Genomic DNA, 51,896 nt, shown 5'->3' with positions numbered 1-51,896 from the left:
AATATAATAAAACTGAAGCTGACAACTTTTTTGCACACTTCACTGAATCAAAACTAATCACTGAAGATCAAAAGAGTATCTGTGATAGTCCTTTAACACCAAACGAAGTCCTGTTTGCAATCAAACACCTAAAGCTTAATAAATCACCTGGTGTTGACGGCCTAACGTCTGAATTCTATACTACTTTTGCGGAGCAGCTGTCCCCCTTCCTCCATGGCGTGTGTTAAAGGAGCTTCATCTACTATAAGCTACTGAGGGTTTGGCCCCGGAGCGACCTATCTGACGCGCTAAGCGTTCAAGGAATGAGTCCACACGCGTCCCTTGACTGATCCTTCAATCGGCGTTTTATTTTCGGTGTGATACAAAAAGTTATTCCATACATCCTCCATACCTAAATATTCAAACCCTTGTGTCTTAGCGGTCAAAAAACCGTTTGCCCTTCCGGGGTCACACAACACCTGACGGCCCCTGATTTCCCATTACCTTTCTACCTTTGTGTCGAAACTACCACAGCGCCCCCTACTGTACCCACAACAAATACAATTTCACCCTGCTTCCCCATAACAGTGTATTTGGCTCCTACAGCGTGTTTGTAGAAAGCATTGAAGTGCAAACCCTTCCTCCCACCTTATGTCAAGGACTCTTAACCCTAATTCCAAAACCTAAAAAAGATCCTCTTCTGATTGATAATTGGAGACCGATCTGCCTTCTTAATAATGACTATAAAATTTTAGCTCGAATTCTTGCTATCAGAATGAAATCTGTTTTAGATCACATTATAGATGAAACACAAAGTGGTTTCATGAGACATAGGCATATAGCTAATAACATAAGGCTTGTACTAGACCTTATTGATTATGCTGATCTTTGCAAGGATAACAGCTTAATTTTGTTTTTAGATTTTAGGAAAGCGTTTGATACCATCGAACATGATTTTATGTTTCGAGCATTAAAAAAATTCGGTTTTGGTCCTTACTTTTGTGCAGCTATCAAGACCATGTATAATAATGCTAACTGTTCAATTAAATTACATGCAGGCACATCTCCCAGATTTAACCTAGAGCGCGGTGTCAGACAAGGCTGCCCGGTCTCACCGTACTTGTTTCTAATCTGCACTCAATTACTTTCAGATTTTATTAAACTCAGCGACCTGAAAGGTATCACTATAGCTGAAAAAGAAATCATAATTAGTCAGCTGGCTGATGACACCACTTTATTTTTAAAGGATGCTTCTCAGGTTTCAGTAGCTGTTGACATAATTAGGTCTTTTTCTAATGCCTCTGGGCTCTGCTTAAACATCAGTAAGTGTGAACTGTTAGCTCTCAAACATTGTAATGTATCCTCCATTTCGAACATTCCTGTGAAAGATTCTGTAACCTACCTTGGCATAACGATTAACAAAAATCAAAGTACTAGATGCTCTCTGAACTTCGACCCCATTATAGGTAAGGTACAGAAAAAGCTTAATTCATGGCTTCAAAGAGACCTGTCGATCAGAGGAAGAATCCTGCTATCCAAAGCAGAAGGCATTTCCCGTTTGACTTACTCTGGCCTTTCTCTTGATGTGAACAAGCAGACCGCTGAAGCCATTGATAATATGCTGTATAAATTTGTATGGAGAAATAGGATTCATTATATTAGAAGATCAGTGCTGAGGAACTCATATGATCACGGTGGTATGAATTTTCTTGATTTTTCAACCCTAAATAATATCTTCAAAATAAATTGGATAAAACAGTTTCTTAAAAACCCATCCTCAACATGGAACTTTATCCCAAACTACCTGTTTTCTAAACTTGGTGGCCTTAAATTTGTTTTACTTTGCAACTACAACATTGAAAAGATTCCTTTAAAGCTGTCTAATTTCCATAAACAGATGCTTCTTTCTTGGACCTTAATTTACAGGCACAATTTCTCACCTCACAGATACTACATCTGGAACAATAGAGATATATTATACAAACGGAAAACTTTATTTTTGGAAAACTGGTTTGACCATGGTATCTATTTAGTGAAGCAGCTTTTCAACGCTAATGGTTTCTTATTGTCTTACTATGAAATTCTCAACAAGTACAGTATTCCCATATCTCCAAAGGAATATGCTGTGGTTTTTGACGCTATTCCGTCTGGTGTTATTATGCTACTGAGAAGCTCCATTACATCTGAACTGTCTTTTTTGGAATTAGACCCTGCTGTCACTACTGTTGGTCAGATCTGTTTCTCTACTAAGAAGAGCAATAACAACTGTAATATACGTGCTTTATTTCAAAAGGACTTAATCTCTGTTTCAAATGTAATTTCTCACTGGAATAGCCTTACTCCAGACTTGAACTGGAAAAGAATATGGTGCCTTCCTTCTAAATTTCTGATTATAAATAAGATTAAAGAAGTTTCGTTTAAAATGATCCATAGATTTTATCCCTGCAAATTATTTTTACGTAGATACAAAAAAGACATCGATGTGGGCTGTTCATTCTGCAAACAATGTGAAGAAGATCTTTATCATCTGTTTTGGTCCTGTCCCTTTTCATCTGTTTTCTGGCAAGATGTTGGTACTTTTATTTCTCAGAATATATTATCTGGTGTGTCTCTTACATATGTGAATGTGCTGTTTGGGTTCCACTCCTATTCTGCGACAAACAAAGATCATTATTACTTCATCAACCTGCTTGTTCTACTTGCAAAATACCACATACACAAATCCAAATTCGCTAATCACAATCCATCATTTTTAATTTTTGAGAAGGAACTCAAGCAATACATCACAACTATCCAATATTCTAAAAACAAAAAAGCTATTAAAACCACTGAGTTATGCATTTTGTGTAATATTTTATTGAATTAATTGCAATGCTCCGCTTACTATTTTGAATACTGTGACCCCCTGGCATTATATTGTTCTTGTTTTGTATTGCTTCTAATTGTAATAAAAAAAAAAAATAAATAATAAAAAAAAAAAGACAGTCCTTTTCTCAGCGAGCGTCTGAACCGGGAAAATCCAAATCTTGCCCGGATACAGCAATGCTATTTTTTGATTGGCTGTTCAGTAGCTATATTAGGCGTGTTCGACTTCATGCAGATCTGTGCAGATCTGACTTGACATGATACATGCTGGGTTGAACAAGTTCATTTTAACCAATCATATTCGAGGTCTATGAGCATGAACAACCCAGCATGCATCACGTCAAGTAAGATCTGCACAGATCTGCATCAGAGAATGTCTAATATGGGGAGAAGTTCCACTCTCACTGAACTTCCGGCTTCTGAACTGGTTGCAGTTCCACTCTGGTTCCATATGAGGGCGCTCTCAGGACGAGTGCAGAATGAATGGCGGTCTATGGAGCAATACCCCTCAAAATCCACTTTTCTCAGGATATAATTTTTTGTGCAGTAATTTGAATATTGTATTTGAAAGGAGATGCAAAGAAATTACACACTGCTGGGTGTTAGATTTTTTAGAGTCACTTATTTGCTTTAAAAAGTATTTTAAAATGTCAATGACGTCAGAGATACTGCTTTACGGCAATCCTTCAGTCACTGCTTTGGTGCTTTCGCGCTCTGCACTTTCTTTTCTCTCGAGGCATGGACAACACAGCTGACACGGATAAATACACGTGCTAGAAGAGTTTTTGTTTAGTTGTTTTAAAAGACCGGGCCGAAAAAAAAAAAAACTTGGGCGAAAAAGTCCGCCTTAACATTCTGGTCCCGCTTCGGATGCCACGATGCCGTCAAGCGGGATCTGGTCGTAATCAGTCCTTCACTGACCAATCAGTGTTCATTAGCACAATGCTAGCGTGTTATGGGCAACAACAACTCAACCTGTAAGAAAACGAAAGGACATAAGTTCTCGTTCATTCAACTTTTGACCTATAACCCATGTTGAACTTGCAAAACCTACAATCAAATCTGAGATTTCTCAACGACAATTGGGTGAAAGAGACACATTTAGCCGTTTAGCTCCATAGACTCCCATTCATGTTGCATTCATGGCGATTGCCCCCAGTGGAAATCTGGTGGAACTGCAACCAAAATTCATTACAATGGGACTTAATAGAGAGTGGGAAGGCTCTCCGTAGACGGGCTCTGTCTGCATGAAGTCGAACACGCCTATTGAGAGTGAGGAGTCACGTGCCGATTTGGGTTGATATGGGCGGGGTCTGAGCCGGTCGGCCATGATGGTAGGAGACGCTATCGGTTGCCAGGGGCAACGCCTTCAGAACTTAACGGAGGCGCTACTAAACATTCCAGAGCTCTTTAATTTTTGCGCGTTTATTATTTCGGCGGGACAGAGTAAGAAACTAAAACAATGGAGTAAAGCAATGGAGAAAGATAAGGCGAAAGAAAATGGACCTTACAGGGACAAGCTTACACCTACCGCAAAACAGCGGAGACAAAGGCACTAGAGCGACCATATTCCACCAACAATATCCCACCAACAAGGTAGCATAATGTCATGAGCAGAATCTCAACTACTTTTTAGTTAACATTAATGGTTGGCCATTGAGCATTTTCGAAGAGGCAACAGTTTGTTAGATAGTTAGCTAGACAGCAAACTTCAGATGCACTTCAGGGTTTGCAACAACATTAACAGCTAGCTATCCTACACTTCGTAGCTTTAACAAACAACATAAAGACATTCGTTAGAGAACGTACCCGAGTGAAAATGCAGAGAACACACTCTCATCGACTGGGGGGTGAGATCGAAAGTAAGGTCCTTTCTTCTTATTGCAGCCAACCAAGCAATCCTGCGTCTCCTCGTCAGGTCAGAGACTTGCTCTCCCTGATGCTGTGTCCATTTCGGTAACCTAAAAAACTGTATTCCATTGTTCCTATGTTTTCCATATGTATGGTGTGAGGTACTGGAGCAGTTTTTAACGCAGCAGTGAGTTCCAGGCATGGTACAACAACGAGAACCTCCTCTACTACCGAGTTAACAACACACGTAAACAATCATGTTTTGCCGCTGGAATCCTGCCAACATGGCGGAGAGGGTGAGGATCCCGCGATATCGAGGGGTGGGGCTCTGTACCATGACGACAACTCCTCACTCTCAATTCTTTTTATTTGATTGGCTGGTGCGTGAAAGGCGCCTCTGAACTCTACGGGAACGCGCTTGATTCAGACCTATTCCACTGGTTTAAAAAAATAGCGGCGCACCTTGGTGCCCGTTATCGTGGTAATTTCTCTGCGTGAGAAATACAAAGTGTGGCGTGTGAGCGTGTGAACGGGTTGAAATGCGTGTGTCTCACGCCCCAATGCGTGAGACTTGAGAGCCCTGCGTTAAATACACACATACGCTGCTTGCTGATGGTGAATTATTGTGCGGTGAAATGTGGCAGCATGCAGCAGTTTTCTCAACCTGCTCGGCAAATATTCAGCCTGTGACAAAGTCCGCGATGTCGACCGCCCCGCTGTGCCGTGGACGAGAGGTGCTGAGACTAATTAGCAGCTTGTGAACAACTTAGATATCTTACTAGGTTTAGTCAGTTAAGGAGATATTTTTTCGTCGCTGGACTGCTAACACTTGTGAATATTGAAGTGAAATGTGATTTTCTCAACCCCCTCAGCTGCACTGACCGCCATTACATTATTCTTTTCTTTGAGTGCATCTTCTCTGGTGAGTTACCTGCTGTATGCGACCTCGTTTTAACATCTTCTTTTATTTTATGCATTAAGTTTGTCAGCAGTTATTTTATGCGTTTGAAACATAAATGCGGATTGAAAAAACGTTTGTCAGGTTCTCTCTCTGTGTATGTGCACGTACGTTTGTTTGCGTACGTCGGTGCGGAGATCCGCCAATCGCAAAACAGAAAGCAGAGGAGAATTGTGTCTGCTTGTTTTTCCCCAAATTTGACAAGCATTTATAGTAACATGTCTATGTTTGTCATTACGGTTCAGTAGTGTAGCCTGATTTCATTGCTGTTTATCTTTTCATTTTATACAGGGCACACACACACTATACTCTGATACGCAGATTCGTGTGTTTCACAGCATCACAAACATCAACCTGATGAACCACTTCTATGCCCAGTTGGATCAACATGCCACCTGTTTTCAGAGCTTGTTGAGGAGGGGCAGAGTAGCAGAAGCTTTGGATCGTCTCTTAAGTGCTTATGACCTCCAGGTGAGTTGGTTACGCTTCTTGACGCTTGATAGTGATACTACAGTGGATTATATTTGTTAGAACTCTCATCTCTGCGGTTATGGGAGGCTTTTTCTTGTGATGTATAGTATTAAAGAATATGTTGTCACACTCAGGAACAAGTTGACATCCACGTCAAATGTGCTGCTGTCCTCCGTGCGCTGCCTGCGTATCTACATCATGATGACTCCAGGTTTCTGAAACTCTGGAATGTAAGTAGATATTCTAATTGTTCATCATAGAATATAATTGTGGTTGTGTTGGTGAGGAATAATTAATGAAAGTCTCTTCTTTAGCTCAGATGTCGTTCAGGTTCTTGTTGCAAGTTTTGAATAGTACCATAAGTATTGTAGTTAATCTAGGACAGGGATTCCCAAACTTTTCCATGCCAAGGCCCCCCACACAGCATTAGCTTCCAGCCGAGGACCCCCTTTGCAAACCCGCAGACAATGCTACAAAATATGTAAAGAAACATCAACTTTTAGAATGTTTTTTCTAACTTTTATTCACTATTCAATAGCTATTACATTTGTCGAGCATAAGTGCGCCTCATATTTTCTGATTTTAGTTGCCCAGGAGCTGTTAGGTTTTTTTTGCAGCAGTGTCCTCCACAGCAGGGCTGTTGGTCTGTTCATTCGGTTGCTTTCTTGTCAAAAACCTGGCCATTTTGCACTAGCTACACGCTAGCTACACGCTAGCTTGAGGAGCAAAGCAGCTTGATAAATGGCGCAAATCACCAGGGGCCTCATGTACGAAGAGTTGCGTAGATTTCCTTCTAAATCGTGACGTAAGTTCAGATTTAGAAGCATTTAGAAGCACATTTCCTTTGTACATCCCAATCAAGCGTACCCGACTCCTCCCTCTCCACGCCCCTTTTAAATATGCAAATTATATTTAAATTGACCCTGCACCTGAGATTCCCCTCTCTGCGCGATCAGAAAACAAAAACATAAGAATGAGTAAGACGGGAAAGAAGAAGAACTTCACAGAAAGCGAATTGGAGACGCTACTCACTGGAGTGGAGATGCGCAAAAATGTGGTCTTTGACGCGCTGCCACAGTGTTTACTTGCATTTGCGCATCACGTATGATCTATACACTGATCGAATGAAAATGTTTCCTGTTGACATTTACAAATTCATGCGATGGCGCTTTTATATCAATGTGTGTGCAGTCGATAGCTCTGATTACATTCAGAAAACCGTCTCTCGCTGCAGATTGCTCTTTAATGTTGACCTGTTCAGATGCATTGTATGGGAATCTGATATATTCCTGGCTGACATGAGGATAAATCCGTCCCACACTGCTGGCATGGCTCTGCTCAGCGTCGACCGGCACAGTCCCGATCGGTCGGAGTAATAGTTTTCACATTTATGACAGTTTCCCAGCATCACCTCTAAGTGTCGCCAAAGGATCGACTTCTGTAGAATCCTAACTTCCCGGACATTTCACTCTTGATACATCTGAACTTCTACGTGAGCGAGTACGTACGTAACGTTTTTGTACGCACGCTACCTTCATACATGAGGCCCCTGGTTTACATAGATTATGAGGTCATGAACGATGTTTTGACTGGCAGGGAATCAGAACAATGAGCGTGGCAAATAACATTTAGATATGATATATTATTATTAATTATATTTTATGATAATTATTTTAAAAATAATTAGATTATATTGTAGAATGATGATTAAAAATAATTATATTTTTGCAATTTTTTTCTTATCTTCCCTTCATTTGCTTGAGGCCCCCCTAGCCGCGGCCCCCACTTTGAAAACCACTGCTCTAGGGTATAGAATGAATGCAAATCAGAAAACAAGTGATGCATTAATCATGATTTAATCATCTCTCCTTACTTTTTAAAAAGCATTGTTTATGATGTCCACTTACGGATGTCTTTGAAATTAGGCTAAAGTATCTCTAGTGTACACCATTTGTATTTTCAGCGTAGTAAAAGGAGATGACACTGTTAAAATATATTCTGTTGGTAGTTTGGGTGGAGTCTACACTCTAATACAGTCCTGCAAATAAATCCTACCCTCATGAAGGTTCAATTGGACTGTGCAGTGCAAAGAAGTCTTCCTTAAATGTGTTCTCCCCTCACTAATATAACTAAGCTGGAACATTTATTTTTTTACACTGTAACATTCATGAAGACAGGACATTTGGATTAGATTTAATATTAGCTTTAAAATGTGTAGCCTATAAGCATAACAATGTGATCATCACACTACAATACAATAATAATAATAATAATGTGCCAAATGTCTGGATGATTGAGAGATTATTAAACATATTACTGTCTACAGTTTAACATTTTACTCCAACTTTTACTCTCTATTGTTTCATAAATGACCCAGTTATTATTTATGTTTGTCTGTTGTTAGTTGAAGACGTATTGCTTCATAACATAATTATTTCTAAAATTAATTTTAGGTTTCAGGGAGCAGTGAGGCTGTTTATTGACTCTAATAACTTGATATGAACATAGTCATGGATTATTAGGACGTTTTCCTCAGACAGGAAGTGACGTCCTCAGGTGATTTTCCATTTATAGTTAAACTGTAGATACATAGTTTGTCTGCAGGGGGCGCTGTCACACTGATCATTTCTCTGTCATTGAATGAATGATTGAAGTATTGGTAAGCAGAGAGCAGGAAGAGTCTTTAACCAGAGTTCAAAGCTCAGTGTCATGAATAATGTTGTACAAACTAAGTAATACTGTTGTCATGAATAATCCTGTCCTTGTTCAATATGTTAAACCTAAATTCCACAACAATTATAAACTACCAAAGCAAGAGCAACATGAAAAACAGCATCAGGTGTTCAAACATCAGCAGAGATATTAACTTTCTCTCCAGTCAGTCAGTTTTCAGTCTACAAAGCTCCATAATAGTTCAAGAGCATTTACCTGACAGAACTGAACTGATCTGATGTTTGTGTTTTAGACGCTCTTTCACTCTCTTTCTGCTTTGGTTTGGTTTATTTGGTTCTAGGTTTCAGTTCAGAGTAAAACATGAAAGTAAAAGATGATTGGATGAAAACAATCAGGAGTTCTCATGTCTCCAGTGTTTAGGCTTGTGCTGTAACTAAATAAAATACTGTATGTCCTGAAACATAAAGATATAAGATACAGATAATATTATTTAATATGCTGCCCGTCATATTTAGATAGATCTGTTTAAATGTATTATTTATCATTTCCTCCTCTACAGTCCACACTGATAAACTCAACAACAGCAGGTCTGAACCACTAGAGGGAGCAGCTCACCACAGACATTCACTGGAACATCTATGAAAACACATTTCTGGGTTATTTGTATTTTTATCAGAATTGTTTTCAGTCCCAGATCAGCAACAGAAGGAAAAACAACATGTCACTGTGTCCCCACAGGCTCCAGAGTGTTCATTTGTAGTTTACAGTGACCTCTGACCTCCTATTAATACATTTCTACACATTACATCACACTAGTTTAAAAAGAACAACACAGGGTCTGATCAGCATGTGATTATAAATACTGCTGTAAAAAGAGAACATGTTAAGAAGTCACACTTGAAGCTCACACATCATTCCATCATCTTCCACTGGCTGTGATGAGAAGACCTTACTTTCACTTTCGTTAACGACCTCAGTGGGTCAAATTCACCCAGCTACAAGTGACGTAGACTCTCAGAGTAAATTCCTATTGGCTCAGATAGAGGCTCATGCTGACGTGCTCATGTTGACGCCCTCATGTTGACGCTCTCATGTTACTCTTCTCCATGTTTTACCAGCACTTCAGCTGTGGCGCTTGAGCTGGAAGGACGCAGTTTATTCATCTGGACAAAGAAAAGCATTATTCTTCGACGAAGATGATGAAGCCGTTCGTGTTTCTGTTTCTCCTCGTTCATGGAGTGTCAGCAGGTGAGTTACATGATTTTAATTTGGTTCATTTTAACAGAGAACAGGTTTCGTGCCTGATGTTAATTATATTAGTGTCTGATATTTACTTCCAGGACTCAGATGTCTTCCTTACTAGACCTAAACTTAATATTTTCAGCGACTGTTTTGTCATGAATTATAGCCAAATGTCTATTTCTATAAATGTCTGTGGAGAAGTCGAAAGGAAACGATCCGAGTGGGTTGTGACCAAAATGGAAGCATAATTACGCAGCGTAAAAGTCCAACGCACAACACGAACACGTTCAGATAATACGAAGACAAATGTATATGAAGGATTAAAACAATAAGTTTCCTGTCTACAGCTACAGTATATGTGGAACACTTGGTCATTTCAGTCTTAAAATTGTTCTTTGTTTTATTATATTAAAAGTTTTTTTGCAGTCTAGTCGTAGTTGTAAATTGTATAAATACTCTATTAGCTTTTTTATTCATTAGGTTGTTTGGAATTTGAATCCAAGCAACTTTCTCCTTTCTTTGTCTAATATTTAATATTATCCCATGAAAATAAAATTACAGACACTAACATTAGTCATTAATCATGTTGAAACTAAATTTAACTCAAAATATATAGTAATCTGTAACCAAGTATACATTACATGAAAAAAATCAACATTATATGGTCTTTGTCAATATAAACAACAAATATTTTTAATGAGAATACCTGATAAACACAAAGACACAGGACAGTCTGGTAAAAACAGGTGTTGATGGACCTCTGCATATTTTACTCAAGATGATAAAGAGTCCAACAGTAATTATCTACAGGTGATCAGTAACAAGAAATTACAGGAATTACAGAAATCCTGAACGTTTATATATTTCTAATTACATAATTTGTCCAGCAGAGAGCACTGACAAGATGATTTTTTCTTTATTGCTGGGTTCTGCTCAAGGTTTCTTCCTTCCACTGTCGCCTTCAGGCTTCTCTGGGGGTTTCAGGGCGGGTTTTGTAAAGCGTCAGTATTTTGTATTGTTATTGACGCTATATAAATAAAATTGAATTGAACTGAATTTTTAAACAGAGCAGTTTCCTCAGGATGAAACAGGTTAAAACTAGTGAATCAGTATTGAGTTTGCCTGCTAATGTGTTTATGTAAAATAATCATGTGCTGCTTATATTTTTAATCCCCTAAACATTTATGTCAGTAAAAACCTCAGAAATCCAGAACGATGTCAAGATGTTTGATCATTTTTCTTTTATTTATTATTTCTGTGAAGAATTACATCATTTCTTAAAGGTTTATTGTTCACATACATATGATTCAGACAGCAGAGGACAGTGGAGGACTCTGAAACAAAAACTAGTAGTAGTAGTAGTAAATGTAGTATATACTGTCAGTGTTAATATAAACTGTATAGTACACTGCAGCTGATACTAACAGTAACTGTACAGATACAAGAGAGACAAAGGTCAAATGTTCTACTTGAAAATCTGCTGAAATATGAAGCTGATTAAACATTTATTGTTATAAAATATAAAATATCCAATGTACTACTAATCAAAGATATTCAAAGCAAAACTTTACTTCAGTCTTTAAGCAGATATAATTATAGATATATGTAAATATAGCATAAACATCAATGTAAATTAAATTATTATATCCTAAAAAATGAAAAATGACCCTAGAAAGTATAACGACAATTACTGTTGTTTTTATCTTTCAGTCAACATTGATTCATCTTTCTAATTGAAAACCCTAAAAGAAGCAGATTCACTTTAGTACAAGACAGTTATAATGAAATTCATTTTAATTACTTGAATACATACATTTAAATGTATCATATGCAGTTTATAATCACACATATAGTTTTATAACTACGCACTAAAACAATAACAAAATGTTAAAATGATTCATTCCCAAAGAATAAATGTTTTCACTGGAAACTAAACAGGATTTAAACTTTACAGTTAAAGTTTAAATCTTTAATAATAATAATAATTAATATAATAATAATACTCTTGTCATTGTAAATCTGTATATTGTTTTTTTATTTATTTCTTTACTGTACAACAGACATTATGATGACAGTGATTCCTGTATTTTTTTCTTTTTGTTATTTCTGAAAACAGTGACTCACTCTATGAAGTATTTCTACACTGGCTCGTCTCAAGTCCCAAACTTCCCAGAGTTTGTGGTTGTTGGTTTGGTTGATGAAGTTCAGATGGTTCACTATGACAGCAACACCAAGAAAGTAGAACCCACGCAGGACTGGATGAAGAAATACACAGAAGATGATCCACAGTACTTGGACGGTCAAACTAACATCTTCTCGGGTTCCCAGCAGGTCTTCAAAGCTGGCGTTGACATTTTAAAGAAGCGCTTCAACCAAACTGGAGGTTAGTTCATGTCTCAGTTATTATAGATCAAATATTTACTTCTTCATTGATTTTACTAAACAGTTGTGAACACACACATCCTGTATCATCCATTAACAGCGTTCACATTGAATTGTTTAATATGTAGATTTTTCTTAATTCACCTGAACTCAAAGTCAGATTTAACACAGATTACTGAGACTGAAGACTGGACACTGCTTTACTGCACTGACTCTACACTAAACCATAATAACCAGCAGAGGTTAGAACATGTTTGTCTCCACTAGATTAGATCAGAATAAATCAATTAACAATAATTTACTTTTACAGTTTGACACTCAGCTAATAAAGTGACATTAGTGTCTGGTTTCTAGACCTTTGAGACACGACAACATGAACAATGTCTCATTCATGTCACAGATATAAATAGTTTAACAGCGGGACTGTACTGAAAACAGTTTGTCCATCCAACATAAATATACACTAGAAGTTTAGATTAAATCACCTTTACTTGACTATTGAGTGTCTGAGCCACTAGGATTATATACATTACTGAAACAATTAGTCACTTTATCTGTTTGTTTATTAGAAGAATATTAACTGACAGTTCTGGAGATCACAGAATGATTTATGTATTTTATCCTCAAAGACAAAATGACAAACTTTTACTGGTTATACATAAATGAACATTTGCTGGTTTTCTTTGTAATCATTGTGAATTAAACATTGTTCGATGTTGGTTGGACAAAACAAGTGATTCAAAGATTCAACCTCAAGCTCAAACTGACAAGAATCTTCCACAGTTTTCTAAAATAATACAGTTTTAACAACTGATTAATTAAAATAGACATTACATCATCAACTGTGACAAGAGTGATTAGTTTGAATCTAAATATGTGGAAGAACTGCAATTAATTTATCATCATTTTAAAATATTACTAAGAACGTTCAATGTGATAAACAAAGAAATGATTTAATGTACAGTCAGATATCAGTTTATAATTCCTATGTTTTAGTTCATGTTTCTTTCTTCTGGTTTGTGAGTCTCAGTTTTTCATCTGCATGTCTCTGTCTTTATGGTAAAAGGACAAATGTTTTAAGGGGCGGGGTTTGTCTCTGTGCTGCTCTTCTATTGGTCAGATAAACTGTCAATCACATCCTGCAGGCAGCTCTGAGAAGTGACCACAGTCCTCTGATGCTGTTAGCATTCAACCAGTAGCACTCAGTAAAAGTAGAGATTGAAGTTATTTCCTCTGTCTGTTTTCATCACTGATACATGAAACCTTCCTGCTGACATCAGATTACCTTCTGGAAAATAATCTCACCGTGTCTCCAACACTAGTGAGGAAGTTACTGCTATTTATTGTGAGCAAACATTAGCCTGTTCATACACTCTGAACCAGCTACATCTGTTTTATGGAAAGATCTCAAACCAAACTGAAACACCTGATCACTGAGGAAACGAAATGTCTGAATATTTTCTTCTTCCTTTTTAGTTGAGAAATAGAAAAATAAATAAAGATGACAGCCAACATGTGATGATGAGTTTAACAGACAGTCTGATCTGGTTAAACCTCCATTCAGTCCTCTCCTGCTCTCCACCGTCTCATATCCTGTCTTTTAATTTACACACTCACTGTTTAACTGCTCTCATTGAATTATTTTTCTGTTTCTGCCGTCGGAACCGAATGAGCATAAAAACAGTGATTTGATTGTGGCTCATAAATTCTTAGTAAAAGCAGGAAAGTTGTAGCTTCTGTGCTGTTGAGCTGAGACGCAGCTTAAATTCATTAAAAATATTAAAATGACAGGGAACTGATGATTAGTTTTTAGTTAAGAGTTGGACAGATGAAGAGAGGATGAAATGATCCTACTAGTTAGTGAAGATGTTTGTCAGTTAAATGATCTAGAAAGCATCTTCTACACCTGAAACCAGAGATTTTCCTTCATATTCTGATTAAATACAGTAACAGTGTGGTCTACCTGCTCAGACAGGGTGCTCTCTGTGACCACACAATATACAGGTGTAGTTATTAAACAGCATTTATGTTGGTTTTGACGTCATGATCCTAAAATAGTGATTTAAAAAGCGTCTCAGTGCCACAGTGGAGGAGTTAGCCTGGTTTAGCAGGTAACGTTAGCATTAATGAGCCACAATCAAATCACTGTTTCTGATCATTCATGTGACAACAGGAACAGAAACTATAGAATTAAATGACAGCAGCTGAACTGTGTGTGTTTATTAAAATGCAGTAACGCTGTAGTTGATGGTGGAGAGCAGGAGAGGACTGAGTGGAGGTTGAACCAGATCAGACTGTCTGTCAGACTGATCAACAAGAGTTTCACTGGTTTCTGAACTAAAGAAGAACGAGAAAATTATTTAGTAATGTCTTTATCTAGTTAGTCATTTTATTGTGGTTAAAAATCTTTACTAATTTGTCATAAATACACATAATGTTAACAAGCTAGCTAGTGCTGGCTCACAGTAAATGTCAGAGAACCGTAGACGTCTTAACTTTCCAGAAGGTTATCTGTTATTAGCAGCGAGGTTTCACAAATAAATCAGAGACAAACTGACCGTGAATAGAAATGAAATGTTAACTTTTAGAGCGAGCTGCTGGTCGAATGCTAATATCATCAGAGTTCTTTGAAGAAGCTCAAAGAAAAACTGAGACTCACAAACTAAAACAAATAAGAAACACAAACTAAAAGACAAACACTACAAGCTGTGATATGAGAGGAAAATCACATTTCTTTACATTTCACATTGAAGCTCTTTTTATATTTTTGACTGATGAGTAAAGTTAGATTTCAGTTTGTGTTTTAAATGAACTCTACTGTACTGATCACAGATTGTTGATCAATAATAAATATGTACATGGACTACAGACTGGATTAGATTAACTTTACTTGACTGCACTGTGTCTGTGCCGTGACAAACAGTGCTGAAATGATTCATCAATAAATCAATTAGTTGATGATACTAAATTAATTGACAACAATTCTTCAATCAGCTGATCATTGAACTCTTTAATCAATCAGACATTTGTTGATTCACGTTTCTCAGATATGAACATTTCCTTCTTTTCTCTCTTTAATGTTCTAAATTAAATACTGTTCAGTGTTGGTTGGACAAAAGAAGCAGCTTGAAGATTTATCCTCATCAGTTTCACTATTTTCAAGTGATAAATAAATAAAAACACTCATTACATAATCAGCAATGACACAAATCTTTAGCTGAAGATGTAAATTTGTTGAAGGAAACAGTTTAGATGAACTCTTCTAATACAGTGTGTCCATAATATAGTAGAACTACAGTAGATTAGATTCCACTAACCTTTATTTGTCCATAGTGTTTCTGTGCCACAATAAACACATAATATTTAAGTGTTAAGTTAATGAATGGACTGGTTGATCAATAGAACATGAATCAGTGACAACTTTGATTTTATAATAACTGCTTCTAGTAAAACCAGTCTTTAGCTGCTTTTGTTTCTGACCATTTAAAACAGTTGTGATTTATTTATTTTAAAGAATAAAATAATAATTGATGGATATTGTAAAGGATGTAGGGTTTCCCACTGTGTCCCTGTCTCCTGTCAGTCTGTTCTGTCTCTGTCTAAAATGTCCAGTAGTTTCCATCAGGCCAGTAAGAACAGTAGGAGTTGATCCTCTGTATCTGTTGATGAGTGGAGCTCTGTGGTGAAGATTTGATATTAAATAAAATAATGAAATGATAGATGATTGTGATGTGATCTGAGTCTGGTTCACTGCAAGCTCTCTGTCTCTGTCTCTGTCTCTGTCTCTCAGGTGTCCATGTTTACCAGTGGATGTATGGCTGTGAATGGGACGATGAGAGTGGTGAGGAGAAAGCATATGATCAGTATGGTTATGATGGAGAGGACTTTGTATCATTCAACCTGGAGACAGAGGATTGGACTGCTCCAACACCAGAGGCTGTCATCACCAAACACAAGTGGGAGAAAAACAAAGGTCATATCGCACAGAAGAAGAACTACCTCACCCAGATTTGTCCTGAGTGGTTGAAGAAGTATGTGAACTATGGGAGGAGCTCTCTGATGAGAAAAGGTAAAATCACACGACCTCAGTTAGTGTAATGAACTCAATGTTCATATTCCTCAGTTACTTTTCTACCATAGCATTATAATGTATGACCAACTGTTTACACTCAGTTTACAGTCTTTTCTCTTTCTCTCATTTTATCTCTTCACCACTTTTGCTTTTTCTATCTTTTATATATTAATATCACCATTTTTGGCCATTTGTGTTTTTTTTCTTACAAATTAGTTTGCCTCAATTTCTCTACATCACTTCTGTTTTCATCTTTCTATTTGCTTCTCTTCCTCTCTGGACTTTATAAACTGTCTCTCTCTCCCTCCTGAAGTCTCTTCTTAATATCGTCTTATGTAAAATCACCTCTTTTTCATAATTACACTTCACATGCTGTATATATATATATATATATATATTTATATGTATAACTAAACCATTCATACTACATTACATCTAATATAAATGATAGAATGAAGCTGTAATATAGAAACTTAACTATTTCTCTCTCTCTCTCTCTCTCTCTCTCTCTCTCTCCCTTCAGACCTCCCCTCAGTGTCTCTCCTCCAGAAGACTCCCTCCTCTCCAGTCAGCTGCCACGCTACAGGTTTCTACCCTGACAGAGCCATGATGTTCTGGAGGAAAGATGGAGAGGAGATTCATGAAGGAGTGGAACAAGGAGAGATCCTCCCCAACGATGATGGATCCTTCCAGATGAGTGTTGACCTGGATGTCTCATCAGTCTCAGACTGGACTAAGTACGAATGTGTGTTTCAGCTCTCTGGTGTCAAGGACATTGTCACCAAACTGGACCAAAAGGCCATCATAAGCAATGAAGGTAAGAGATCAGAAGTTTACTTTAAAAGCTTTAAAAACAGTTTGGATGAGATATTCATCTTACATGTCATCTTCTCGTCATTTTCTTTCATGTTTTTACACATAATTTTAAGGCAGGCATCATTGTTACACAAATACATGTGTTTCATGGAATAATTACGAGTTTTAAAAAATCAGTGTATTAAGTAAATTTGTTATTATTTTTCATGTAAAGTTTTTAAAGTACATTGGAGTAGATATACATTTTTGTTGAATTTTGGATCTGAACTTTGCTACAATTAGTTCTTTTAGAGATAAACTTTGGAAGAATTATTTAACAGATGTGTGAATGTATGTGTTTTTGTTTTTAATAAACTCGTCAGGCCCAGTATGTTCACTGTTAAAACCAAAATGAAATTTGACTTTCAGAAGCTCTTTGTGGTTGTACACAGTGTAAGAACAGTTAGGGTTAGGGTTTAGGACTAGTTGGTTTAATCCCTCATCCCTTTGTAGAGTAGCTATAATGGAGATGATGTGGTGGAGATGTATGTGACATCTGGGGGTATCCAGGAGAATGTTATGAAGTGACATTGGGTGTGGAGGTGTAAAAGGTTCATTGGGGTCATCAGGGGGTCCTGCCTTCATAGGTATCTCAATGATTATCCATCAACACCTCAGGAGGGCTCATCTGTGACATGACCAGATGTATCCTCCTCTGCTTTACTGCTGCTCTACTCACCCTGTTGGTGTGAATGTTATTTAGGAGCATGGTTGATAAACACAGGGCAGGAACCAACACAGACAACAACATAGTGAGAGTACAGAGGCTGAATTGACTTTGTTGTTATCTTGTTGGTAAATTGTCCTCTTATATTTTCTGCTTCATCTATTCAGCTTCTGTGTTTGTTGTTTCTCAGCAGGGAACTCCCTCCCCATGATCATCGGCATCGTTGCTGGAGTGATTCTTGTTGCCATCGCTGTGATTGGATTCATCATTTACAAAAAGAAAACAGGTGAGAGAACAAAACCATGTTACAGAAACTGTTGCATCAACCAACAGTAAGAAATTAATAATGTAAAACTATTTATAACTATAACAACTAAAATGTTTTTTATTTTCTTCTCATTCCAGAGAAACAAGCTCCATCTCGTAAGTTATTATTTTTTATCTTTACTCTTTAAAGGTCAAAGAGGATTCCTGTATGGTGAAGATTTAACTTCATGACTGTTTCCTGAAGCGTCTGCTGTTTGTTAAAGTGTCATTTTAGATCAAGAAGCAGACTAACACTGTTTCTATGATCTTACAGCTGGAGGGAGCGAGAGAGAGGTCCAGGTGATGTTGCCACAAGCCTAAATGACAAACACCACAGTGAACACAGTGAGTTGTTTCATGTTTTGCACAAAGATGTTTTTAAAGGCTTAGCAGGTAGAGACAGTACTTGGTTTATAAAATGTTGATACTGAAATGACTGTGTCATGAATATTTTAGGTTTTAATGATGCTGTCAAAATGTGACTTTGTGGTATTGAAGTCTGCAATAACTTTCAGTTTCATGTGTATTTTTTCTTTTGGTCTCTTCAGGTTTATGGATGAATGTTGTGCAGGAATGAGGAGCTGTGACAACAAATTCACCTCCCTAAACTGGGAATTCATTGTTATCCATCATTAATATCATGAATTGACAGAATTACTGGGGAATCTAATTACAGATGCTTATTGATTTAAAAAGATATGAGAAAAATATGACCTACATAGTTTCAATCATTTATTTCTGTGTTGAAGAGTGGAAGTTCCTCTGCTTTATAAATATTGGTAAATCAAATAAGGTCGACTATTAAACTATTAAATTGACTACTAAACAATGAAAGCGTCACAACACTCTTCATACAAACCATCCATTTAAAGATTTGTGTGTTCATCTGAATCAGTTCCATCATAATGACAGTTTATTATTTCTGGTGTTGGGTTTTTCTCGTTTATCAACAAATCAATCATCAATACTGATAATACAGATATATAAATAAATATATAAGAAATAAACAGACACACACACGTCCACATACATGCATTCACCTTTCCATACACACAGTATATACTCCATAGGTCTGGTGATATAATGATAGATATTTTTAAATAATAACTGCTAAAGATTACATCTTTATATTAAACAGTGATTTAAAATTATCCATAGTTGTCAGAATAAACGGTAGCCCTCTGACCTGATGATGGGTTTGAATCTGGGATCAGTTTGAGTCTCTGATTCTCTCAGTGGAGATAAATGAGACAAGAAATAAATTAACTGAGTTTTACATCACTGTGGTGATTATCTGGACTTATCAGTAATTTATTGGACTCATAATTTCTATCTGGTTTCAGCTACAGCTCATCATCCAATCCTTTGTTAAATTTCCAGAAAATACTTTTGACGTAACAATATAATAATTAGGATGTGGCCCCTATTCTCATGACCACAAATACAGAGTTTTGTAAATATTCTGCCTGTATATTTAATTAAAACTGAAACAAAGATAAATTCCATTCAGGCCCAACTAATAGTAATTTATATCTTTGAAGTTATTCTTGATTAAGAGAGAATGTGTTTGTTTCTTTTCATTTCCAGTTTTCTTTTTTCTATTTTTGATTTGTTTTAAACATTATATTTAGATTTTTAGTTGTGATTTAAGAAGGTTGTGTGATATTTTATGATAATTACCAGTTCTTGAAAATAAATAATATAATCTGCTACTATTAGGGACAGGGGGCTCTCTCTCGCTTCTGTTTAAAGCGATGTCAGAGAGATAGATTTAGAGATTAAACTGATTCTCAGATCATTCTTTGTGTTGGATTAAGTTGATAAATGTCAAATGAAGTTGCACTGCTGTTTCATTTCTTTGTGCTGTTTGTTTGCTTTTCAATAAAGTCACCAATAATCCAAATTTCTGTGTCTTTTTGTGATTCCACATATAGTACATGCTTCTACATCTGTGACTGAAGATACTATTTCATTTATATTTCCAGAGTATTACTGTAGTTACAGCGATTAAATTAACCTGCCTCTGATATGTAGACGTTGATTAACTAACAGCTAACTCATGGGAGTGTGTAACTTTTCATACCATAAGAAAATTATAGTAATGAATTAGTTTAAGACCTTTCTAAATTTATAATTCAGGTTTTTGTCATGTCCAGTTTTCTGCTGTCTAGAACCAATGGTCTTTATGCAGTTTTATAAATTCTGATTATATCTTTCTTTACCGTAGGAGCTATTTAATAGATTAACATTAATATTTAAAGTCACTATTTTTTTTTATTTGTAGCCTACTTAAATCCATTTTTATCTTATGATTTGTTTATGAGACAACAGCTCTCTGTATTACACAACATCAAGACTCGGTTTTACTTTTGTTTTCTCCTGAAACCTGTTGCACTGAAATCTGCCTGGAAACAGATGATCACGTTCTGTGGCTAATCAGCTCTTTCATACTATAACAGCTTTAGGTTTTACCAAGATAATGGAAAATGAAAAGTACCCCAAGACATAATTTAACATGCTATATACCTTAAAATGTCTGATACAGTTCTGAAAACAATACAACAACCCTTTTTGTTTTTCAAATTAACAAGTCATATAATTATCTGATAACATCCAGTAAACTTCACAGGTGATGGAAAAAATCTTCAGACATTTAAAGATTTTTTATTTGACAGTGAGCATCTCAATAGATAAAACCAATGCAGCTGATTTCTGCATGCCACAATTACTTACCAGTTCATTAGGTACACTAGTGAAAATAAACGCATTTAAATATAACAGTCCTGCGCTTGATCCTCCTTAAACAGCGTCAGAAAGGTGGTGATTCAACTGGATGGTCATGTTAGAGGATGTAGTTTGTGGCGCTCTTAAACTGGACTGAATTAAAAGTGTTTCTGTTCTTAAGCCTAGCCCACTAACTGAAATGGGGTTGTTGAAATAATAGGAACATGTGTTGGTACAACACAACACAATACACTAGTACTACAAACCACAGCCTCCAAAACTTTAAACAGATGCTGAATACCATAAACTTCATGAAGAACAGATTTAGAGCTTGGCTATTATATTAGAAATGGTTTCACTACTGTCTCTAGAGAAGTTGATATGAGTGTTCATATTTTAAGCTACACATTTTAAGATAAATCCTGTTTAAATACAAAAGAAAATGCTGTTTACATTTAACAAAATAATGACTTTCTGTACTTTCTTCAGTTTTAATTAGTGTATCGCTGGTTACTCTTATATACGGAAGCCCTAAACGGCCATTCATTCATACATTTTATTTCCTTCGTTTTCCCGTGATAACGAGTTAATTTCCTGCGTTTTCCCGAGATAACGAGATAATTTTCTCGAGATTTCGTTATAATAAAGCTTTGTTTTCCCGTGGTAACGATATAATTAATTCGTGATCTCGAGAAAACAAAACGATATTGTAGTAGGCTATATTAAATCATTGCAGGAAACATAATTCAGTGTAGCAATGTCAGAGGAGCAGGAGCATATTGATAACCGCGTCACATATCTTTTCAATCAAGGCTTGACACAGGCTATTACAGACAATAGACACATTAGTGAGCGTAATCTAAGAAGCCTACTACAATATCGTTTTGTTTTCTCGAGATCACGAATTAATTATATCGTTATCACGGGAAAACAAAGTTTCGTTATCTCGAGATCTTGAATTAATTATATCGTTATCTCGGGAAAACAAAGCTTTATTATCACGAGATCTCGAGAAAATTATCCCGTTATCATGGGAAAACAAATGAAATTAACTCGTTATCACGGGAAAACGGAGGAAATAAAATGTATGAATGCATGGCCGTTCTCGGCTTCCGTAGTTTAGGGCTTCCGTACTTATAGCATTAACTACAAACTTTGACTAAATTAAATGAGTTATGGGCTGTGGGGTCAAGCAAATGCACGGGGAACGTTTCTTCAGGGTAGCATGAATACTTTAATGTCCGTTTCAACAATAGGACAACTGAGCACTCACCAACATGTGATAAATTATATCACTCGGCCCATATTAACCATCACCTATTAAATGCATGGTGTATCGTGAACTATAGTTCCTGTACTGAATTAGGGAAAAGAATATAAATACTTGATTGAATTCATTAAATTATACCAATTCTCTAATAACTTTAAATTTAAAAATAGATCTCATCTTACGTTAGGATTCATTATTAAGATCCTATAAATTGATTGATTTAACAATCCCAACTCTGGCTGGTTTTCTTCCAGCTGTAGGTTCTTCAGACATAGGTGAAATCTAAAATGTTTTTCTTATCTCATTATTTTCTGTTTTCAGAAACTACATTATTTACCTTATGCTTAAAATGTGACAGTGGATCATACAGAACAACTACTGAGTTATTTATACTTTATACATCATCCATCTGTCAACGTGTTTATTAAGCGCTCAAAGGGCATGCAAGCTCACTGTAGTGAATTTTGTACCTGACCGATTTATATCATAAAACAACATATAATTTAATTATTACAGGACAGAGCAGTGAGTTGAACAACAGCTTTTAATATGAGTTTTGTGTTCTACAGACACAGTATCAACATGTTTCATTACAACTATTAAGAACAATAACCAATAATCACTTTGGAAACACGTCACTGAACCCTGATCAAAGTGTTGAAGTTGATTTAGAGGTCAAACTCAGAACATCCCCTTCCTGTAGCGATGGATCAACTCTGACACATCCTCCTTACACACCTTTATCCAGCCGTCCTCCTGCATGTGGTACACTACACAAACAAACACAGAAACACCGTTGAATACACACTGACATTTCGGGATAATACACCTTTTGCTCTTTAGGAGAAGAGGGATTACATGCAGTAAAGGTTTACAGATGAACAGAGAATATTACCACCTTAACCTTCAGGTCTCTGTTTTGCTGAGATCATAATTTGTATTTGCGTAAACACTGTGTGCATAGGTTTATTCTTACAGTGCCTGTTTTTGCATTAAATGAAAAGGACACACATATATAACAACACTGACATGAATAGGAAACCACATAAATGGTGGTGACTCTGAGGCTGTAATAGGCCCAGTGAGTCTTTGAGATAGATTGTAATGCTTACATGCTGATATTTAGTTGGTATACTGTTCATTATTTTAGCTTAACATGTCAGCTTGCCAATATTTTAGCACTAGACGATGTGTAACCTCTGAGGCTGATGAGAACTAATGCTAACACCTGCAAACAACTCATCCTGAGTGAGTGGGATGTGAATGTTTGTGGCAAATTATCCAGCATGGCCCCAAACTTTCAGTCAACAAATGTCTCTCTTAGAGGAATAGTTAGCAAAGTCGTTCAGAAGCATCCAGTTCAGATCAGTCTAGAAAAAATCTGACTGACTGACCGAGTGACCAACATTATCATACATTGAGCCATGCTGTCAGTTTGGCTAAAACAAAGCCTTAAATTAAGCATACTCACTGTTAACCACTCCACCAGAGTAGGCGTCCCTGTGTGTAGCGTGAGTGATGCCTCGAAGGCCGAGTTCATACGCCTCCTCTACCGTCATGTCTTCCCTGTAACCACTGTCCACTACGCCGTAGGCATAGCTGTTCCCACAGCCAGTAGAGAACATACGGCCTGACAGACGTGTCCCGTTATCATCCACGTAGTACAGACCAGGGCCCTGAAGAACACATCATAATATGATCTGTAGGAATTATTATTTAACATAGAAAATGTAATAATATAATTTAATCTGTCTGTGATACCTGGTTATACAATTTTTAAACTTTTAATGAATTCAGCACTGTGTAATCCTTGAAGAAATTATACTTTAATGCAAGATTTGTGAGATGTGGTGGTTTTCATCAATACTGAAACATATTGTGGATTCATGTATTTGTTAATCATTCGATATACTGTAAACTGCAGAGATATTTTTACAGTGTAAAGTCCTTGTTTTGATTATTGTTTTAATAGTTTTTACAATTATGAAGGCCATGTATAAAAACTAGTGACCTCTTAAATATAAATAAGGATATTCTTTATGACATAACAGATATAGACAATAACACAAAAGTGTCTTGTCCCAACTCTGGTTTCTGCAGCCCACGTTAACTCTACTTCACTGAAGACAGACAAAAACATTTCAACTTCTGATCAGTGGGTTACCTGTTTGTCCCATCCACAGATCATGCTCCCCACAGAGAGACCCATGCCTCTGTAACCCAGCATCATGTTACATAGCAGCTTCGAGGCAGCAGCCACAGAGATCCGTGTGTTGTTCCTCAGTCTGTACAGCCTGGATTAAATCATAATACAGGAAGAAGACACCAGCCAGTTCATAAAAAGCAAAAAAAAAAAAAAAAAAACACAAAAACACTGATAAATCAATCAGCCTTGTAGCTGAGTGGTCACATTAGCCTGAACTCCTAGTCTGCCAAAAAATACTTCAGATAGGATGCATTTATGTAGTTTACTTATTCAGCTAACAATATTGTGTGCATGTTTTCATTAAAAAAATCTGTTTTGTAAAATGACCATGAATCTAAATGCAATTTGTTTTGTTGAGTTATATATTAACAACAGTCTTCAAATGAACTTCACGCAGTTGTTCCACAAGGGATTAAAACTCAGAACTTACAGGCCAGGAAGTTCTTGCTGCTAACCATAACCCTACCACTTCGACTCTACAACACTACAACAAACTAAATCAGAGAGCTTCCTTTGCTTCCCTTTATTGTGATTTTAAAGTTTCATCTCCTCTTGATATTGGAAGACAGGAACTAAATAAAGTGTGTTAATAGAGACAAAGCACAGAAGCAGGCTACACTTCACCTCCAAACTTGGTTGAGAAAGCTCACCCACACTAGTGTTGAGATTAACATCCAAGGCAAATACATCTGTACAATAGCAGGATCATCACACCCCAGCTGTGAGAGATAAAGTCTCTCCTGACCTATTTGTATCAGGACAAATTATAGGGATTTAATTTCCATCTTCCACCTGCACATAACAACATTAGCATAAGCCACAATAGCATGTTTGAAAGAAACTTCTGCAACTCAGACAGGAACACAATTAAACATGGATCCGATCCTTTCAAAGTGTCTGTGAGTGTGTAAGGAGCATGGATTTATAAAATACTGTATTAACGCAATATTAAAAGGCAATTTGTTAGAAAAAAATAATTTAAAAAAACACAGTCAGACCTGCATTCTTTGGCCAGCAGTCTCTCCCAGTAGAGGCAGTCTGCAGCACTGCCTGACATGGTGCCCAGCAGGTACGGGTTGATCTCTATGACCTTGTTGACATCATTGGATGCTGCAGAACCGTGACACATTTGGAAAAGGATGATATTTAGTGACTAAACACTGGAGCATGTCAGTATTATACAGCTCCTAGGTTACACTTGTTACTTATTTACTTCATGGTCTCTGCATATTTCCAAACTCCACATCTTTTTGAGAACTCTGAAAGCATTTTCCAGGTCTGGAATAATGTTTGTACCTAGATAACGTCCAGCTGAGGCTCTGGAGTCCACAGCCACGATGACTCCATGCTTGAACTTAAAGGCCAGGGTGGTCGTGCCGTGCTCCAGCTCAATACACACACCTCCGTCACGGCTGCATGACTTCAGAAACCCTGAAGGCTGAAATGAAACCAAAGGGAACTCAGCGCATGGTGTATAATGGCGCTAATTTGTATAAGAAAATGGGAATATTTATCACACCCTACTATTCATAGGCAACTAGTACTCACAACGATAGTCAAGACAAATGCATTATTTAACAGCATAAATCCACCACGCACTGAAAACAAGAGACGCGTAAAGGCCACGCCGCGTCTGACGCTTCATACTGTAGCAGGTTGTTCATTTATCATCAAAATACAGTGAAATGATATTTACTTACCTCTACGCCAACAGGGACAGCAAATTCTTGAGTTTTGGTCCCAAAGTTGTAGTGGTTGGTTCGGTCGACGAGAGGCGTCTGTCTGGTTGGAAGAATCTGCCCACGGAGCTCAGAATGAGACTTGAAATCACTTACATCAAAAAGCGCCATTATGTGTTAAAGTAGATCAACTGTATTCTAAAATATTAGCCTATTAAAAACTGAAGGATCTCAGTTTTCCTAAATGAGGAAGACAATTGCAATACAGCGCCAACAATACGGATAATTTCCTTGTACGCAACGACGAACTCGAAAGTGAAAGGGTTTTATAAACTCTCGTAAATTTCTTGTAACATACAGAAGTATTCAGCAACACGTAACCGATAAGGGACTATTAACTAACATGCCAAATCTTAGCTGTATTAAATGTATATATATCGTTAATATGATAAAAATGAAACAAACTCCCTGACATTAGGTTTAAATAAAAAAGATTGTTGAAAATCTCCTAAACCAATAGGAGAGCGTATTTCTTCTCATCGTCATCAGTTTCTAAGCGGAAATACATCTCTCAGGTTTTGGAAGCTTAGCACACATCATACACTGACATTATCATAAGACTGATTTATGACATGAGTTACTCCAGTATGATCCATTAACATAACAGCATTGAAAGCTGTGTCTTATTTGGTGTAACGTTACAAGCACATGGGTGATGTTTGATGATTTACATGTTGGTGATTACAAAACAGGAAAATAAGACAATATGTGTTATAAGAGTTTGTAAATATGATTTTATTCTGTTTTGATATTCCATACTGTAAAAACAGAGCATATTGAACATCATGGCTTTGTAGCAGCCGCCATGCTTACTGCTGTCCTGCACGATTACTGAATTATTCCACATCACAGTGAGGCGTAGCAGGAGAAACCATGATGACAGTGTTTATAAAATGTCTGACATATTTCATTATTCATGTTTAAAACTATTAATAAAATGACAGTAATTTCCTTTTACTGATCAGTGTTATGGTGTTTATGTGCTGAGGTTGTGCGTTGACGCTCAGGCTGTGTCCATCTGCTGCACGGTCTCCTGTACGACCTCCAGCTTTAAGGGGACTACTTTCTCAGTCAAGATCGGTGTCGTTCCTGGACGATATTTGTATTTCATTTTCCTACGACAAAGACAGATAGCGAGGTCAAAGACATAGGACTTACAGTGTTGAAGTTTTTGGTTTGCATCCACTTTTAAATTTGTAGCATTATTATGGCGCTTGTGGCACAGCTGACCAGACAGCATTGTTGAACAATATTTTACGTACCTGTTGTCTTTGTACTCTGACTCCTGATAGGGTCTGATGTAGTCCACTCCTTGTCTGGTGATGATACAGATGTCGATGTTGTTGCCTGAGCCGAGGTCACTCATGATGCCTGCATGGATGGAGGCTCGAACCAGCTCCTTCGCCTTCTCCAGCTGAACATAAAGAAAAAGAAAAAGACCTTTGTCAGTAGTAAACTCCAACTGCAGCTGTTCCTAAATGCCTACAAGCTCGCTCTGTCTTTCTATTTGATAATAGACACAAAACATTTTTTCAGCAATGTAATCTAGATAACTATTTGTCTGCAGTCCAGCCACAAGCCCAAGTATTCAATTAAAGATGCACACAACTATGTGAAATTAATTTGTGATCAAGTTTAAATCATTTTTATCAATTTACAACATCAAATGCAATGTCTGTACCTCTAGATCAGGTTTAAATCCGTCCTCTAAAATCCCGAGAGCAGCCAGATCACCAGAACCTAAATGAACACAAAGTAAAGTCATCTGAAACATGTTGTAATAACAAAGTCATAGTCTGTAAATTTTTAATTTAAGGTAGACCAGGTTTATTATAGAAATGCAACAAGGAACAAATATTCCAAGAAAAACACGACACAATAATAGTGTTGTATCACATACCCATTGCCAGGTAAGGCACCTGATTCACGCTCCCATAAGGCCCCACTGTGTACAGGTGGTTCCCAGTGCAGTCTACTCCTCCCAGTATAAGATTGGCACCAATTTGTCCGTGATACCTGAGGGTCCACAGAGACCAAACATGAGCTGGATTAATATCATGAATGTCTGAACCAAGAATGTCACTTAATGTCACCTTATTCTACATACAAGTACATGTGTGCAACACTAACCTATACAGCATATCCTGCAGTATGTTGACAGCCATGATGACACGAGGGTTCCTCCCACTGTTCAGGGAGTAGATGGTGAGGTTGGACGAGAGAAGCTCTGTGGTTTTCTCTGTATCTGCTGCTGTACCTGCTCCACAACAACTACAGACAGAGAGAGAGGGATAAGTTAGAGAGATTACAAAAGAACAGATGAGGTCAAATAAGAAACTGAAAAATGGAATCGCCACTGCTTTGCTTCAAGGTGAACAACTTGTTTTTCCTTCAGGTGTCCTGATAGAATTCAATGAAACCACGACATGCAGTGGTAATACAATTTTCCCGTCAGTCGTAACTGTTCTTATGTAACAAAAACAAATACTAAATATGCAAAGTGTTTTACCTCCCTGTAAGCTGCCTGCATTGAGATTTTACCCTTTAATTTCCCTACCAAAACTTTCCAGAATCCAGGCTCTGGTTTAAACTACAGCTTGTGCATGTTTACTGTATGTTGGAAGAAAAGGATCGTGGGGCATTCTGGGTGTTGTAGGATTTCCCCCTTTCTTTCAGGCCCTTGAGCACCAATTGTTCATGTCTACTTTAAAGACAGTCTTGTATTAAATTAGCAGTAAATTCTCTTTATTAAAAAGTCACAGTAGGGCACTGTGTGGATATTTGAAAATATGTAAAGGAGACTGTCAGTACAAGGTGCAGTGCACTAAACAGATAATGGCAACATTATACTACAGAGTAATTAGAATAGCAATGATACATTTGTGAGAGTATTTCTCCTCTTGTGGTTTCAGTCTAACACTCCTAGTACTTACTATATATTTGGAGATATGTAATGGATCTTGGCACACATCTTGTCAGCCACCACTTCGCTGGATGTAGCTCTTGTGTCTGCTCCCAGGACGACCCCATCCTGTTCCAACACAATTTTAATGACAGAGTTCATAACTCTGATTATACAGTATTTGTGTCTGACAAGCCTCACAGTCACAGGTTCACAGAGTTCACAGAGTTCACAAGTACACTTGTAAACTACAAGTTCCCCTGACACTGTAATCGTTAAAATCTCTTTTGATAGCTTCTCAGAATGAAAAATATGTGCAACTAAATTAATGAGTTATATTTGTGGTACGCGTGGGCAGTGCAATAACAGCTGTGCAAGAAGGAAAACCTGACAACTGCCACTAACACTAATTAGATATTACATTAAAAGTGATGACTTTTCCCTTCATGTGTTACCATGATATTCAGGTGGTATTCAGTGATGCCAGCATGTGACATTTATGAGCCTTATGTTCAATGACTTCTGGATTTGATTTTCTGTTAACATAACTGATGTTATATTTATTCACTGGAACTCAAGTGCTATTAGAAAGTTGGATAGGCCTTAAATGCAGTGCTACGTAGAATCTGTGCTCACCACTCCAGAAGGATGCAAGAAAAAACTGATATGATAAAAAGAATAAAGGTATTCTTATACAGTTTTGAGTTATCATAAAATTTTATTTGTATTATACTAGAATGTATTAAAAAACCAATAGATAATAAACATAAAGTAAACAGAAAATCTGCCTGGTGTGCTTTTCAGTTTAATTCAGTTCATAATTCATGTGCTAGAACACAGATCTTCATATCAGAGTAGTTCCAACCACAGTTACACTTGCCTTGAACACTACTCCTGCTATGGTGGTGCCGGTTTTCATTGGTTTTGGTGCTTGTCCTCCATCAAAGAGACCCTCTAATGCAGCGTTTCTAAAGTGAGAGAGAGAGACAGATATGGGGGGGGGGGGGTGTATAGTTATAATTGTAACCTAATAGCCGTGAACACACTTCACTGTATTGTTTCCTTGATTATACAAACACACACGCAGGAAAAAGTTACTTTCGCTTTTGATCCCGATGATGAAAGCTCAGTGTAACCAACAGTTTCATTTCATTTTTGTCTTTACTGATACAGTCTGCTGCACGGAAAACATTAAAATTCGTTCATACCTTGCTGCGTTGTCGAAGTTAAAGCCTGGTGCTGGAGTTTGGAGGACATTTGATAGCGCCATACTGGATGTGACTGCGGCTTCTCTGCGCGTATCGGTGCGCCTGAGGTCGCTGTTCTGAGCGTCAGCTCTCCCTCGTCTCTTTCGGTTTTGGAGTGAAAATGGAGAAACACTACACGGGCTCACAAGTCAAAGGAGTCAGCACAGGGGTGAGTAAATCCGGACCGATTTAATCGTACTTTTAACCACGGATACAGCTCGAGGGTTATTGGGTGTAAAATGATTGATAATTGAGTTTGAGAGCAGGTGATGCTATACCTCAACAGTAATCTAAGACAACGTAACATTACGTAGACCGGACCTTCCACGTGGCTTATTACTATAAAATATAAACATTTAAGCTCTCAGTGAGTACATACTTAACATTTCTGTATAGAAAACGACTGGCCACACTTACATTTTTATCTGGATTTCCTCATATAAGCCATCCCCTCACAGAACTCCAAGTCCCAGAATTCATAGCATTGTTAGACTTTACAAACGAACAGGAAACCACGAGGAAAAGGTGTGCTTGTAACCCATATCAAAATGTCTTGAACCCCTAGTGGATAAATACTCATTACTACAGTGATGGAGACTCAAAAGCAACTTTACCAACAATGTCATTCTCCTCTCTCCCTCTCAGACTACTGTCCTGGCTGTCATTTTTGATGGAGGGGTCGTGATTGGGTCAGACTCCAGGGCTTCAATTGGAGGGTAAGTATGTTATGAGGATACAAGCAAGATTCTTTTTACTATCTAACACTTGCATTACCAGTGACGTGACATCTTATCCAATTCACTCATTTTAAATACATTTTCCTAAATTTTGGATGTTATTTTATGCAATATTGCAGCTTAAAGCAGTCTATGGAGGCCCAAACTTAAATTTCAAACTTTGTTTACAACCATTCTTTTATGGTTTTATATAGGTTATATAATTAGGTTATATAATTATAGATGTTTAATTATAAGTTCCGTAATTAAACTTCTGACTTCTAGAGATTAAACATCTCCCTGCTGCAGTTGTTCAGGTTCAAGTCTGTCTGCACTAAAGTTTTTATGCATTCTCACTCTCTCTCTCCCAGGGAATATGTATCATCCAAAACCCTCAACAAGGTGATTCAGGTCCATGACAGGATCTTCTGCTGCATAGCTGGTTCACTTGCAGACGCTCAGGCCGTCACTAAAGCTGCAAAGTTCCACCTGTCCTTCCACAGGTATGCAGCTTTGACATGTGTACATGTCTGCACACATGTCACACTTAAGTAATATTTTAATTATCCTACTTTAGCTGTTTTCAACTCCTGTTTCTCACATACACAGCAAACACACACGGCTTCTTCACCTGTACAGAATTATGAAAATAAAGTTTCTCTCTCCTGCCTCTTTGGTCTCTTATAGTGTCCAGATGGAGAGCCCTCCACTGGTGATTGCAGCAGCATCGGTGCTGAGGGAACTGTGCTACAATAACAAAGACGAGCTGCAGGCTGGCTTCATCACAGCAGGCTGGGACAAGAAGAAAGGACCACAGGTAGATAGGAGTGGTGAAGACAGTCAAATGATAAAAGCACACCTTGCTGCATACTGTTGCTCCACCTTTGACATTCTCCTTCTCTCTCTAGGTGTACGTTGTGGCTCTAGGTGGGATGTTAGTCAGTCAGTCTGTTACCATCGGTGGCTCAGGCAGTACTTACATCCACGGCTACGTAGATGCTAAATACAAACCTAATATGACCAGAGAGGAATGTCTACAATTTGCCACTAACGGTAATATTATAGTATTTCACTTATGAACATAAATGCAAATAATGATTTGTCAAACAAGACTTTTCAAGACAAATGTTTTGAAGAAAACTGGCTTGTGAATCCAGGAAAAAGATAGAATATGAACCAAAACCAGTTTGTAATGGTTAAAATGTAATAAGACAGTTTGGAATAACAATTTAAACTCAAGGTTTTCAGAGTTTATATCTTAATGTCTTCATTACTATATCTTAACTTAGACATTGTGGAGATGACATGACCAAAGTATTAACACTGAACCTGACACGAATCATTAGAACCGAACAGCCTCTTTTATAAGAGGAAGTCTTCTGTGTGTAGGACATAGTTAAAATGGAACATAATTAAATATTACTACTCACTAGTTGTAGTTTTCTCTTTATTCTCTGCTTGTCCAACTTAAACTATTTGTATGCCTCATTTTATTCTGTCTTCCTTCCATCATTTGCTTCATCCCTTCGTCCCTCTGCTCACAGCTCTTGCTCTGGCCATGGGCAGGGACAACGTCAGCGGTGGTGTCGCTCACCTGGTGGTGATCACAGAGGCGGGAGTGGAGCATGTGGTTGTACCTGGTAACAAGCTGCCCAAGTTCCATGATGAGTGATCACCTTCCAACCTCCAACGTTCAAACCACTGATGAAATTAATTAATTGGAATCCATAAGTCACACTTTTATTACTAATTTGGTCTGCGTAGGACTGGACCTAGTCCAACTAAAGTCTGAAGAATAAAAATGTACTTGTCAGTTATATGTGTCCTATTTGCATGTTCTGTGTTTTTTGTAGAAAATATGGAAGATTAAAATGAACAATAATAAAAAAATAATTTTCCAAAACCTCATTGTGATTCCTCTGTCTTTATTTGAGTTTTGAATTTCAAAATATATTATGGGGAGTACAGTTAATAGCTAAACTAAATGTCTTTGTTCTGGCACCTATAATGTTAATAAATAGTGCACACATATTAGCTGGCACAGTGAAACTCAAGTTGTTGAAAATTCAAGCTGTGACTGGTCGACGGCTCATTGTAGACTGAGGGATCCCTTTAACTTTCTGTTTCGATTTAATTCAGGGAAACATGGAGTCCGTCTGATTTCTGACCGTAGCGTCGACGAATCAAACTATTTAGAACATTTAATAAGGGTTTCCCAAAACCAGAAAGCAAAATAAAACCGGAGCTGCTCCATTTTACTCGTTTCCGTTTACGTCTCGTCACCTTCAGCCAGGTACCGTCGCTGTTGTCGCTGCTGATTTCTCTGCAGTGTGTCACCATGTTGGGCGAAACGGAGCCACAGTGGTTGTCAGAAGAGGTGAAAACAGGAGTAAGTATGAGATTTTTTAATATATATGGGAGACTCAGTGGTGTGTTTATGTGCGCAGCTTCCGTACCCTACCCCTCCCGGGCCACATGCGGAAATTAGTTTCACGTACGGGGAATTCATAGTGAGCATGGCTTTCCCTTGTGTCTGCAGACAACCATTATTGCCATAGAGTATGATGGCGGGGTCGTGCTGGGGTCTGATTCCCGAGTATCTGCCGGGTAAGTTAGTGCGTTCGTGTTTGTGCGCATGTGCTTGTGTTTTCTTTTCTGTACATCCAGTTCTTTATCCATAATCATCTTTAGTATGACATAAGTCTTTGTTATGGTTCTCAACTCATATCTGAAATCCTTCCTCACCCTCTAATATTACAGTACCTTACTCCCTGTTTCCCTCTGTTTCCTCTCCTTCACCTCACAATCCCATTTTTCTCCATCCAGTCAAACAGTGGTGAACCGGGTGATGAACAAGCTGTCTCCCCTCCACGACAAGATCTACTGTGCTCTATCAGGATCTGCAGCAGATGCTCAGACAATCGCTGAGATAGTCAACTACCAGCTGGATGTCCACAGGTAAAAACGCTGATGGAAAGACATTGTTGCTCTTTAATATAGTATATTATAAAAACATAAAAGGCTGTATATCCTTCCTCTGACAGGGTTCTGTTTGAGTGATAAATATTCAGTGCACCCACAGTCCATTATATGTGGTGGAGAGTTTTATAAAAGCCTGTTTTTGTATAATTTTTAAGCAGCAATGCAGTTATATCCAAATCTCTTTATATTAAAGGAAAATACTGAATGTAGTATTTTGCAGATAAAAGTCCTCAAACACATTATGAATTGCTGTAAGTCTGCTTGAATTAAAGGCAACAAATAAATAAAATACACAGAGTCATATTATCATTCCAAAATCCAAAAACAAGTCTAAGCCCACTGCTGCATATGGCATTAATACAGTGTGTGAAGATAGTTATTCTTTTGTCTGGACACAGACTTTCTGTGGATCATGTCATTCTAAACAACATCACACTTCATTGAACTGAATACAGCTTATTGAACAGAGATCTGACATTTATTTTATGTTTAATTATCTAACTGATAATATTCCAGCATGGATATCCTGGGGTCTGCATACCAAACATAACGAACCTTGACACAGTTTTTTTAATTTTTTTATTACAGTGTGTAATATAATGTTATATTTTGTCAGTATTGAGATAGGTGAGGACCCGCAGGTTCGCTCAGCCGCCACTCTAGTGAAGAACATCTCATACAAGTACAAGGAGGAGCTGTCAGCACATCTTATCGTGGCTGGCTGGGACAGAAGAGATGGAGGGCAGGTCAGTAAACACATGTTGGTGGCCACCGTTTGGAAGAAAAGAAAGAAATGAAAGAAGATCACTGAGAATTTTTTTATTAATATTTATGAATCTTATAGTAGGTCTTTGATATGCAGAGTAGCTAGAGAGTAGACATGCAACAATACAGTTAGTTCATGGTTCAATACATTCCTTAGTTTTTTTGTTTCGGTTGGTCACTGAGGCAGGACTCTGTGTTGTCCCCCAGCTTCCCCCAACTTTAGCACATAGTGATTGTATATTGACTCGCTGTGACGTTTCCTTGTCTCAATGTGCAGATATATACGTCTTGCACATGTAAATTATGTAAACTAGTCATATACAAAGCCAAAAATACTGCAATGCACAAGTCATGGAGAGCTGTGTCATCCCTAGTAGCTGCTCATGTTAAGATCTTTGAATAAAGGATCTTATTGTGCCAACATATTTGATGTTTCAAGCATCCATAAAAGTTGACATTTCTGTGCTTTGTTCCCTTCTGAATGCGATGACCTTTGACCTCCAGGTGTTCGCCACCCTGAGCGGGCTCCTGACAAGGCAACCGTTTGCAGTTGGTGGCTCTGGCAGCTCATATGTTTATGGGTTTGTTGATGCTGAGTATCGCAAAGACATGACCAAGGAGGAGTGTCAGCAGTTTGTTGTCAACAGTGAGTCTTAGTTTTATTTTTATTTCTTCTGATATTTAAAGGTGAAAGACAAACAACACTTTTGCTGCATCTTGTACCAAGACCTATAGTTCCATTGTTTTATTATATTATTCTAAAACAGAATCATTCACTTTAACCTCCTCACCAGTCTTACTCTTCTTCTTTCTTCTAGCTCTCTCTTTGGCAATGAGCCGTGATGGCTCCAGTGGCGGCGTGGCTTACATCGTCACCATTGATGAACACAGCACAGAGGAGAAAGTCATTCTAGGAAATGACTTACCCACCTTCTTCGATCAGTGATATCTGTATTTTTCACATTAGGCATGGCTCTGTTTTGTGGCACAGCTGTCAGCTACCCTTTTGTCACTGATTCTGTTTGTGAACTGAAAAACTTTGGCAACCATACCTTTGCTAGTGATTTCAATAAAAGAAAAAGCATACATTTGTGTCTAACTGTCAAGTTTTCATGTGTGTTATATGATAGACTGTAGTGTAATTACAGTTGATCAGTTTTGCAGCTTATCATTAAGATGAGTTAACTGACCTCCATCAAATACATTTTATTGACACTAGTTATTAATTTCAGAGGGGTCATGGGGAACTTTTTATGTGACTATCAAATGGACTGTTTCAGGGGGTTAAGCCAAGGTCTATACCCTTTCTTATGCTTTGCTGTACAGAACAAACAAAACCCGCGAAGCTAATGATGGTAGCCATTTGGAATTATGATAGTGATGCAAAGATTAGAAATAGCTCCAGATTGCAGCAATTTAAAAATCTGGGGACCTCCAGTAAAATGACGAAGATCGTCTGTGATCTTAATCCCGTGTGAGTCGAATTGTAGAGTAAAAATTACACCGCAAATTACCCACCCAGTTTCTCGTAACACAGAGGTCATGTCATGTGATAAAACTAATGCAGTGCGAATCAGGATCTCTGTGATTTCGGGTGTGTTTTTACTTTTTCAGGACTTTGGTTTAATTTGTGCTTTTTTCTGCCTCTTGTCACGTAAGAACTATGAAGGATGTGCTATAGATCAGAGTTTGGACAGATGTTGGGGTGCAAAGTCGAGATGTCGATTTCAGGGAAACCCCTTCAGCCAGAAAATGAAACTGAAAGTGGATGGAAAAACTAAAACGCTCGTGCCGCGACAGACAGAGCAGGTCATACGAGGACGACTGTGGCTGAAAAATGGCTGGTAACACAGCAACAATAACTCACAAAGTCGCTGCTTTGATTTTGTCGGTTTGCGTCGACTTTTCCGTCTTTTACGCCTCAGGATTTGTTGTTGCTCACGGCGTGTTTGGGCATCTTGCTCGTCTCTGGGTCTGTGCGTTTCTCCGGTGGTTGGTACTTTCAGCTGTATCGCTGCTCACACTCGGGGACGTTAAACCGCTGCTGATTCGTATTATAACAGCTCACAGTTTGCTACCAGCTGTGTTTGAGACCGGGGCCAAGGCTCTTTATAATGAGGAGGACCTGTGTGGCCAGTTACCCGATGTGCGCTGCTGGCTGATGTTTGCCGGAGCGTCACTGGCTGCTGCACTGTTTTGGGAGATAACCATCCCGGACACTGACGAAGCAGCCGCCGGCAAAGAAGAGAAACAAAAGGCCAGAGTGCTGTTTATGAGAGTCCTGTACCTGTGCGGACCCGACTACCCACTGCTGCTTGGAGGGCTCGTCTTCCTGTCGCTGGCAGTTATCTGTAAGTTATGATATTTTTATTCTATAGTAACAAAGTTGGTTGTGATGCTAACGAAATAGTTTAGACTCCTAGTTATCAACCATAAACACAATATTGTTAAGAGAACTATAAATAAATACTATAAATAGTATTTTTGATTATTGTTTTAAAAGTGGACTTTTGGTGTGGAAAATGTTAACACGCTGAAAGTGTATCTCTATTTTTTTTTGTGCACAAGACTAAATTCAAGTATTCAAGAATAACAATGTTAGTTTTATATTGATTGGCTTGGCTAGTATATGATTATGTCTGTGTGTTTCTGTTCTTAGTTGAGATTTTCATCCCATTCTACACTGGGAGAGTCATTGACATCCTGAGCAGTAATTACCAGCAGAATGAATTCCTATCTGCACTCCTCTTCATGGGCTTGTACTCTCTGGGAAGGTATGGAGCAACGTTTCCCCTTGACATTCTCTCCCCACCACAGTCTGTGTTGTCTCTAACTGACTTTTGTGTTTGACTGATCGACTAGCTCTTTGAGTGCTGGCTGCAGAGGAGGCCTCCTACTTTGTGCCATCAGTTCCTGCACACGCAGAGTTAAAGTGAAGCTATTTGAGGCTTTGACCAGACAGGAAATTGGATTCTTCGAAACCATAAAGACAGGTAAGACTGTCACAAAGTAACATGCATTGATGCACACAAAAACAGAATAAGTCATGTTAAGGCTGAATAGTACGTGAAGCATTTTAGGACAAAATCTCTGAGTGCAGACAGTGCAACTGAGGACACAACAAAGGATAAGTGTTGAGACAAATCAAGCAGGACATACAAAAAACAGGACATCAGAGAAAATATTTCCTTTGTTCATTTTCTGTACAGGTGAAATCACATCTAGATTGTCTAAAGACACCACTCTGATGGGAAGAACTGTGGCTCTGAATGTCAATGTGCTGCTGAGGACATTCATCAAGACACTGGGGATGATCTCTCTGATGATGAGTCTGTCATGGAAGCTCACATTCCTCGTGTTGATGGAGACGCCAATCACTGGTCTCATACAGAACATCTACGACACTCACTACCAGGTAAAAGCAGTTTTTTGAAAGATAAATGTCTCTGAAAATAAAAGTTAGACAGTTTGTTGTGCAGATTTGAGTCATATATTTCTTAGAAAAAATAAAAAGACATAAACTCTAAACTGGGAGTCTGGGGTGGTAATGCCAATGGACAGATCTCTAATCAGACAATAGTATGGTCCATACACCGTAAACGTTGCTTGTGACTTACTTCTATTACTGTATAAGCCATAATTTAGCTTGGCTAAATAAGGATTTTTTTACTGTAATTCTTGTCTTCTTCTTAATTCTTCTTCTTCCTCAGAGGTTGTCACTGGCATTGCAGGACTCAATGGCTCTGGCAAATGAAGCTGCGAATGAGATAGTGTCGGGCATTCGTGTGGTACGAAGCTTTAAGTCAGAAAAACATGAAGCTCGTCGCTATGACAACCGCTTGATGGACATGCACAACCTCAAAACCCGCCGGGACACTGTCAGGATTATTTATCTGCTAGCACGGAGGGTGAGACGTTTGGGTTTTTGCATGTCGGTTTATGTGGATCCTTTATATGTATGAATGCATATCACCTTATTTAACTTTATTTGTTCTTGTGTGTATCTATAGTTGACAGGGTTGGCTATGCAGGTGCTTGTGTTATACTACGGCCGGCTTTTCATCCAGAGGGGACAGATGACTACTGGCAACCTGGTGTCCTTCATCCTGTACCAGTCAAATCTTGGAGACAACATCAGGGTACCCCATAATACTTTGTGAATTGTTGTCAGTAAACTTGTGATTATAAGCATTAATGTTTAGCAGTTAGGAAAGGCAACACAATACCGAAAAGGTTTTGAGTTTGCTTTGAAACAAGAAGTATGACCTTCCATGTCGCCATAATCTATGCAGTTTGGAGCCTATATTCTCTGTAAATGTAAACTTAGACTTAGACTTAGACTTAGATAAATTTTATTCATCCACAAGGGAAATTGCTTGGTCACAGTAGCAGTAATACTCTTAAGAATAAAATAAAATAAAATAAAATAGTATAAGCAAAATGTACAAATTAGCATATTAATAAAATAGTATAAGCAAAATGTACAAATTAGGTGCGAACACATGCACATGACTTAAGTGATCAGTTTACCAACCCTGTCCTATTCCTGTCATCTTCCAGACACTCATCTACATCTTTGGTGACATGCTGAACTCAGTGGGGGCAGCTGGGAAAGTGTTTGAATACTTGGACCGAAAACCTCTGGTCAGCACCGACGGAAAACTCAAACCAGATCAGCTGAGAGGACAGATCAGCTTCCGCCAGCTCAACTTCACCTATCCATCAAACCCTGACAAAACAGTACTGCAGGTAAAGATGCTTGATAGATGGGGTGATTTTGAAATTTAACTTTGGAAAATTCACAAAAAAATATTGAAATATAACGGAATAGAGTAACAAGGAAACAAGGGAATGAAATACCTTTAAGTGTGTCTGCTGGATGAATTTCGAATACTAAAGAGCATACTTATATGTCATGTATGATTTCTTCAGGACTTTTCCTTGGAGCTGAAGCCAGGTCAGATGACAGCCCTGGTGGGTCCATCTGGAGAAGGAAAAAGCACCTGTGTGAGTCTGCTGGAGCGTTTCTACGAGCCGCAGAGTGGAGAAATCTTACTGGACAGCGAACCACTGAAATCCTATGACCACCGTTTCCTCCACAAGAAGGTCACTATCAATCATAAGAGCCATATCTGATGAGCCACACTAGTCTTTGTTGAGAGCTTCTGTCTCCAGTATCTGTATAGTTTTTGTTATTTTGCAAATTGAAAGCATCTGAAAGCACTTTGTACTTATCTGCACAGACACTCTTATCAAAAAATACAAAATAAAATAATACTTTAATTAAATTTGTGGTCAATAAAAGATGAGCTAAGAGGAAATTCTCACATTTGAGGGTGTGCTATAAAAACAAAATCAACAATCGACAATTTTGGGAATGAATTATGATATTATTTATACATTTACCTGATTAGTAATATATATTTTATACACTGTTTATGTATAATTACAACATATATTATTCTTCTAGTCAGTCTGATGAAAGTGTGTTTAACAGATTGCCGTGGTGAGCCAGGAGCCTGTGCTGTTCTCTGGCTCTATCAGAGACAATATCGCCTACGGGCTTACTGGCTGCTCATTGGATGACATCCAGGAAGCAGCACGCAAAGCCAACGCCCATGACTTCATCATGCAGCTGGAGAAAGGCTACGAAACAGGTAAACTGTTTTGCATGGCTGAACGCCGACATAAAGAGCTGCTTTGTGTGAAGACATTGGTGTGAATGATCTCATCTGATGATGAGCAGCTCTGGATACAGATTCAGTTTTTCCAAAATAACAATCAATGAACCTATATAACCATTTTTTCAAAGGGTTACAGCCATTCATGTCTTTCTGTATCTGCTTTACTTTTAAATATTATAATGTCCCTTTCTCAGAGGTGGGTGAGGGTGGCGGCCAGTTATCCAAGAGCGAGAGGCAGCGGATCGCTATCGCTCGAGCTCTGGTCAGACAGCCCCAGGTCCTCATTCTGGATGAAATAACCAGCTCTCTGGATGCAGAGGTTGAAAATAAGGTTTGTTGAAACTTTTAAGACTAATCACTGAACCACTGTGTCACTGTATCCATGAATGCTTGATTAAAAGTATTCACTTTTACAACAGGTGATTGTACGGGACTAAAAACAGGAAGTCAGTATCTAGTCGATATGCAGTGACAGACAAAAATCTATTCTTTATATGTTTTCACGCTCATAGCTCTAAATTATTAGGCTCTTGATTAAAAAAATAACTTTAAATGAAAAATATATATACACAGTTATGTGAAATAATATGTGTAGTGTCCTTGTCTAGTGCCATTGCAAGATATACCTGTACTGCATATAATGGAACATGTAGAAAAATGTCTCTGACAGTCATGCAAACCAAATTCTTTATTATTGCTTTTAAAAACATTCCTCACATAAATATGTCAGACACTGGTCTTGCTTGCATCATCTCTCATGCTGATGACACAACCTGTTTTGAGCGACTGAAGTACAAAGCTGCATAGGCCTTGTGACATTATGAAGCTTCCCTTTTTTCTTCATTTAAACATTAAAACGATATTTATGCAGGCGTTTCTCCTCACACCCTTTAGCTCTGCTTTATCCTAAAAAGAGATAACAAGTGGATACACAATGAAAAAGTCTAAATATTTCTGTCATCTGCCTCTACAGGTTCAGCAGGCCTTGGCTCGTTGCCCCAACCAGACCCTTCTGGTGATCGCTCACAAGCTGAAGACCATCGAGAAGGCAGATCAGATTGTTGTGATCAATGGGGGCAAAGTTGAGGAGCAAGGGACTCACCAGGAACTGATGGACATGAAGGGGAGCTACTACAAACTGAGAGAGGAGCTCTTCACTGAGGGAAACTCACCAGAGTGATGAACTGTTGTCTCTTTACTGTGGTGACATTGTACCTTGATGTACTTTGAGAGATCTTATGACTGTGTTTGTAATAATACTCACTGCAGCTAGCCTGGTGAAAATGTGTGAGAACAAGCTGGCGTTTGTGTAAATAATACATTCAGATTGTTGTGTATGAATAGAGAAAATTAAACTGTGTATATATATTTTTCTGAATCGATTGGTTCGTATTTATTTTACAGATCAAATCGCATTTATTAGTGATTATTTCTGAGATCTACTGGATGTCCTGGTTTTTGCTAAAGAGAAGAATTAATGTTTGAAGCCGTGCACCACACCATAAAGTGTCACTTATCATCAGAGGGTTCAAAGGTTGTTTATGGTTATTATATCCAAAAATAAAGGTTTGACCAACGTCACCAGACATGGATCTGAATGTGTTATTTTCAGTTGTATTTGTCATGTCTGGTGTATTTATAAAACTCTTTCACCAAATACTTTCACAGGACAGTCGAATTACATTAAGACTGAATATATATGGAGAATAACAGCCACAATATGTGATCAGATATGATGCACACAGAGTGATTATGTAAATGAGATGCATGCATTAAGACTAAAACATTTAAATAAACATACACAGTACTGAGAGATGAACAGAAGAGAAACAAACTGATTAAATTAAAAAAGGTCAAAGATCAAATTACATTATTCAACATGCTAATAATGATATTCAACATTGTAGCTGCAGAGCATGAAAACGAAAGAACGTCTAAGCATTGTTGAGCATAAAAATTTGGGTTGGGTTTTTTTGTCTGAACTGACCTGACTTCGTGGCTGTGAGGCTTTTTGGAAAGTTGCCTGGTGATATGGTTGATAAACACAGAATGTCAAAACACCAACCCCCTCTATCGACAAGACAAAAAACCTGGCTCAGTTTAGGTAACAAACAGATATTTGTTTCTCCAAGATTTTAATGACTTTTAAAACTTTGATCATGGGAAGGTTTTATGAAGATAGGTGTTCACATCGCTCCCGTCAACTGTACTCAATCTGCTAACAGAAATTTTAAAGTACAACTACACTGAAAGTGCGTGTGCAGCATGTTGGGTTTAATGTGAACACCCAACCCATGAAATAGATATTACACCTAAACTGTGTCATGTTAATTGCAAGTTATTATTTATATATTAAACTTTTCTTGCATGGACTTTAAATATTATGCTGCACAGACTGAATTAATGTCTCTTTCTTTTAACTAACTTTAGCTGAATTTATTTTAATGTTGCATATTTTAATTTTAACTGGAGGATTATGATCTCCTTTGAGGTAGAACCCTGGTCTTATATTTATTGTTATACTGTACGTGCTAATAAAATGCGTGGAGGTGAAAACTGTCTGAAAACCATTAATTTGAAAACACGCCAGTTTGGAGTTAAAACTGCCTCCATCAGGCGCAGTGACTCATCCTTAAACTTGGCTGCTTCCCATCAGCAATTGATACCGCCTGCGGGTCACAAAGGCAGGCATGCACAGAGCTGACATTCGCCGCCATCTTAAGCTGACACTTTCAAAAAAGAAAACACAAAATGGCCGGCGCCGTGAGAGAGAGAAAGTTAGAAAATGGGCTGTTACGGCAAATAAAAGATGATCTAACAGCTATGTGGCCGTGTATCAATATGGTACAATAGGAGAGAGAGTCATGTGCATCCTCAACACTCAGTGTTAATGTATATTAGTGTGTCTGTCTGTAGTCGGATATAAAGTGTGTGCCATGATTCCTTTGTCTAACCAGTTCTGCACCATACCACCGCACAACTTTACCGAGGGACTCACCAGGAACTGATGGACATGAAGGGGAGCTACTATAAACTGAGAGAGGAGCTCTTCACTGAGGGAAACTCACCAGAGTGATGAACTGTTGTCTCTTTACTGTGGTGACATTGTACATTGATGTACTTTGAGAGATCTTACGACTGTGTTTGTAATAATACTAACTGCAGGTAGCCTGGTGAAAATGTGTGAGAACAAGCTGGAGTTTGTGTAAATAATACATTCAGATTGTTGTGTATGAATAGTGAAAATTCAACTGTGTATATTTTTCTGAATCGATGGTTCGTATTTATTTTACAGATCAAATCGCATTTATTAATAATTATTTCTGAGATCTACTGGATGTCCTGGTCGTGGCTAAAGAGAAGAATTAATGTTTGAAGCCGTGCACCACATACACCATAAAGTGTCACTTATCATCAGAGGTTTCAAAGGTTGTTTATGGTTATTATGTCCAAAAATAAAGGTTTGACCAACGTCACCAGACATGTATCTGAATGTGTTATTTTGGGTTGTATTTGTCATGTCTTGTGTTGTGTATTTATAAAACTCTTTTACCAAATACTTTCACAGGACAGTTGAATTATATTAAGACTGAATATATATGGAGAATAACGGCCACGATATGTGATCAGATATGATGCACACAGAGTGATTATGTAAATGAGATGCATGCATTAAGAGTAAAACATTTAAATAAACGTACACTGTACTGAGAGATGAACAGAAGAGAAACAAATGGATTAAATGAAAAAAGGTCAAAGATCACCCTTAACGGGACTAAGCGGGTATAGAAGAATGAATGTCAAAGATCAAATTACATTATTCAACATGCTACTAATGATATTATTTATTTTTTAAATCTAGAATTAGTTTAGCTGAGCACAGTAATCACAGTAGTAATCTGAGGGCTTTTTAATCATATTATCAGTCTCTGTTCTGGTTTAAGCCATCAGACAACATTTTAGCTACAGAGCATGAAAACGAAAGAACGTCTGAGCATTGTTGATCATAAAAACTAAGGGTTGGATTTTATTGTCTGAACCGACCTGGGAAGTCCCTGACTATCAGCGTTGTTTTTTACTTTGTGGCTGTGAGGCTTTTTGGAAAGTTGCCTGGTGATATGGTTCATGTCAAAACACCAACCCCCTCTATCGACAAGACAAAAAACCTGGCTCAGTTTATGTAACGATTGTCGCCATTTTGTGTATACAAGTCTTGACAAAATGGCAACTGACGTTATGTGTCTCAGGTGGGACAGATATTTGTTTCTCCAAGATTTTAATGATTTTTAAAACTTTGATCATGGGAAGGTTTTATGAAGATACATGTGTGCATCGCTCCGTCAACTGTACTCAATCTGCTAACAGAGATTTTAAAGTACAACTACACTGAAAGTGCATGTGCAGGATGTTGGGTTTAACGTGAACACCCAACCCATGAACTATTATACACTGATATTACACCAAAACTGTGTCATGTTAATTGCAAGTTATTATTTATATATTAAACTTTTCTTGCATGGACTTTAAATATTATGCTGCACAGACCGAATTAATGTCCCTTTCTTTTAACTAACTTAAGCTGAATTTATTTTAATGTTGCATATTTTAATTTTAACTGGAGTATTATGATCTCCTTTGAGGTAGAACCCCGGTCTTATATTTACTGTTATACTGTACGTGCTAATAAAATGCGTGGAGGCGAAAACTGTCTGAAAACCGTTCATTTAAAAACACGCCAGTTTGAAGTTAAAACTGCCTCCATCAGGCGCAGTGACTCATCCTTAAACTTGGCTGCTTCCCATCAGCAATTGATACCGCCTGTGGGTCACAAAGGCAGGCATGCAGGCACAGAGCTGACATTCGCCGCCATCTTAAGCTGACACTTTCAAAAAAGAAAACACAAAATGGCCGGCGCCCTGAGAGAGAGAAACTTAGAAAATGGGCTGTTACGGCAAATAAAGGATGATCTAACGGTTATGTGGCCGTCTATTAGTATGGTATAATAGGAGAGAGAGTCATGTGCATCCTCAACACTCAGTGTTAATGTACATTAGTGTGTCTCTCTGTGGTCGGATATAAAGTGTGTGCCATGAGGCTTTTGTCTAACCAGTTCTGCACCATGCCATTGCACAACTTTACCGAGCTGGAAAGTCCCTCTCTGTTTTTTCTTTCACTTTCTTTCTCTTCTAACTTCAGTTGTTGCCTAACTTAGCCAAATGCTGACACACCCAGGCATGTGACTGAAAGCATTATGTCTCTTCTACCTTTCAGATATAAGGTTTGTGTTGCTCCCTTTTCGGGAGCGGACACAGTTTTATATTTGACATAATTATGTTTAAAGTAATATTTAAATGTCTGAACTGTATGAACGTTTCTCTCTAATGTCTGTATTACAATTTCAAGCATTCAACTGACTATCAGTTCCAGAGCAACACTTAGACGTCCACAAGGATATTTTGACAGAAAAAGTGGCCATCGATGAAGAAACTCTGGCTTTCACAACAATTTGACTTGTGTCTTTTCAGGTTTCAAGTCTACAGAAGGCCATCTGTCCTGCAAATATTTCTGCTCTGCTTCAGTTAATGCGTCATGAAACCAGGCCTTCCCTGATCAGGTCAAGTGAGCATAACAATCAAAGTAATATACTTTAGGCCTATTGCATATTTTATAATATATATTTTTTTTTCGGTTAGAGCCTTAGACCCTGCTGAGTCATCTCTGGAAGAAAGAAAAAAACAGAATGAAGTCCGTTGATGGAACTTAACTGTAACTTGATCCTTACTTCTCTTTTCTCTAAATCAAAAACAATAAAGGAACTGGTGCAGCACGAGGCACAAGAGATATGACGCTAATGTAGCGTACCTTCCACATCTCATCTCACTTTGTTTGACACAAGTTTAAAACACGAGCTATAATAGAATAGAATAGAATAGAATAGAATAGAACAGAATGGAATAGGGCAGGGAAATATGTGAAACTGCTGAGTGAAAAAGATGATTGTGAAAAGTCTATAATATTGCTTTCAGTTTACTGTTTGGAGGTAATGATAACTACATAAAGATCTCCAGCAGTATATTGCACTGTTTTATAGACAGGTAAAGTCCCACTAACGTTTGTGAATCCCCAGACTTCCCCTGGGGAGAATGACAATTGCAACTATTACAGTTGATATGTGGTTTCTTAAACTGGTAATAAAAGAAAAAAAGCTCTTCTCAGGGAAGTCCCGGCCAGCGAAGAAGGTTAAGACAAAGTACTGATCTGATGTCTGTTTTTGTGTTCAGAAATCAAAACTAGGAGAAAGGAAACTGATCCTCTGTCAGCTATCAGGAACACAACCCTGTGATCAACCTTTACTGTGGTGTAATAGCGCCACTGTTGGTTCAGTTTGGCGCTTTTACCAGCAGTCATGTGTTTTCTTGGAAGCGGTCAGCACAGCAGATTGGTAAAAGGGGATTTTCAGTGAGCTCAGAGTGGAGCCATTGCTCTTGACTGCCATCTAGTGATGGCAGCAAAACCAAAGTGCAAATGAAAAAAAACAAAGGAGACGAGCAAAACAAGAAGTGGTTACCCAAAGATCAGTTACGACATTAAAACCACTGACAGCAGAAGTAAATAATTTTAGACCAGACCAGGCAACCCCACCCCATAGCAATGACACTCCTTGATTTCAGCAGCCATCCCCAGCAGGATGCAGCCTGACACATATGCATACACAAAAACAATTTAGAAACAACTAAAAAAAAACATGAAGAACAGCACAAGGTGTTGACCTGGCCTCCAAATTCACTAGATCCCAAACTGATCAAGAATCTGTGGGATGATCCACAGAGGCCCCTCCCCTCAAAGACCCCCACTAACAACATTGTGTTACCAGACACCACAGGACACCCTCAGAAGGCCCATGTCCATTATCTGATGAGTCACTACAAGGGAGACCTGCACAATATCATGTTTTATTGAGCTGTAACAGTGTTTACAGTCATTTGAAGAACAGATTTTGTGTTTTGATAGATCCCACACACAAAGGGAACCACAATCAAGTGTGTGCTGAGAAATGACAACATCTGAAGCCACAGGGCCACAAAACACAAACCAAAACCCACACACTGCTCACATGTTGACTCAGTGCTCAAATCATCTCATTAAAGGAGCAATATTGTGTTTTAGTTTCAGCAAAAGGTTTAAAATACAGAAAATTGTGTTGTTTAGACTCTTTAGGAGGGATGGAAGCAGACATGCTGAGTGGATCAGTGCAGATGAATTTCCATTAGAGGTCAGTCTTTCAGTTTCCACCACAGCAACAGAAGATTCCCAGGATGTCAGGAGTTTATGTGACGTAACGTAACCGACAGCACCCCAAATGCTTGGCTTGGGCATTTGCACTATAAAAACCATGTGACTTTCTGTGACTGAGCCTGGTGATCAGCAATTGCAAGTTAACTGCCACAAGTCGCAGAAAAATATTTGAATGATAGACCTCGAGTGCCCCCAAGTGGGAAAAAGAAATAAATGAATAAAGTACACAGAATACAATTCTAATCATATGCTGTACTAACAGATATCTAATTATGAACACACTTTTATGATTTCAAGCACTGTTCAGAACTACTTATATTTTAAATTCCACCTAAATGCCACAGTGGAAAACACAGTGATGCAGCTGTTGCTCAGAACGGAGGGAAGTTTGATGCACTGGTGAGTCCATTAGATATACACACATCATATAATAATAAGTGTTCAATGGTAAACTGTAAGACTACATAAGGTACTTTTTGCTCAGTGACATTTTTCTGTTAAACTACACAATAAAATCATCTTATTCCACACAGTTTGGCAGCATCACTCGTGTCCTGTTACAGCTTCTTTTAGCTCTTTTTTGAGTTAACCTCTTCTTTAGCTCCTTCATCTTTGTACCTTCATCGTTGAAATATTGCTAATTTTTTGCATAATTTTATATTAATTTTCCCAATTTTCAGTTTGACAAATTCACATTTTACATTCTTTTAGTTGGACAGATATTTTATTTATCCCATGGGAAATTTGGTGTCCAGTAGCTTCATTGCATAGAAACAGATATGAAAGATATTTAAGTTATATAATAATATGAATATATAATGCTATGTAAAAAATGTACAGTAGTATCATCAATGATAGTAGTAGTATCATCAACCTGTCCATGGAGCAGGACAGAGACAGCAGCCTGTCACTAAGCGAGTTTCTCTGTCTGACTATGGTGTTGTGGTGGACATTGTTCATGATGGACCAGAGTTTGTTCACGGTCCTTGCATCTGCCACCAATGTCAGGGACTCCAGCTCTGCCTCTACCACAGAGTCCTCCTTCTGTATCAGTTTGTCCAGTTGTCTGTGAATGTGAATAGGGACTGGCTGCACACAGTGGCGAACCGTGAGTACTACAGCTGGGCCTTCACCGCCAAGAAAAGAAATCATCACGGAAAAAAGCAACAGTACGATGAATTGAAAGGGTTTAACAACTGCAGTCCTTTAATTAACGATGACAAGGATGTAACCAAATAGACCATAACATCAATAACATTCTCCGGAACAAGAAACATTATCCACATTAACTTTAGAAAACTGGAGACCATTTAGGCTACATAGTTGAAATTAAATAAACATAGCCTACTCTAAAGACAAAATCTGAAAATATAAAATGAGGTCACCCAGAATGTCACCCCGTGACGCTGCTGACACGGACACCGAGTCTCGTTTCATCACCATGGACAGCGCTATGAAATCACGCATTTGCGCTGGGATTTTTACAGACAACCTCCGCAATAAATACAAATTCCTGAATGTCCACTTGGCCAGTAATATTAATCCCTCGCATTAATAATCAAGGTGGCTTATAACATAGGCCTTTTCTCTCTCTCTCTCTCTCTCTCTCTCTCTCTCTCTCTCTTCTGCCTGCCTTGTTGTTGTGGGCCGTAGTGTGATTACGGCGCTGCTCATCTAGCTGAAGATCAACTCTTGTGTCCCCAAAAGTTTTCAAACTGACCGTCGCCTGCAGGTGGGCTGACTTTGTCAGATTTGTAAGGCTGACAAATCCGCCGCTGACCCAGGTGGATGACTTGTCAGTTGTAAAAAGTAAACAACTCCAGCAGTCCAGCCTGCTTGTTTTATTACAGCCCGTCATCCATGGATATCGCTGATAATTTTCGGTCTTGAAATGCCTTTCCACTTTCTTAACCTTTTCTTTTAATTCCAGTTCTGGAGTTGGTCTTCCGTTTTTTATTATTTGAAGTTTTTCTGTGAAAGGCCGCCTTGAAAAAGGCGATGCTATTAAGCTAGCCACAACGTCACCCTCGTCTGCCGCTCTGAGCGGTTGAGTCCACTTATCTGTTTCTATGTATGATCTGATTGTCTGTACTTTTCAAATTTTCAATAAAGGTTTGCATTAAATGTAAAAAAAAGTCTGAGCGGTTGAGTCTCAACCGCTCTCACCACTCTGCCGAGATTCCGATGTTCGGACTTCACGAAGGCCTACAATAGAGAGGCGAAGTCCCGCCCCCTCTACTTCCGGGTTATGGGACCTATCGTTCGAAAAAATATGAACGGCAGTCTATCGCGAAAGATAAATTATTTTCTGGTCCCGATCGACTTGTGCCTTGGATTATACATATGTTGTTTTTCAGAATAAAAAATGATTTTACATGTCAAGAATGTCACAGTTTGTCGCAAGATAGTTCAGTAAAACGCTATGGAAAATACGTAATTAAACGAACTACAAGTCCCGCATGCTGGCGCGTACAGAACCGACCAAAACTCCCTTCGTGTAACTACAGCTCTCGACATGACCCGATTTATAATGATTTTCACCTCGTTTCATGTTTCTGCCTTCGTCCTGGGAGAAGACGGTAAAGCTCAACAAGGAGACAGCCATAGTTCTCAGACGAGAGATGTAGTTCACTAAGCGATCTCATACAAAACCTAATATTGTTCAGCTTATTTACGTCAAATAATTTATCTCTTGACGTGAAAAATTATCTTTTAAATCCACACACATCATATGTGAAATTCATGCCACAATTCAATCGGGACCAGAAAATAATTATGATCTCGCCATAGACTGCCGTTCATATTTTTTCGAAAGATAGGTCCCATAACCCGGAAGTAGAGGGGCGGGACTTCGGCTCTCTATCTTTTGTTTTAGTCCCGCCCACTTGAAATCAAACCGTGATTGGTCAATTTGCCCGTCAATCTCCAAACCAAAACACATAGCTCGGCCTTCCCCGGGATTCGTGAAGTCCTAACCAATTTAAGAGCCAGCTAACCGGGCCTTGATAGAGACGGACGATTCTGATTGGATAACATGTTTTCAGGACAGTAACCCTTTCATTGCTGATGTGAACTTGACAGTAAAGTTTAGAACATAGATGAGAGAAAATGTATTAAATGTATTGTATTAAATAAAATGAGATAGAAATTTAAAAAATATATATTATTTTTTATTTAATACTTCTATTTTTTGGTCCAAAATGTTTTTAGGCCTTCTCTGAAGGCGTAGAAGGCCCTGAAGGTTCCCCACTGGCTGCACAGCTGTTGTAATAAACAGAAAACTGTCTATAGAGGAAAGTTTAAACCAGAGTTTTAAGAGTCTAAACACCTGTGTGACCTGGTTGATGTTGTATGTTGTTGTTGTGACAAAATGTGTCATGAGCCTTTGTATAACTATTTAGCTTTGTGCAGACTTTTAGTGTAGCCTCAGTTTAGGCTTCACGTTGGTATATGTATGCAGTGTCTTAAAGTCTGTATCATCTTAGTGGTAGGATACAGGAAGAGTATCTGGTGGTGTGTTAAGACTCTGCAGGAAACCACAGGCTGGTGAGTGAAGGAAAGCTTGGTGAACCTATCGGGTCACATCACTCACATCACAGAAGTGTCATGACCTTTAAAGAACACTGACTGACCGATCAAAATATTAATGAAAACTTTCCAGTGAATAAACTTTTGCTCTGTTACCATGCATGGTAAATGTGCACGTCAGAGCAGGATAACTGTTGTCAATAAGTAAAATTATATGATACAGAATCTCAAGTCTCTATTTTTTCTTTTTCATATTATCAACCTGATAATATGAACAGTATATGGCATTGAGCATTTCCTGTTCTGTTGCTGGTTTGTGAAGGGCACTGTGGCTATCAACAGGAAATGCAAATGACATTCAAAAAAGTAAATGAATAAATAAATCTTACAGCTGTAGCCTACTGGTGGCATTTTATAAATATACTTTATCTAATATGTAGAAGAAATCTAGAACCACATTCCATCTCTAGAAAACATGGCTAATTACAACACTGCTGTAAACCTAAATACCATTTT

General features: G+C 38.1%; 6 protein-coding genes across 7 annotated transcripts; 4 read left to right on the top strand and 2 right to left on the bottom strand.

Annotated features, from left to right (window-relative positions):
* The first annotated feature begins 9,905 nt into the window (after nucleotides 1-9,905).
* LOC311501340 (class I histocompatibility antigen, F10 alpha chain-like) lies at nucleotides 9,906-20,224 on the top strand. Of its 2 annotated transcripts, none has more exons than XM_084563104.1 (8): nucleotides 9,906-10,045; nucleotides 12,156-12,422; nucleotides 16,212-16,490; nucleotides 17,017-17,310; nucleotides 18,209-18,301; nucleotides 18,421-18,438; nucleotides 18,596-18,666; nucleotides 18,870-20,224. In XM_084563104.1, exons 1-7 carry the CDS (start codon nucleotides 9,994-9,996, stop codon nucleotides 18,640-18,642), a joined length of 1,050 nt encoding a protein of 349 aa, XP_084419230.1. In that variant the 5' UTR covers nucleotides 9,906-9,993; the 3' UTR covers nucleotides 18,643-18,666; nucleotides 18,870-20,224. The 2 variants fall into 2 exon arrangements, with proteins under 2 accessions (XP_084419230.1, XP_084419229.1); XM_084563103.1 differs by having other exon boundaries at nucleotides 18,206-18,301.
* Nucleotides 20,225-22,841: 2,617 nt separating this feature from the next.
* Nucleotides 22,842-26,697, bottom strand: psmb8a (proteasome 20S subunit beta 8A). The gene is made up of 6 exons (XM_084563118.1): nucleotides 26,222-26,697; nucleotides 25,818-25,959; nucleotides 25,520-25,631; nucleotides 24,480-24,609; nucleotides 23,787-23,991; nucleotides 22,842-23,085 (listed from the first exon to the last, which is right to left on the bottom strand). The coding sequence occupies exons 1-6, from the start codon at nucleotides 26,369-26,371 to the stop codon at nucleotides 22,997-22,999; spliced, it is 828 nt and encodes a 275-aa protein (XP_084419244.1). The 5' UTR covers nucleotides 26,372-26,697; the 3' UTR covers nucleotides 22,842-22,996.
* Nucleotides 26,698-26,977: 280 nt separating this feature from the next.
* Nucleotides 26,978-30,505, bottom strand: psmb13a (proteasome 20S subunit beta 13a). The gene is made up of 8 exons (XM_084563117.1): nucleotides 30,371-30,505; nucleotides 30,043-30,130; nucleotides 29,194-29,291; nucleotides 28,391-28,531; nucleotides 28,161-28,276; nucleotides 27,942-28,000; nucleotides 27,523-27,674; nucleotides 26,978-27,375 (listed from the first exon to the last, which is right to left on the bottom strand). Exons 1-8 carry the CDS (start codon nucleotides 30,430-30,432, stop codon nucleotides 27,264-27,266), a joined length of 828 nt encoding a protein of 275 aa, XP_084419243.1. The 5' UTR covers nucleotides 30,433-30,505; the 3' UTR covers nucleotides 26,978-27,263.
* Nucleotides 30,506-30,518: 13 nt separating this feature from the next.
* Nucleotides 30,519-33,033, top strand: psmb12 (proteasome 20S subunit beta 12). Its single transcript, XM_084563120.1, has 6 exons — nucleotides 30,519-30,578; nucleotides 31,055-31,125; nucleotides 31,497-31,628; nucleotides 31,813-31,942; nucleotides 32,034-32,178; nucleotides 32,670-33,033. Exons 1-6 carry the CDS (start codon nucleotides 30,531-30,533, stop codon nucleotides 32,795-32,797), a joined length of 654 nt encoding a protein of 217 aa, XP_084419246.1. The 5' UTR covers nucleotides 30,519-30,530; the 3' UTR covers nucleotides 32,798-33,033.
* A 150-nt stretch (nucleotides 33,034-33,183) lies between these two features.
* On the top strand, nucleotides 33,184-35,953 carry psmb9a (proteasome 20S subunit beta 9a). The gene is made up of 6 exons (XM_084563121.1): nucleotides 33,184-33,514; nucleotides 33,665-33,732; nucleotides 33,952-34,083; nucleotides 34,724-34,853; nucleotides 35,377-35,518; nucleotides 35,691-35,953. The coding sequence occupies exons 1-6, from the start codon at nucleotides 33,464-33,466 to the stop codon at nucleotides 35,816-35,818; spliced, it is 651 nt and encodes a 216-aa protein (XP_084419247.1). The 5' UTR covers nucleotides 33,184-33,463; the 3' UTR covers nucleotides 35,819-35,953.
* A 328-nt stretch (nucleotides 35,954-36,281) lies between these two features.
* Nucleotides 36,282-42,142, top strand: tap2a (transporter associated with antigen processing, subunit type a). The gene is made up of 11 exons (XM_084563053.1): nucleotides 36,282-37,223; nucleotides 37,532-37,646; nucleotides 37,735-37,865; nucleotides 38,082-38,287; nucleotides 38,583-38,780; nucleotides 38,883-39,011; nucleotides 39,433-39,621; nucleotides 39,805-39,978; nucleotides 40,370-40,529; nucleotides 40,751-40,887; nucleotides 41,530-42,142. Exons 1-11 carry the CDS (start codon nucleotides 36,710-36,712, stop codon nucleotides 41,734-41,736), a joined length of 2,160 nt encoding a protein of 719 aa, XP_084419179.1. The 5' UTR covers nucleotides 36,282-36,709; the 3' UTR covers nucleotides 41,737-42,142.
* Nucleotides 42,143-51,896: the final 9,754 nt, after the last annotated feature.

Source organism: Chelon labrosus, assembly GCF_963514085.1.
Source record: "Chelon labrosus genome assembly, chromosome: 16".
Lineage (NCBI taxonomy): Eukaryota > Metazoa > Chordata > Actinopteri > Mugiliformes > Mugilidae > Chelon > Chelon labrosus.
Note: the sequence above shows the minus strand (reverse complement) of the source record. Positions and strands in the feature narration are given on the sequence as shown.

Bases quoted from the DNA above. Each gene is read 5' to 3' on its own strand.
- psmb9a (XM_084563121.1), top strand. From the start codon at position 33,464: ATGTTGGGCGAAACGGAGCCACAGTGGTTGTCAGAAGAGGTGAAAACA. The intron at 33,515-33,664 runs GTAAGTATGAGA...TTGTGTCTGCAG, and splicing joins CAGAAGAGGTGAAAACAGGA to ACAACCATTATTGCCATAGA. The intron at 35,519-35,690 runs GTGAGTCTTAGT...TCTTTCTTCTAG, and splicing joins TCAGCAGTTTGTTGTCAACA to CTCTCTCTTTGGCAATGAGC.
- psmb13a (XM_084563117.1), bottom strand. From the start codon at position 30,432: ATGGCGCTATCAAATGTCCTCCAAACTCCAGCACCAGGCTTTAACTTC. The intron at 29,292-30,042 runs GCAAGTGTAACT...GTGTTGGAACAG, and splicing joins TAGCAGGAGTAGTGTTCAAG to GATGGGGTCGTCCTGGGAGC. The intron at 27,675-27,941 runs GTACAGACATTG...CTTTATGTTCAG, and splicing joins GATTTAAACCTGATCTAGAG to CTGGAGAAGGCGAAGGAGCT.
- LOC311501340 (XM_084563103.1), top strand. From the start codon at position 9,994: ATGATGAAGCCGTTCGTGTTTCTGTTTCTCCTCGTTCATGGAGTGTCA. The intron at 12,423-16,211 runs GTTAGTTCATGT...TCTGTCTCTCAG, and splicing joins GCGCTTCAACCAAACTGGAG to GTGTCCATGTTTACCAGTGG. The intron at 16,491-17,016 runs GTAAAATCACAC...CTCTCCCTTCAG, and splicing joins GAGCTCTCTGATGAGAAAAG to ACCTCCCCTCAGTGTCTCTC.
- psmb12 (XM_084563120.1), top strand. From the start codon at position 30,531: ATGGAGAAACACTACACGGGCTCACAAGTCAAAGGAGTCAGCACAGGG. The intron at 30,579-31,054 runs GTGAGTAAATCC...TCTCCCTCTCAG, and splicing joins TCAAAGGAGTCAGCACAGGG to ACTACTGTCCTGGCTGTCAT. The intron at 31,943-32,033 runs GTAGATAGGAGT...TTCTCTCTCTAG, and splicing joins ACAAGAAGAAAGGACCACAG to GTGTACGTTGTGGCTCTAGG.
- tap2a (XM_084563053.1), top strand. From the start codon at position 36,710: ATGGCTGGTAACACAGCAACAATAACTCACAAAGTCGCTGCTTTGATT. The intron at 37,647-37,734 runs GTATGGAGCAAC...CTGATCGACTAG, and splicing joins GGCTTGTACTCTCTGGGAAG to CTCTTTGAGTGCTGGCTGCA. The intron at 39,622-39,804 runs GTAAAGATGCTT...TGATTTCTTCAG, and splicing joins CTGACAAAACAGTACTGCAG to GACTTTTCCTTGGAGCTGAA.
- psmb8a (XM_084563118.1), bottom strand. From the start codon at position 26,371: ATGGCGCTTTTTGATGTAAGTGATTTCAAGTCTCATTCTGAGCTCCGT. The intron at 25,632-25,817 runs GTACAAACATTA...ACGGTTCTGCAG, and splicing joins CTCAGCTGGACGTTATCTAG to CATCCAATGATGTCAACAAG. The intron at 24,610-25,519 runs GTCTGACTGTGT...GATTTAATCCAG, and splicing joins CTGCTGGCCAAAGAATGCAG to GCTGTACAGACTGAGGAACA.